Here is a 53,770-nt window from a genome sequence, read left to right on the forward strand (position 1 = left end):
TATTAAAAATTATACCTTATATTTCTTAGAATCTTCTGGCTACATCTTCACAGCTCAACAATCCTGTGGGACATACAGCTCTCTTTATAAACCTGTTGGTGACCCACGTGACTTTACCACAGCCCAGGAAGTTCGTGGTCCCCCAAGCAAATGCCAAGACATCGGAGCCAAAGCAGTGGTCTGTTTGTGACATTACTGTGAAGGCTGAAGTCAGAATGAGCTAGAAAACTATTGCAATGCACATAAATACACTGAAATATATATTGAATATATTTATATATATGTATATCTATATAGATAGATAGATAGATGATTCAGAAATAGAAGATTCAGATAAGAAGCCAAGGTCCAGGACAAAGGATGGAGCATGAGGAAAACAAAACAGAGATGGGCGGATGGGTACCAAGGAGAGCACCAAATGAGGAGCACAGAACCCCCATAGAACTCGCATGTCATCCAGTCTGCCGAGGCGGTCATCTGCCCACAGTGCCTCCTTTTAAGTCTTTTAGCCATAACAAACAGTCACACCCTGGACCCGATATATAGACATACCCCAGCAACAGGGCGGGTTCAGCCCCAGACCACCACAACCAAGTCCTGTCACAATGAAGCAAGTCAGAATTTTTGCTGGTGCAGAGTCTTGCTTTCAATTTGTAAAAAAACACAGCATCTGTGTTCCAGCATCCGGAACATGATAAAACAAAGCAAAATGAAATATATACAGTCAACAAAGCCAGAAGCGGCACTGAACTTCCCTATCCTACAATCCTGCCCCTGCATGGTCCTCAAAGTGGAAGAGCACAAATCCCCAGTTCACAATCAGATTACCTGGTAATCTCGCCCACCCGGAATACAGCTGAAAGGCAAGCCTGAGAGAACAGAAGCATCAAGGCGTCCACTCCACTAAAATAATGGTGTTAAAGTTAATGCACTCTACTTATAGGCTTAGGCTCCAATCTCTCATTCAGAATTTATTGATCTTATCTTACAGTCCACAGCAGCAGGCTTAACTGTCTGGTTTACTAGTCCAAAGCGAATGAGAAGCAAAAACTTAGGAAAGGACCATCGAAGCTATAAAAAACGGACAAAAGATCAACTAACAAAGCACAAGTTTAGGCCATTTGGGAAAATATTAATGCTCCAATTTATAACAGTAGCTTTTGGTAATTAATGCACAAAATGATTAAGTTACGTCCAGTGTTCACTGCTTAAAGAACGGATTTGTCGTGCATGGGGATTCGGATTACAAATGCCGGTTTATGAGCTGAGCCACATCTCTCTTTTGCTTTCTTTTTGGCCTTTTATGTTAACCTTGAATAAAGGAGAAAGAAGGTGCTTTCCTCTCTCAAGACCCAGAGGAGACAGAGGCCCCGACTCTGCCGCTGAGGAACTCTTAGCTGAATCCTGCACAGTGATGACCCACTCACAGAAATCAAGGGCACCAGGGACTGCGGGGAGCGGGCTGGGGAGGTGTTTTTAATGGGCATAGAATTGTGTTTAGGGTGATTTTTAAAAGGTCTGGGAGTGGAGGGCAGTGATGGTTGTAAATTCCATGCCACTAAACAGTACACTAAAAATGGTAGAAATTTTTCATATTATGTATATCACAACAAAAACCAATTAATTAACTAATTAAAAATAAAAGGGTGGCCCAGCCGAGGGGCTGAAGACAGAGGTGGGGGAGGCGTCCCCCACCTCCAGGAAGGCCCTCTGGGGGGGGACATGGTCTCCACCTGCAAGTTTCAGTTGTCTTTTTCTGCATTGTAATTACTGCCTGCTCCCACCAAATCTTCCATTTAAGCCTGCTCCGGGCTGTTCTGCTGGGTAAAACAGTAGACCGCACTTGGACTGTGAGGTAACAGAGCACAACAGCAGTCACCTGAAGAAACAATAACGAAAAGCACTGGCCGGCGGGGCAGCTTTGCGTGGGGGCAGAATGAACAATACGGAGGCCACGCAGCAGGTCCTCCAGCCTCTCAGGAACAGTGAGGGAGAAAATCTCCTCCCCTGCCGGACCCTCACAGGCCCACAGGCTGTGAGCCAGCTGCTGAGGCTGAACCACTGCTACCACCCTAACCTCTTCCCTGACTCCAGCATCTTCCCCGATTCCAACACAGCCTGGCTCCACTGCCTGCACTATGGGGCTGCAGCCTCTTGGGGATGCCTTGGACTTGAGGCCCACATTGCCCATCGCAGGGGAAGCATCCTGGTCAGAGTCCCTCTCACCATCCATCCCACCTCCCTCATTCCAGACCCTCCTAGAGTCCTTGCCTCCTCACGCCCAAGCCCCAGGAAGGATCGCAGCGTTGCCTTGTGGCTGTCAACTCTTCCTCTAGCACAGAGCCACCCTCACAGACCCAGAGCCATCCGACACAGCCTTCTCAGCTCTGCTGGTCACCAGGGGCTAAAGCACAACAGGAGCACCTCACTCCCCAGGTGCCTTAGCCTGCCCCCTGGTCCTGAGTGCCAACATTAACAAAGCACAGCCCTCAGAGTCCCTGCTCCAGGGGTCAGTGTGGGGCCCTCTGGGGAATAGCTAAAGGCTCTAACGCCAGCCATGGCTGCTGCTGAACCCCTTTTCTCCCTATTTAGGACCCACTGGATACAACAAGGCAAAAGGCGCCCCTGTCAGCCAAGGCTGCAGTATACTAAGCTGAGATGGTGCATGCCATTCTGGAGAATTGACAGGTAGTTTACTCAATGGACTATTTCCAAAGGTGCAGGCAAGAAGCAGGGACCTCACAAGGAATATTGCAGGGTCCCAGAGTCAGAAACAGCATCCATCTCACCCCTAGGCCTGAAAGGGTGAGGAAAGTGTGGTTAAGGGAGCCCGGAGATGAGGAGGCTACCCTGAGAGGAGGCCGGACAAGAGCTGAGACCTTTGGGCAGAGGATAAAGCTACCTGTGTCAGTCCCTCGGGGAGAGAGAAATAAGTACACTGCCTTCATCCCCCCATCCGTCTGCTGTGGGGCTCCTCACTGCTGAACACGACCAGCAGCTGGGGGGGCGGGAAGCCCACTGAGGGAGGGCACGCAGGTCAGCTTCCCAGAACACAGGGCAGAGCGGAAGGTGGAGGGTGGATGGTAACCAGCGCAGTGCCCCTGCCCTGGTAGCCGAGCACCGCCCCGGGGATGGTACTATACTAGCTAACAGGCACAGGGTAGGATGGGGAGAGAAGACAAAGACAACCTAGATGCCTTACAGAGTTTCAAGCCCAGACATCAAGACACACACCCAAAGAAAAGAAGGAAGGAGAAGAAAACAGATTAAAGATCTGAGCAAGCAGAGTTTTCTGCCCACGTTCTCACGTCCCAGGCACTGGGTACAGGTCACTGTCTCATTCCTTGGTCACTCACTACTGGCGGACTTCCCACAGAGAAAACATAGCTGACAACACAAATCTTTTAAATGATTCTGTAAAGACATAAATAGAAAAAATTTATAGAAAAATAAATAAAAATGACTGACAAATATATGAAAAGACGCTCAATCGCATTTATTATTTATGAACTGCCAAGGTAATTTATTTAACCTCTCACACCAGAAAAAATTAAAACATCTGATAATATACAGTGTCTGCTTGGTTATGAGGAAAATGTTGATAGCAATAGAAATTGGTGCAATTTATTGCAGATGTAATTTAAGATTTAAATACTGGTTGAGTTAGCAATCTCACCTCCAGGAATGTATTCTTGTTTTTTTTTAATTGAATATAGTATATTTTTATTGTGATTAAATAGACATAACACAAAACTTACCGTTTTAACCACTGAAGATTACCATCAGCAGCATTAAGTGCACTGACAACATGTGCAGTCACCGCACTGTTCATCATCGGACTTTTCACCGTCCCAGGCAGAGGCTCCACCACCCAGCAGCCCAGGGCACAGGCCTGGGTTGCTGGCCAGGTCCCCAGTTGGGGGCACCCAAGAGGAAACCAGTGGACGTTTCTCTCCCTCTCTTTCTCCCTGAGCACACACAGTCTTAATGTAAGACCTTCCTGACTTTGCACATTTGACCTTCCTAAAAAGTCTCCTAATTAATTTATAGCAGTTCCATCTACCAATGTCTCAGAAATATTTACAAATGCCCGATCTTCCATCCTTTCTTTGATACGACTTAAAATATTCAAAGTAAGGATGTTAAGCATTTTGTTGCAAGTAATGGAATGTGATTTTAGCTGAGTACCTTTGGCTTTGTGAAGATTAGTGATTAAATATTCAGTTGCGGAGTAAATTAGCTCTGCCACAAGATCACTGGAAAGCGGGTGCTCCGTTTACTGCAGCAAAAATGTTTTCAAAGGTATTGTGATGTAACTAGAAAATTAATAACGATAATTTAGGTTTCAGCTGATTAAACCTCCCTTAGCATTTATTGATCTAGAGTAAAACTTTTCTTAAAATATTTTATTTATTTATTTTTAGAGAGAGGGAGAAAGAGAGGGAGAGAAACGTCCACTGGTTTCCTCTTGAGTGCCCCCAACTGGGGACCTGGCCAGCAACCCTGGCATATGCCCTGACCAGGAACCCAACCAATGACTTTTCGGTTTGTAGGCTGTGCAGTAAGCCACACCGGCCAGGGCTGAAGTAAGACAATTTGGACAATAGTAACAACTGTTGTGATGGTTTAGAAGCATCAAGCGAGGAGGGATAAAATTGTGAAGATAAAATGTGTGTAACTAGTTATAAAGAAGAAAGAGTCCATTTCCAACTGTTTTCTCTCCCACTCTTCGTTCCCCTCCACCCAGCCCCAACGCCCGCCCCCACCACATTGTTGCCATTGTCTGTAGGCTTTGCATATGTGCACATATGTTCTTTGGCTAATCTTTTCCAGTCCCACTCACCCCCTCCCCTCTGAGCCCTGTCAATCTCTTTATTGTGTCCATGACTCTCAACCAATTTTGTTCATCAGTTTATTTTTTCATTAAATTCCACTTATGAGATCTTATGGTACTTGCCTTTCTCTGACTGGCTTATTTCACTTCTCATAACAATCTCCAGGTCCATCCATGCTGTCACAAGGATAAGAGTTCCTTCTTTCTTATAGCCATCTAGTATCTATTATGCAAATGTACCACATCTCTTTTACACAAATATATTTGTACAAGTACACTCCCATGTGCAACCAAAAAAACAACGAGGATGTTGACTGCAATGTTGTGAGTAAAAGCAAGAATTGGAGAAATCCTAATTGCTTACTTATACAGAAATGGCTAAATAAATATGGTTTGTACATACAATGGAATGCTACATAGCAGACTTAAAAATAGGTACATCTGTGTGCTGGTAAGGAGACCTCATCTCTAAGGTATGTTACTAAGTGAAAAGCAAAGTACAGAACGGTAGGTATAACATGGCTTTGTTTGTGGCGGTTGAGGTGGGGTGGGTGGGAGTGGTGGCCAGGGCTCATAATCAGCAGGAATAGGGTGCATGAAAAAACTTCATTTTTTCCCCACCATTTCTGTTTAAACTCACTCTGTGGATTTGTTCTTTCCCTGCTCAAGGATAACAGTACTGAGAGGCCCTATAGCTTTTCAGCCATTCCTAGATTATTGAAAAGCCCTCTATCACCTTCAGTTATAAGAAAACCTCATTTGGGTGACTTAACAATCCATCTAGCGTAATAGCTATACTCCCGTCTAGTTCAGGGTGAAACTCCTCCCTTCTCTGTCAGGCTAGGCCTGCTGTCTGGAGTCGGTGCTGTTGGGGTGGGGGCATGGTAGGGCCAGGTTGACCCCTTCTCTCCCCCTCAATCACCTCCTCAATTACATGCTGGCTTCATGTTCTGACCCACACACCCAAGGCTGGGGTGCAGGAGAAGAGGGCCTGTGGAGAGAGGGTGGGAAATGAAGTCTTGTTCTCTGGGTGTAACAAATGCAGAGTTTCCAGATGTTGGTTTCACAAAGAGCTGTTAGAAGTTTTCATTTTCTTCCCTCCCATTTCTCCCACTGGGAACTAATGGCTATGCATCCCTCGCTACAGGATCTGTCTGTTGTCTGGCTGTGGAAAACCTCTCCCTCTGGCCCACAGACTCACTCTGTTGAAATCACCTGGTCTCACCTGGAAATCCTCTTGGGTGAGACACAAGGCAACCCCAGGCTGCTCCCCAAACCTGACAGAACCCATATCTGGTCCCCCAGAAACACACACCTTTGTCCCACAACTACTGAAAACATAGCTCTATACAAGGTAGCCAACTCTCCTCACTCAACCCCCAGGTAGAAAGTTATAAAATAGCCTTTTCGCCTTCTCCTGGTAGAAGTAGATACTCTTTATTTCTACCAAACACCAGGTGACAGGGTTCAGCTTTCTGGGAGATGATCTTGAAGCGCTGCTCATGGGGACAAGCACACCGACAACACATTCCGAAGAAATCTCTCAGCCTCTACCCCTCCCACCGGCCAGAGGGAGGGTTGCTAACGCAGCCAATCCTTTCTCACTGTCTCAGCACAACCTACAAAGGCGGCTGAGCCAGTGGAAGTATAAGGCACCCATGTTGCATGCCTTTGGCCTCACCCAAAAGGAGAAAGAAAACCATTTCAACCTCTTACTGCATATACATATTTCCATGTATAAGCAAAAAAATTAAAAAAGGAAGCTCTGGGAGGATTATACAAGACATAATATATAACAATAAGCTCTGCAGATGAAAGGGAAGTTTATTTTTCATTGTATTCCCTTTTATATTTTTAATGATTTTTATAATGTCATATATTACCTTTTAAACTACTCAAAACTCTAGTTAGTATATTATAAAATGTGAGGACTAGTATAATAGTATATATCAAAAGTAATTGAAAAAAAATTTTTAACTTAAGAAAATAAGAGGGAATTTGTATACTTCAAAATCCAAAAAGACCTCATTGATACAATAGTAAGAGAAACACCAGTTACAAAGTATATTAGAAGACATGATCTCATTTATAACAAAAATCAAAGAGATAAAATATAAGACATGGGTAAAATCTGTCAGAACTAAACTTTAAAATTCTACTGAGGACCACCCTGGCTGGTGTGTTCAATGGCCTGAGCGTGGGCCTGCAGACCGAAAGGCCACCAGTTCGATTCCCAGCCAGTCCGCACACCGGGGTTGCAGGCCAGGTCCCCACGTGGGAGTGAGTGAGAGGCAAATGACTGACATCGCTCTCGAACATCCAGGTTTCTCTCCCCCTTTTTCCCTCTCTTCTCCTTTCTCTAAAACTAAATAAATAAAACGTTTTTTTAAAAATTCTACTGAGGGATAGAAAAAAGTAATTGAATGAATGGAAAAACATACTCTTCTTGAAATCTCAATAATTTAAAGTTGTCAATTCTCTCTACATTGAATTATATATTTTATATGATCTCAGTGAGATGGCGATGAGTTTGGCAGGGGTGCAAGGGGAGACACTAGGCAAGCTAATTATAAAATTCATAGGAAAAAATTAAGATGGGCTAGGAAAACTCTTTTAGCCCCACCAGACAGCAAAACATTTCAGAGTGTTCTGGAAATTAAAATCAGTGGGAAGACTTTTGAGCAAACACAACCATCAAAACATCATAAAATGACAGTGAAATAATAAACAAAAGTGTAAAACAAAAATCCAAAAAGAATGGGAGGAAGAATGGAGACTATAAACTAGGTATCTCTTTCAATAGAGGAAGATAAGAATGAGGAGGGGGTTGCCCCCGCAGACCCCCGGGAAGCCTCAGAGCACCAAGGAACGACGTCTGAGACGGCAGGGAGGAGGCCAGGGGCTGAAAGCTTGGTGCTTGGTTGCATGTCTGTTTACAGGGAGGCTAAAATCCTGAGTGCCTACCCCAGCCTGCCAAGGTAAATAATGTCCCCTACTCTTCCACCAGATACTATTGATTTATTCTCTGGAGAAACAGAAATTGAGAGTTAAAATGACTTTCAACCTAGCATCAAGCCTATACCCAGCCAAACTATCAAGTCAACATGAGGCTTGAATTAAGACATTTTCAGACACGCAAAGACTCAGGAAACACATTGCCCTGAAGAAGTGCCTCTCAAACCCTCCTCAGCACAGGAACATGTGAGGATCTCATTAAACTGCCTATTCTGAGCCAGAGGGCCCGGGAGCCTACATTCCTAATAAATCCTGATGATGCTGGTGTGGCTGGTCCCTGGATCCCACTCTGAGCAGCAAGATGCCACGCACAGTAGCAGGACTCAAAGTGTGGCCGAGGGACATCTGGGGCCTCAGTAAGGTCTTTGCTTTTCCAACCACATATCTTTGTCACGCCTAGATTTTCTTCATACAGCAACTAAAACAATACGTTGCAACAGATATGAGCATCCAGCTGTCTTCTATTAAACCAGACTTCAAAGAAATTTGCAAAACTGTAAAATAATACCTCTCTTCTTAGCAATTTTTTGTTTAAAAAATGTATATTTGATAAAGAATGTTACTTATGTTAACATGTGTTTTATCATTGTTATTTTGAAATGAAGTAATGCATGTTTTAAAGATTCTTTAAATTTCTAACATGGTAAGTAGCGATGGATACAAATACGCCAACAAATGTTGTCGTCTGGGGTCCCCGATTATGCTTAAGAATGTGAAAGGTCTGGGGAGACAGAGAAGCAAGCACTGACTCAGCAGTGTGGAGAGCCCTGTGCTGGGAGAGATGGGCCGTGGGGCAGCGCAGAGCAGGGGCACCCGCCCCGGTCCAGAGCGTGGCCAGGAAAATGCATGGAAGTCAGGAGGCGAACTGGGGAGAGGAGAATGAGCGGAAAAGTACAGCGGGCAGTACAGAGGAAGCTGCATCTGCCAAGCCCCAGAGAACTCGGCTCCCTCGGGAAATCCAGAGTAGCCGGAGCTCTAGTAGGAAAGGAGGGAGTGGAAACAGGAATAGAGAGGGGACAAGGCCCCATCACACAGACCTTGTGAAGTCTTGTCAAGCAGGGTGGACTTTTTACCCTCGGGACCAATAGGTAGTCACAAAAGATGCCAAACAAAAAGGGTTGATTGGACTTGACTTTGAGCATGATCCTTCATCAGCATTTGTTCTGCCAGATGACATCAGCTGTGAAGCAAGGTATTCTTATTCTCAGGGTCTCACAACTGCAAAATTTTATTTTTGAAAATACTGGGCAGTGTTTTCCCAGCATCAGCTGAAGGAGGACCATCCATCCATTCATTTGTCCTAGCTCGTGACACCTGGCCTTCACTGCCAACTTTAGTAGACACTTTCCCCCAGAGCTGAACATGCCATCATTCCTAAATCACTAACTATTAAGGGAAAAAAAAAAAAGCCCTGGTTGGTGTGGCTCAGTGGATTCAATGTCAGCCTGAGGAGGTTCAATTCTCAGTGAGGGGACATGCCTGGGTTTGGGGCCATGTCCCCAGTAGTGAGGGACTCCAGAGGCAACCACACATTGATGTTTCTCTCCTTCTCTTTCTCCCTCCCTTCTCCTCTCTCTAAAAATAAGTAATCTTTAAATTTAAAAAAATGAATCAAATCCCAGGAAAACCCCAGCCCTTTTCAGAAACCTTTAGGATAGAGGAATCCCTTTAGTCCCCTTGTGAAATACTGCTCGGGCAGGTCTGTCCAGCCACTCTAGGCCCTACAGGGTCTGGGACTACATTCATGGACTTTGGGACATACCATCACCAGAGCCTCAACTCGTCCTGGTTAGCAGTTACAGATTTGCTGGCACCTGCTGGGACATTGACTGTCCTCCTCCAGTCCCTCAGGGCCACCCAAGCTTAGGGTTTCCTCTTGGCTTGTGCCCAAGCATTTTAGGCCACTGTCTATCTCACAGACTCTGAGCTTAAGGGCTTCCCGTGACAATAAGCTCTCTTGGGAATTTTCTCTCCCAATTTTACGTCCAACATTTTTCTCTATTAGGACACACACTCTGACTTACAGACCTTTTCACTGTTACAAACTGCTTGGTGAAATCACTGTGATTCATGTCACTCACAATTAGGAATGACAATTATCAGAAAATCAATTTTACTTCTTGCTTTTAGCACACATACCATATAGTAACAGTGGCAAGAGGGGAACCCTGAAATCACCCCCAGATTTTCATCCGGCACTCACCGGTGTGAGTGTTTGACTATTCTGAAGCACTGAAGACACAAAGTTTCTTTCAGCAGGTAAGACAAATAAGAAATGGTATCGTCATTGTTTTGAAATACAGTTTCACAGTGGTTTATTGTCAAGCGATGTATTTCTTCAAAATTCACTTCACATCTTTAGTGAATTATCTTTACCAGTATAATTTAAAAAGACAATATGGATCTCTGCTTCGCGACACTCTGGGGTGACATCCCTGAGTGAGGACAAGTGATCCCACTGGTGCCCTGTGGCACCCTGGTCAATTTCTACCTTCTCTAATAAGGTAGAGCTGTGTTCATTATCAGTCCATCAAGGAAACACCATGAACTGATTGGGCATAGATATCTTTTTAAAATCATGTCTTTCTGTGTTTGCTACACTAAATTCTAGTGAGGAGTGGGGAGCAAAAAGGGATATATTGTTTGTCTTGGGTAAAAGCTCTCCGGTGTCTCCAGAAAGGTCCTCCATTAATAATCTCAGCAAGTATGTCTCAGGCTAAGAAAATTGGGGTTATAAGCAGGTCAATATGAACCTTTCTCTCAAAAGCAAACTCTTATTAACTAAGCTCAATATCTGATGCAGAGACACGCCTCCACTTACAATGTTTCTCTTCTGTGTGTTTGAAAGAGTCTTGATTTCAGGGCTTTGCTGCCGAAGGCGAGCCACATCCAGAACAGGAAGGGCTACAGCACTCAGAGAGCATTACTGAAAGCTGACACCAAGGTTGACAAAAGCTACAGGAATCAGGCCCACCGTTGAATCAGCTCAGCTGACATGTATGAAGGACCCATGAGCCTACGGTTCCCACTTGTAAAATGAAGGTAAAAATAGTGTCTACTGCACAGGGTCGTGGGAAGACCCAAATGAGATCTGTGCACAAAGCACTTGGTACAGGGCCTGGTATGCAACGGCTGCTCCGAGTGCGCCCTCTATCATTACCTTGTCTCCCTCCTCGTTTTAGAGAAATGGCAGCCTAGGAAGGTTGACCGTCCTGCCCAGTGTGAACAGCTAGCAAAGAGAGGAGTGAGGGAGTTAACGCCTATCTGTTGACCCCAGATTCTATGCTGTTCTGCCTCAACCTGCTGCCTTCTTCAGTACACCAGACACGAGACAAGGAATGCAAAGACAAAAAGGCAACCTTCCCCAACCTACCTGGGTACCACACACCTTGCGTACACAAGCTAGAAGAGAAGATCCTGTGGCTGGAAGCAGACATCCTGGGGAGAATGCTGGTGAAACCATGAAATCAATCAGTTTAACACTTAGGACCTAGGAGAACTTTAGCTCTCTTTTTGAATATCTCTGGGCCTACTTCCTCTTTCGTGACATGGCAATAATAATGCATGAGTGCCTAGTAAGTTGTAGCACGCTGCAAGTAGGTCTTGTTGCCTTTGGGACTCTAGCCCCTGTGCTAGTTGGAGCCCACAGAGTAGCTGTCACTTCTCAGTGCCCAGGGACTACAGAGAAGAGGAAATGTAAAGTGGCTTTCAGAAAACTGGGAGACTTTTATCACTCCTGGGAAACCAATAGGCAATTGGGGCAAGCCATCTCAAGTCCAGGTCAGAGATTTTTGTGGTTAGTCCCAACTCAATGTCATTGTCAAAAAAGTTTTTCAAATTGCCTCCTAGTACTGGTCCCCACCTCTCATAAAAACAACTTGCATCAGATAATAAAAAATGCCAAAAAACAGAAAGGGAGGGAGGGAGGGAGGGAGGGAAAGAAGGAAGGAAGGAAGGAAGGAAGGAAGGAAGGAAGGAAGGAAGGAAGGAAGGAAGGAAGGAAGGAAGGAAGAAGGAAAAGAAAGAAAGATGAAATCTTTAAAAAATTTTCCTCCACCTAGAAACAACCATTATTAACATGAGGTAAAAATCACCCTATGCATATTTCATGGGGGAAAGAAGGATAAGTAGATAGGTAAATGGAAATACTCACATAAAATAATACAACTTCTATTTTAATTACAAAATAGTAAAGTTGCTTTTGTTAAAATTTAACAGAAGGCAAAAACTCAAGTGAAAATGAACTTTAATTATGCTGGTATCGAATATTTCTTCAGCATAATAAAATCATTTTTATCACATGTTATCATTTTACATAGTATAGATTGATTCCTGGTAATTAAAAGTGAGATCTGCAAGCTCCCCTTCATTTTTTAACATATTTCTTAGCCTTTGAACTCTTTTTCAATGTTTTGTTAAATGTATGTTTTATGTTAGTCAGAAATCCAAAACACTCATGAGCAATTTTCTTCTGTTCCTTGAGCTCTGTTTTCTTCTAGATGGAGCTCCTCGTGTTTTCGACACTTTGTTTCTGGGTTTTGTTTGTTTTGCTGTTGCTTTTTTATACAGTTGTGCTATTTTCATTCTGCCCATGCTTGGACCTTTCATTCGCTCTGATATGATAATAACAGCAATATCATCCAACACTTAGCTACATAGGGTTTACTATATGCCAGTCACTGTTACAAGTGTTTTCCCTATATTAATCTATTTAATCCTCACACAAATCCTGAAATATTATTACCATCCCCATTTTACAGATGAGGAACTTGAGGCATAAAGAGGTTAAGGAACTTGTTCCAGTAACTTATAAGTAGCAGAGGAGGATTAGAAAGTAGCTGTCTGCTTTCTGAAATGGATTCTGGCTCCGGCATCCCATTTCCTTAACCAGGGTACTTCCCACCATTTGTTCCCCAGGGAACTACAGTTGCAGGGCCGGCTACTCACTTTCCGTGCACTCTCTCTGCAGCCTGGCGGTGTGGCGAGTGGAGAGGGAGAGCTCAGCTTAGAAGGGGGGCCGACTTGGAGGGCTAACCGACAGTCCCAGGGTTCACTCCACTCCTGGAGGTGCCATGCTGATCCCCTTGGACAGAGTCCCCCACCTTGGATTCTTCCTCTAGTTTAGCTTAGAGCCCCAACGTGAATAAGGGGTTCACCTGCATCCACCTCACCCACTTCTCCCAGCTACTGTTTCACATTGGCCCAGTCAGAAAAGGAGATTTCTCCTTGTTTGTTTGTTTTTTTCTTCTGACTGAGCATATGAGTAAGAATTCTTAGGACTTCGGTGACTCACAATTACGACTTCTAGAAGATGCAGTTCAGAAGCTTTCACTGTGAGGCACTTCCTCTCAAATCCTGGGTCCTCTCTGTCATTCCTTACCAGCCACTTTTTGAAGTCTGTGGCCCTGCAATGTGCTCTATTCCTTGTTGAATTATTGTAGCAAAATATTTTGCTAATTTGTATGGACTTGGAGGGGGCAGGGTGATTGTTCATTTGTCTACTTAGGTTGTATTAGAGAAGGGAGACTTCATGAGGTATATTCACTCCACCACCCTGGACCAAATATGCATGTTCACAGTTTAGCACTCATTGTTTTTTTGAAGATTCCAAGGTACCTAAATTTTGTATATCTGATAAGGGAAATAAGGTTCCTATGGAAAAGGAGAAAGATAAAACTCTAAAAAGTAAAATGATATCCAAGATGGGGTAGAATACTCTGACCCCATTAATTGGGGAAATAAAAAATGCTTTAAGCACTGGGTTGCTCAGCTTTAGGCTTGAATTAGCAATGTCAGATCCCTGGTTCAAATGCAGAGGAAGAACAAGGACAAATTTTTAATTTTTCTGCTTTTTAGCAAGATTTGCTCTTATTCCTTTTGGATATTGGGCCTTCATACTGTTAACATCAGGTTTCAGTAGCTTTAGGCCTTCACCCTCCTTAATACCTAGTATCAGTCTCATTTGCCTTTCTCCGGCCCCAAGGGTATCTGAGCAAGACACCAGGAATCTGGAAATGCAGCTTCTTATCCTGAGCCCCTAGCGCATGCCTGATAGACAAAGAAGGAAGCCCTGCTCCCCCGGAGACCTTATACAAAAAACTTAAAGGAGCAAGGGCCCCTGGGAGACAGGTGCTTCATTTAAGTCCTTTCACCAACACTACTGAGTGCAGTTAAGACTTATTTATAGGATTAAATATCACACTGTCAGGTGGGGCTTGGAGAGAATATTTGCATAACATGGATCTGATAAAGGGCTGATACCAGAATATATAGAGAACCCTCGAAACTTACTTTAGAAATCAACCTAATTTTACAATAGGAAAAAGAGCCCTGGCCACGTGGCTCAGTTAATTGGAGCATTGTCCCATATATGAAGAGATTGCAGGTTCAATTCCCAGTCACGGTACATACCTAGGTTGTGGGTTCGATCCCTGGTCAGGGCGAGCACAGAAAGCAACCGATCGACATTTCTCTCTCCCTCAAATCAATTTTTTAAAAAATAGGAAAAAGATGAGAGCAGACACTTCACCAATGTAACTATATAGTGACAAATATGCATGGGAAAAGTGCTTAACATACTAGTCATTAGGAAAATGCAAATTAAAACCACAATGAAATGCTAATACATACTTATTAGAATGGCTTAAAATAATTTTTATATGGTAAGTAGTTTTTTTAAAAGATTTTATTCATTTATCTTCAGAGGGGAAGGGAAAGAGAGAGGGGGAGAAATATCAATGTGTGGTTCCCTCTCATGCGTCCCCGCAGGGAACTGGCCTGCAACCCAGGCATGTGCCCTGACTGGGAATTGAACCAGCGACCCTCTGGTTTGCAGGCCCATGCTCAATCCACTGAGCTACACCAGCCAGGGCTAAAATAATTTTTTAAGTAAATACCAAGTGCTAGCAAGGATTCAGAATAACCAAAATTCTCAAAAACTGCTTATATAAATGAAAAATATATAGCCACTTTGGAAAACAACTAGGCAGGTTCTTTAAAAATTAAGCATCCAGCCCCAGCCCGAGTGGCTCAGTTTGTTGGGCATCGTCCCACAGACCAAAATGTTACTGGTTCAATTCCCAGTCAGGGCACGTGCTTGGGTTATGGGTTCAGTCCGTGGTCTGGGCACATACAGGAGGCAACCAATCAGTGTCTCTCTCACACTGATATTTCTCTCCCTTTCTTTCTCTCTCCCTTCCCCTCTCTCTAAAATCAATAAAAGAAAAGAAAATAGAACAAAATAACAGCCGCATTTACCCTTCAGCCTGGCACCCACTTCTAGCAATCTGTCACCGGGTACACTTAGCCGCACAGGACAAAATGGCCCATGCGCATTGTTTAAATAAGGAAAATTAAACATCCATTTATAATAAGATCCAGCATTCCCATTCCTACGTATTTACCCAAGAGAAATGAAAATGTATGTTCACAACAAAACCTGCACACAAATGTTTATAGAAGTTTGTTTCATAATTACCAAAAACTGGATACAACCCACATGTCCTTCGACTGGAAAACGGATAAAGAATGGTACATACGTTCTATACAATGGAACACTACTCAGCAATAAAAAAAAACTAGTGATACATACAACATAGGTGATTTCAAATGTATTACGCTAAATTAAATTTAGTCAGACTCAAAACTCTACATACCATCCGATTCCATTCATGAAAGCGAACGACGAGGGACAGACCAGTGCTTGCCAGGGGCTGGGGCGCCAGTGCACTGGGAGAGGGCCACAGCACAGAGGCGGCAAGAGGAAATTTTTCTGGTGATATAACTGTTCTATACTTTGATTAACACGGTGATTTATGCATTTACCAAAACTCATAGAAGTGTACATAAAGAGGTAAATTTTGCTGAAAAAAACATCAAGCAGTTCATAAAAGAAAAATATGTCATGTGGAAGAAACTTTAGAATAATCCACTCAATTGACAAAAGAGAAAACATGAGAAGGGTGACTAACGCAGTGTCATCCAAGGCAGGGTCAGTGGCTGGGTGGGAATGGGCTCTGGACCCCGATCCAGGATCCTTAACATTGCAGCAGTCTTTCTGAGTTTTTAACCTTGATGCACAATAAAAAACGCATCATTGTCACAAATTCTGCAGGTTAACAACATATTTATATTGAATTGGGATTACACTTGTTAATAAAATTATATAGGTTGAAGGCGTACAATTCTATGATACACCATCTGTGAATTGTATTGTGTTCTCCACCCCAAGTCAGGTCTCTTTCCATCACCATTTACCTCCCCGCCCCTTTATTCCCTCCTGCTTGCCCCGCCCCCATTTCCCTGTGGTACTCAGCATACTAAAACAACACTCATTTATTATCTCAGTTCCGCAGAAGTCTGTCACAGTGTGGCTGGATCCTGTGCCCAGGGTCTCACAAGGCCAAAGTGAAAGAGAGCATCAGCTGACCTGGGCTCTATCTGGAGGTTCTAGGGAAAAAATCCATTTCCAAGACCATGCAAGTTTCTAGCAGAATTCAGTTCAAGGCAGTTGTGGGACTACGGTCTTTTCTTTGCTAGCTGTGAGCTGGAAGTTGTTCTTAGTTTCCAAAGGCTTCCCACATTCTTTGTTCCAGGGCCCTCTCCATCTTCAAACCCAGCAACAAAGTCTTTTTTATGCTTCGAATCTTTCTGACAATCTCTTCTACACTCACCCAGGAGAGGGCTCTGCTTTTAAGGGCTTGTGTGATCACGTTGGGTCTGCCAAGGTGATCTAAGGTAAACTATTCTAAAGTCAACTGATTAATAACCTTAATTACAAGAATACCTTGTTTTGTTGCTCAGTGTATTGCATTTCAAAGATATTGCATTTCTACAAATTGAAAGTTCGTGGTAACATCATGTGGAGCAAGCCTACGGGCTCCATTTTTCCAACAGCATTTGTTCCCTTCATGTCTCTGTCACATTTTAGTAATTCTCCCAATATTTCAAACTTTTTCATTCTCGTTATATTTTTTATGGTAGCTATTAGTGGAGAAAGTAACTGCAAGTACGGTGGAGATCACAAGAGAACTAGAATTAGATGTGGAGCCTGAAGCTGTGACTGGCTGAAATCTCATGAAAACTTTACCAGGTGAGAAGCTGCTTCTTAGGGATGGACAGAGAAAGTGGTTGCTCGAGACGGAATCAATTCCTCCTGAAGAGGCTGTGAAAATTGTTAAAATGACAACAAAGGATTTAGAAAATTAGATAAATTTAGTTTGCAAAGCAACAGCAGCGTTTGAGAGGACTGACTTCAGTTTTGAAAGTCCTCTTCAGCTTTGAAAGTCCTACCGTGGGTACAACGCTGTCGCACAGCATCACGTGCTGCAGAGAAATCATTCATGAAAGGAAGAGTCCATCGATGCAGCCAGCTTCCTTGTTGTCCTAAGGAATTGTCACAGCCACCCCACCCTTTGGTGGAGGGTCTTGCCTCAATGCTGATGGCTGCCACCTGATCAGGGTGGTGGCTGTCAAAGGGTGGGGTGGCTGTGACAATGAAGACTCAGATGCTAGCAGTTTTTAGCGGTATTTTAAAATTCAGGTATGTACATTGTTTTTTTAAATATAATGCTATTGCACACATAATAGACTATAGTACAGTGTAAACATAACTTTTACATGCTCTGGAAACCAAAACCTTCGTGTGACTGACTTTATTGCAGTACTTGCTTTATTGCAGTGGTCTGGAACTGAACTCACAATACATAAGGTACACCTGTACATCCACAACATCCCTTTTGCCCCTGTTATATGTAATGTAACATACTCATAGGTATGATAGCAAAGATGAAGGTAATGGGGGCCAAAATCCTGCCCACCATGTACATATTATGGTGACCTAGTACACACACATATACATGATGCAAAAATTAAAATGCCCTTACTCCACGCTCTGGTGATTTTATTTTCAAATGCCAATAGCAACACACTGTATCAATTCATGTCCCACTAATGGGCTGCAACCTCTAATATACCTTTTAAAAAGACCAGCCTGCCCTTTTAAATTTCCATTTGCAATATTAGGCCAATGGAAGGGCCTCAGGGGTCTGTGCAACCCCTGAAATTTTGTGAAAAGTTATGGGACTAAATAATCATGAGAAAAACAGACAAGCCCACATTGGGGACATTCTACCGGATGCCTCACCAGTGCAGGTCATGACAAATGGGGACCAGCTGAGAACCTGTCACAGATCAGAGGAGACTGGGGAGGCAGATGGTAAGTGTTCTGGAGATGATTGGTGATGGCTGCACAAACTGTGGATGTACTAATCACAAAGCTGCACACTTAAAAATGGCTTTCCTCTCACATCGATGTCTGTCTGTCTCTCTCTCAAATCAACAGACATCCTCGGGTGAGGGTTAAAATAAATAAAATAATTTTTAAAAGGCTTAAATGGTAAACTTTGTTATTTATATTTTACAATTAAAAAATAAAAATAATGGAATTTGTGCTGATACATACCATCACATAAACCCTGAAAACATTTTCTACATGAACGCAGTCAGACACAAAAGAGCACAGAGTATGATTCCACTCGTATGAAAATGTTCTAAAACTGTGCTGATAGTTGTACATATCTATAAATATACTAAAAATTATTAAAATATGTACTTTAAATGGGTAAACTGTATGGTATATGAATTATATCTCAACAAAACTGTTAAAAGTTTTAATTTCACATTTATTTGAACTTATGAAGACCTTACATGGTATCCAGTAAATTCTGGAACCAGATTCTGGTGGCAGGCTGAAAAAATGAAGAACAAATAAAAGACGGAGCTTTAGGATGGTTGGCAGAAAAGGTCACGAAGGTCTGTGACCGGGCACACTAGCTCTCCAGTCAAGGTGGCGAGAACAAAGGCAAAACCATAAAACACACAAGCTTGATCAGACACCTTTATTCTGGTCCCTACCATTCACTAAGCAACCTACACAAATTATTTCCCTTTCCTCTGCCTCAGGCAGCAGTAGCTGCATCGAGGCCAGAAATGGAAGACACAGCAGTGGAAGACCTTGTAGAGAAAAACTAACAGATAAGATTTGTGTTTATTCTGGCTTAGGAGAAGTGAGAAAAGGAAAAGTAAATGTGTGATTTTCCAAGGACGGTTCTTCAAAGCTGAGGCCTGCAGAGGGCTGGCTGAAGGATGCAGGTGACTGCTCACAAAAGTGCCCAGCTCAGCGATCAATCCAAAGTACCTAAAAAGACAAAGAACAATGCATAAGGTGAGGTGCCTCAGGAGACAGATAAGTATAATAAACTGGGCAAAGTTAAAGTGAAAGCTGCTTTGGTGCTGGCAATTCTCTAAGACCAAAAACACTTGTTTTGAAAAATATCCATCCAAAAGATCCTTGGGGAAAATCATGTCAGCACAAAGGGTGGGCAGCTGGGAATTAAGCATACTGGTCTGGAGAGTTAGAATCAGAAGTAGGAAAAGGCCTAAGAAGTCATCCGGTTAATAAGTATCTGTAGACACTGCACAAGGGACGAGTGATACAAAATACATGAGAAGTTCTCTCAGCAAAGAGTTTATAATTTTTTTAGAAAGTTCTAGTTTAAGATGTAATACTGAGTGTACAAGTTTCCCCGCCCTCCCATCCAAGGTTCCATTCAAAAGGAAAAATGGCTTAAAAATATGTAAATCTACAACGAAGAATGAGGGGGCAGGCATCAGCGTTAAGAGATTTCAACAAAAAGCTCAGTAACAAAAATCTGACTTAAGTATGTTAATAAATTGTGTAGAAGAAAAATGAGCCCAGAATGAACAGAGAAGGAGCTGTAGCAGAGGTGGGACCCATCTGTCTAGGAGACCCATGCAGAGGCTGCAGACGCAGATGTTAGGGATGACAGCAAGAGACAGAAACAGCTGGCCCGTCTCCCCACGCCCTCCCTGAGTGCAGCACCACCAGGAAACAAGGATTTAAACCTAATTTGGCAGGAAAGTGTCAGGGGGCTCTCTTCTAAAAAACTAAAGGAATTATCTGGAGAAGCAGAACAACTTCTGAAAATGCTGTCTGCCCACATAAAGCCTTCTGCATCCTGGCCTTTTGGGGACCCCACATAACATGCAGTCCCACTCCTGCTCACAGTAAAATAGAACTACCAGATAAAACACACACATATACATATAAAACACACACATATACATACAGTTGCCAACAATGGCCGTATTCCCTCATCTTTAAAATGAATGAAAATTACCAGGTATTTGAAGAAATCCTATACAGTAAATCCAAAATTTACTTTTTTAAAAAGTGAGAATGTTAAATTACTGCTGCAACCAACTGAAAAAGCTTATTTTTTTAATCCTTTAAGCATTGAAGAAGCATCGAGAAAAGTCAGATCCAAAATCCAGAAAAGGCAAGAACAAAGTAAACCCAGCCTTCAAAGCTGCCTTTGCCCTGAAGGTATCTGCCAACCCAAAAGACAGATCTCAGAAACAGCGTGATTCTGGCAGGCTCAGGAACCAGGAACCAAATCCCAGAGTCTCCCCAGGAGTGAAGGTCTGATAATCTGTCCCCCATCCCACTTTTTAAAAAAAGCTGGAGTCCCAAATAAATGGCTACACTCTCAAGTGACGCAAAACCAGAATTAAATTAGCCTCTCACAGTCCTGCAATCAAGGTTCATATCACCATGGTGATCTGAGGATCCTCAATCTTGAATTTGGATCAAGGAGATCCTGCACTGATAAATGCCTGCTAGTTGCCTTGCAGAAGCACATGACAATCTTTGGAGAGTTTATAACATAAGCCTCAAATTATCCAACAAATAATTTTATAAAGTTCAATTAATGATGTACTGATATGACTAGACATATAGAGAAAAAATACCTTGAGACAGTACCAACAGAAACCATAGACAAAAAAATGCTTCAAAAGGCTTAATTAAGTATTAGGCTGGACACAGACCATAAAACAATTGTGCTTACTATGTTTTTTTCTTAGTTGTTTTTCTTAAAGGGATTTTTTAATATTTTATTTATTTATCTTTAGAGGGGAAGGGAAGGAGACAGGGAGAGAAACATCAATGTATGGTTGCCTCTCGTGAGTCCCCTGCTGGGAACTGGCCTGCAACCCAGGCATGTGCCCTGACTGGGAATCAAACCACCATCGTGTGGTTCACAGGCCCGTGCTCAATCCACTGAGCTATACCAGCCAGGGCTGTGCTTACTATGTTTAAAGAAATAAAATACAAGCTTCAAAATCCCTGGGAAAAATACAAACAATAATAAGTGACAAAAATACATTTTAAAAATAATCAGAATCTGCAGAACTGAAAAATATAAAAACAAAACTGAAACTAAAAAAATCAACAGAAAACTTTAAAGGGGATAAAAAGGGGATAAAACCACTGAAGAGAGAACAAACTGGGAGGTCAGAAAAAGTACACAGAACAAATCATGGAGGGGCAAAATGGCCGAGTTTTATCATCTGTTTCATGAATCCCCAAGAGAAAGGAGATAGAAAAAAACAAAGCACAGCCAATATTTCAACAATTACTGGCTAAGAATTTTCCAGGACAGATCTACATATTTAACAACCCTTAAATATGTTAAACCCACATATTTAACTACATAAGAAATCTATACCTAAATACATCAAAGTGAACTATAGAAATAGCAAAGGTAAAGAGATCTCAAAAGCATACAGAAAAAAAGGATGAATTAATTCCAAAGGAATAACAGGTTAACAGGTGATTTCTCAACAAAAACAACTGAAACTAAAGAAAGTAGAGAATAGTTTCAATGTGCTAAAAGAAAAAAGAAAAAAGGCAGCTACCAGCAGACCCAAATTTAAGGAAGTTCTAAAGGATTTACTTCAGGAAGAAAAGAATCACAAATGAAGGATCCAGGAATACAGAATGAAAAGAAGAGCGAAGATAGTAGTAAGTATACTGATAATTTTATATTTCATTAACTGTATAATGTAGCAATGATAATGACTTATGTGAACTGACAAAGACAAAAGATGAAACAAAAATACACGACAATAACACATGTGCAGCAGAAGAGACTTATAAATGGAGTTAATATATTCTAAGATCCCATTCTGCTGAGGGAAAAGGCACTAACAACAGACTTTGATAAATTAAGGATGCATGAAAGTACCTGACAGAGTAACAACTAAAAGAACAGAACTAACTAGATCAACTAACTTCCAAAACAACAGAGGAAAAAGATGGAATAATAAATTATACTAAAAAAAAGGGGAGGGGGGGGAAGATGGAGAGAAAAAATAAAACATGGGCAAGACAAACAGCACAAAATGAGAGATTTAAACCCATACGTGTTGCTAATTACATCAAATATAAGTTACCTGTGTGTGTGCCAGTTAAAGACTGTCAGTCTGAATTTTTAAAAATAATCCAATTATACACTATTTGCAAAGATATAGAAAGGTAAAAATAAAAAAATTTTTTAAAAGCTGGTATACTTTTATAATATTAGAATAGACTTTAAGGCAAAAAGCACTGCTAGAAGTAACAATGGTCAATTTATAAATATAAAAGATTCAAATACTAGTAATATATAACAATATTAAATGTATATATACCTAATTTTATGGTCTCGTAATATATAAAGAAAAATAGACCCAGAAATATAAGTAGAAATAGTCTACAATCATAGCAGACTTTAACACACAACTCTCAAGATTGAGTAAATAAGCAGACAAGAGGAATTCCACAGAAATACAAAATCTGAACTCTGCAATAACCGAACCTGACAGTGCACCCAACAACCACAGTATACACCTTTTCTTTAAGAATACACAGAACGGTCAGAAGGTTGCCTGTACATTGGGGCCATAACTCAAGTTTCGAATACCACAAAGGACAGAAATAATAGAGTAGTACATTTTTTAAGAAAATGCAATTATTATTAACAAAAAAGTTAACTATAAAATTCTCAATTTTGGGATATTAAAAAATATTCATCTAAATAATACACAGACCCCCAAAATCAATTTAAAAACATTCAGCCCTAAAAACAAAAAGAAAAAGAAAAGCTCAGCCCTGGCTAGTGTGGCTCAGTGGACTGAGCACCAGCCTACAGACTGAAACGTTGTTGGTTCAGTTCCCAGTCAGGGCACGTGCCTGGGTTGCAGACTGGGTCCCCGGGTGGGGGCCTGCAAGAGGCAACCAATTGATGTTGCTCTCCTTCTCTTTGGCTTTCCTTTCCCCTCTCTCTATAAATAAATAAAATCTTTACAATTAAAAGAAATTTCAAACCAAATAATAATAATTTATAACTTAAAATGTATATAGTAGAGAAAAAGCCTAAACATTAACAAACTAAAAATCTATCTCAGAGAGTTGGGAAAAAATAGCAAACTTAAACTCCAAAAAAGTAAAAAGAAATAATAAGGAGCAGAAACTAATAAAATATAAAACAGAATTATGTGTTAGCATCAACAAAGTTAAAGGTTTGTTCTTTGAAAAGACTAAGAAAATTGATAAACCTCTGGTGAAAGTGATCAGGGGAAAGAGAAAAAACTCTGATAGCACAAAGAATAAGAAAGGGGATGTTAATAAATTCCTTATAGACATTACAAAGATAATAACAGTACATTGTTAAGAACTTTATGCCAATAAATTTGAAAATTTACATATACAAATATAAAATTCTTACAAAAACTGAAACTCCTTGGGACGGGGGGGATGTCTCACAAAAATAAAGAGGAACAGAATAGTTCTAAAACCATTCCAAAAATTGAATCAATAATCAAAAATCTTCCCACAAAGAAAATTCCAGGCTGAGATGGCTTCCTTGGTGAATTCCACCAAACAGCCAAAGAAATCAGTCTAAGTTTACAAAACTTTTTTAGAGAACATAGAAAAAAAGAGGTATATTCTCCATCTGATTTGAATGGGGCCCACATATAAGTATAAAAAATAGCAATCTCTCTTATAAACATGATGCAATATTTGCATTGATAATCCACACACACAAAAAAACCTACAGTAAGCCTAATTACTAGGAAAACACTAAAAGCTTTCTCTTTGTCATCAAGATATTTGCTATTACTACTTCTACTCAACACTACTGGAGATCCTAGCCAATGCATTATGGCAAGTAAAAAGTTAAAAGATAAGAATTAAAAAGAACTTCACAGAAATGTCATTATGGGCAGATATTACTGTGTGATTAAGGAAATCCAAAAGAAAAAACAGATAAATCATTACAATTAATAAAGTTGAGCAAGAGACTAGGTACAAAATTAACATATGAAATCAGTTATATTTCTACATACTAGTAATATTTTTTAAATGATGTTTTTAGGAAGATACCCCTAAACAATATTAAAAATATTAAGTACTTAGGGGAAAATATCTAACAGTATATTTCAAGAATTCTTCATGTAAAATAAAAACTTAATTTAAAAAAATTAAAGATCTAAATAAATGAAAACCATATCATTTTCATGGACTGGAAGATTCACTATTGTGAAAATACAATTTCTCCCCCAAAGTAATCTATAGACTCAATGCCATCCATATCAATATTCCTTTTTGTGAAATCTGACAAGCAGATTATAAATATACATGAAAATGCAAAGAATCAAAAACACTTCAAGAACAAGGTGAGAAGAGTTGCTCTCTTGAAAAAACTACTATAATTGAGACAGTATGGTACTGCCACGGGAATAGAAAAACAGATCAACAGGAAAGAACAAAAAACCCAGAAACAGCCTTGCTTTATAACAAAGATAGAAATGCGGAAAAATGATATGGACAAGTAGATAACCAAATGAGAAGGAAAAGAAAGAAATTAGACCCCCACCTCAATCCAATAAATAAAAAGTCAACTCTGGTTTTATAAAAGACAAACTATAAATATTTTAGCATATAGGAGAATGTCTTCATGACCTTGGGTTAGGAAAAAATTTGTTATTAAATGGGTCACAAATAGCATTAGCTATACAGAATGAAAAGGAAAATTATAAACCAGGAAAATATATTTGCCTCTCATATACTGAATAAGATTCTATTCAGAATATATATGTATTATTATAAATCAATAAAAAAGACAAAAATATCCAAAAGAAAAATAGGACAAACATGCAAAAAAAGATATGAACATGCATATGAAAATATGCTCAATATCACTTGTAATCAGGGAAATGCATATTAAAACCACAATGCAATTTTCACTTCTATTCCTACCAGATTGACAAAAATCAAAAACTCTGATAATATCAATTGTTGGCAAGAACAAGGAAAAATGAGAATTTTTATATATTACTAGTATTAATGTGAATCAGGTATACAGGAAGTTCAGCAGTACCAACAAAAGAGAGATAAATATAGCCTATGTCCCAGCAGGGTGGGGACACATAGCCTAAGTCCCACCCATGAAGGGTGAGGGGCAACAGCTGTTATCCCATTATATGCCATTAGGTAACTATTTGATTTTTAAGCATGGATATATAATTTTACGCATACACATACACACACGCCCCCAAAGGAAAACAACAAGAATGTTCATAGCAAATTGTTCATAATAGCACAATATCCAAAAAGTGATATGAAAATGGTTACATTGTAGTATTGTCATATAATGGCATGCCATACAGCAAAGAAAATGAACTAGATACATGTACAACCACAAAGATGAATCTCATAAATAAATTAACCTAAAGAAAAAAATTATTTATGGATGTTCGCTTATGTAGTAAAATTATAAAGAAAATCAAAGAAGTAATTACCAAAAAGTCAGGATACAGTATGTCAGGACAGGTCATAGGAAGACATATAATAAAGAAGGAATATATACAGAGCTTCTGAGGGCTGACAACATTCTGTATCTTGGCCTAGTTGTTGGTTACAATGCTGTTCATTTTATTATTTATTGACTTTACATTTGTTCATGTTGTATTTCAGAAGGAAAGACTTACAAAAGAATATACATATATAAATTTGTTTGCATAAAATATCCAGAAGATTACAGAGTCCAATAAGAGTTACCTGCAGGGAGGGGACCTGTATGAGGTAGTAAGGGACAGAAAGCACAGAGAAGGACTGTTTTCCAACTTCTACACTCAACTTACAGATACAACATGGAAGATTCAATTCTGATAAGATGACATAAATGTTATCAGCCTCAACAATGTGAAAGAATAAGTATAGATGACACGGAGCAAGAGCTGGAAGCAGGCTAAAAACAGGAAAGGAAAAGACAGGTGCAATAATAGTCACACCTTACAGTGGGGAGAAAAGAAGTATGTTAAAATTTGGGTACAATAAAAAATAAACATTTTAGCGTGTTATATAAACTATAAAAATAATGATACAACTATCAAAAACAGAAAAGAGGGAAGGGACTTAAGGGGTAGTATAGGTTAGCCAAACCTTCATTTATCGTAGCAGGAACTGATATCAACTGCAGCTGGTAAATTAAGAAGGAAGCATATTATTTAAAAATATAAGTAACCTCCTGAAAGCTGAAAACAAAAACAAAAGGGTGAGAGGCAACAGCTGTTATCTCATTATATGCCATTTGGTAACTATTTGATTTTTAAGCATGCATATATATTGCCTTGATTAAAAAAGAAAAAAACAATTTTCTACTTAGAACATACACTTGTAAAGACATAAGAACATTTGTTTTAACAGGTACAAAATAATATGATACTGACTAAACCCACAAGGGCTAAAATGGCCAAAATTCTGATCCATTAATGTGATACAGTACAGAGGATTCAATTACTAAGCTTATTGGATCAGAACATGAAAATGAACACATCTACCCCTCAATAAATGGCATTTATTAAAAATCCAGGCTAAGTACTGTGCCATTGCAGAGACTGGGATAGAAAACTGTGTTAAGATCTCTCCACTTCTATTCCTGGCACCCTCCAATTAATTTATTATCTGAAGAGCACTAGTGGTATGTCTTTAAAATACAAATCTGATCATACTACTCATCTCTGAAGAGCTGGTAATTAAATATGGGTAGGTAAAGTAGGCTCCCAACATTTTTTACTGGAAAACTTATAGAAAGTCAGGCACAAGAAGTTGCCTGCCTTAGGTAGGCAGCTAACAAGTCATTTTTAAGAGTAATGAGTAGACAAACAGAATGGCTTAAGAAAACACTACAAATTAAGAAAATACTTAAAGCTGGTCATGGGAATTTATCTTTAAAGACTTTCAAAAAAATGGATCAAAAGGGCCAGGGGCTTAGATTGATACAAAGATGCAAAACAAAGGTATCAATGTAATAAAAGAAATCAAGATTTCTGAAGGTAATGAAGCTTGAAGGAGATAATGAGAATACCTTGGAATATGTGTAAGGAAGAGTAAACTGATCAGATTTGGGAATTAAGTAGCAGAATAGTTCTAAGAGAAGGTAGCTAAAATGAGGTATTTCAAATATTTGCTAAATGACAAGATTTAATTAGTACACAAGTTAATCTAAAATTCCTAATAGATACAAGTAAGTACAGAATCTCTGCAGCAAAATAATCACTTAACAGGACTATTAAAAAAAAAAGAAACAAGAAGTAACCCTTTAAATGTTGGCAATTATTTCTGATTTCTAACACTTTGAGGGGGGAAATTTATATCTAGGGGTAGAGCAAAGTAGGAATTAAACATCAGAACCTACCTAACTCCACTGCAATCTCCCTTACTCTCCCATTTCTTTAAGATTAGCAATTCTCGAATAGAAGTTCTAATTCCCCAGGGAATCAGAATCTCTAAATCTCATCAGATTTAACAAGTTAGTTTTTCCTATCTCAATAGGAAGTAGAGAGAAAGAATTATCCCTACAAACAAGGAAGATCCATGCATCCATTTTATATAAGGTTTTGAAGTCAGATCATTAGCAAGGAAAAGACAGCTGGAAATAATTACTCATTGGTAGAAAACTTACCTTCCAGAAAAGCAAATTCATCCACAGCTTCTATTGCATTATCTGAAACACAAGACAAAGGAACATCAGCCCCCTAAAAGTACAATCCACACACTGACAGAGCAAGAGACTTTGTGCAAACCGGGAAATTTATAAAACTTGTCCCTCTGCTATCTTGAGATCCATTTCCACTCCACCATCAAATCTTAACTCTCAGCTAGCACGCACACTCTCTCTCCCTCTTGCTCTCTCTCTCTTCCTCTCTCTCTCTCTCTCCAATAGCAAGAAAAGCTAGGCAAATCCTGACTGTTGAGTGAAGGGAACTTCTTTGCTCTGTGAATCAACAGAGAAGAGTTTGGCAATATAGCAGGGAAAGTGAGAATATGATATACAAAAGCTTAACACCATGATGGTTACCACCTAGAAAGAAGAGTCAGAAATCAAACCCCCAGTTTCTAGAGGAGAAAGAAATGGCAAGCCTGGTACAACATGGCAGATAAGATAAAGAGGTCTTGTCAGCTTTGACAATAGCTAGATTCCTTTCATTTTCTGCCCCAACATACCTCCACCCACTCAAAGCATAGAGACTCTAAAGGCAGGGCTTTCTCGCATCATGACAGCCCAACAGAAAATGTCAGAGAGAGACCCTGTGGCACCAGACATCCTTTTACTTCGATGCCTTCTTAACCAGTAAGAGGGAAACTTCAACCAGCCTCCCTTGTCAGCTCCGGGTACCAAATATCACAGTGACACTCTACCCAAATCTCTCCTCTGGAGGGTTTTTCTCTTTCCTTGTTGAGCACAGCAGTAGGCATCTTTTGCAATAGTCTCCACGAACAGTTCCTGCAAAGCAAACAGAAGTGTACAGTAAGCCCTCACTTAACCTTCTGGGACTTGAAGTGACATACCATATAACAAAACCAATTTTACCTTAAACTAAGTAACATAAGCAACAGTTAAGCTCCTATGGCATCTCATCAACATTATATGGAAATGATGTTGAACAAAAACAAAGTTATTTGAGGATCCGCTGTACTAAAGGGTACTAGCACAACTTTTGTGAGTGCTCCTATTTGTGAATAGGGGCAGGGGTGAAAGGAGGCTCAGATGCCTAGAGAGGTTCTGCAGGAAGCTGAAGGTTGTCCTGCACTTCCTAAAGGTCTGGTCCTTCCTGCCTTTCTGCAGTAGGCCATGACCCGCCCCCTTTCCCTTATTTGTAAATCCTCCACCCCATTCATTCACTTGAGATTCGTACAAATTCTGTGGTAGACACTGGAGACGCAAATTAAAGTTGCTGCCCACGCCCTCAGGATGGGGAGGGTGTGTTGACAAACTACTACAGTACTTTGGTACACAGGACTTCTCCTGTCTCCCCTTCTAATACTCACATCTCATAATCCCGCCCCAGCATCTCTCACTTCCGGGTCTTCAGCACACCCCGCCCAGACCCTCCCCTTCCCCCTCCGACTCCACCCCCAACTCCAGCCCCCGCCGCCGCTGAGTCCCGCCCCTCGCCACGCTCTCCGCCCCCATTATTGTGCCCCTAGCGCTCCCCGCGCACCGCGGCTCGTGCCAGGATGAAGATGGCTTCCTGTCCCGCGAGTGTCACGTCGGGGTCTGCCTTAACCAAGGCCTTCACTCGCGCCAAAGGCAGCCTGGAGAGACGAGCCCCGGACCCACTCGTCGGGGCTTGTGGCTGCGAGGCCACTACCTCCCCGCTAGACCCCTCCTCCTCGCGGGGAGTCCCGCTTCCAGCAGCCGCCGCCGCCATCCGGGCACTGAGCGAGCTGCGCGCGGCCGCCTACTGTGCACGCGCCTGCGGCGCCAGCCCCTTTCCCGGAGTGGTGGAGGCCACGCCCTCTGTGAGCGTTTGGCTCCGCCCCTCACCCAGCCTGACTGCTAGGAATCCCGAGTGGAAGTCCTGACAAGTTGGAATCCCGCGCGTTGTATGGCGGCCTTATAAATCCGGCCGCACCTCACCGCCATTGGAGTGTAGTGGCCTTCTTTTCGATTTTCAGTGACCCACCGGTGCCATTCGGTCAAGTTGAGCCCAGGCACCGCTGCTTAGTAGGTGAATGTGGTCTGGGATGTGCTGGTCTGGAGGAGCTCTCAGATCAGGAGAAACCCTGGCTGGACCCTCAAGAGTCTTTGTCAACGCAGATTGGTACCCAAGGCTGCACTGGATGGCCCGGCGTGAAGAGAAGAGGATACTGAGGAGGGCGCGAAATTTGGACCAGCTTCAAAGAGAACAAGATGCTCTTGAATGAGGTATAGGACTTTGGCAGGCAAAATTGGAAGAAGTTCAGTCTAGACAGGAAACCACAAGGAAGAGCCATAGAGGCTGGGAAACGACGTTGTGACAATCACACGAGGCTCATAGATTTATTCAGTCAAGAGTTGCATCACAACCTTGCTTCTCAAACTTTTGTTGCAGGATCCTTTATACTCTCAGAATTTATTGAAAACCCAAAAGAGCTTTTGTTTCTGTAGGTTATATTGATATTTATTGTACTAGAAATTAAAACAGTTTAAAAATATTCACTTAACTAATATATTACATGTTAACATTTTTATGAGTAGTGACTTAAACTTTTGTAAGTTAATGAGAAGAGTCTCTTTAATTCCTGACTTAGACGACTGGATTCTTTCGTGTTTCTCAGTGTTAACACTATCATTTTTCACATAGACCTCGAAAACTCCACTGCATCTTATTGAGGTAATGAGAATGAAATGGCAAATAACCTTTTCATACTATTAAGGAAACTGAGCCTTAGCTGTTTCTTTTAGTGTCTTTCTAGAGAAACCAACAACCTCCCTCCCAGCACCCTTTCAGCAGCCAGGTGGGACAAGATCAGACTAGTTTCCATGGCTAGAGTCTGTGCAGATCAACCACCTTCCTCTCCACCATAAAAGTCACTAATAGTTTGTTGGAGGGGGCAGACTGATTGGAGCTTTGGCTCTGATGTCTTTGTGTGGTTTTCTCAAAATAAATCCTCTCTACAAAAGACATCTGCCTCTGGGTTTGACTTTTCAGTTGTGCAGCAGGCAACAACCCACCTACCTGGATTGGTTACATTAAGAAAATAGTTTTGACTTCACAGACCCCTAAAAATGGCCTCTCAGAATAATCACACACCCCTGTTGGTCCCCACAACACACTATAGGAAGAGTTGATGTTTAAAATAATAGGTTTCATCTAAGTCAATTCTGTTTTAGTAGCTCTTGTTTTTAAACACTATGTGCATGGCTCACAGTGCTTTTACATTTATGTAAATCGTATTGACCTACATCGTTTTCATAATACCCTATTTGAAATAGGTAATATTTAGTCATTTTACAACTGAGAAAATTGAGACAGATGGTTAATTCACTGAGGAATAGAGTGAAAAAATGAAACGGAGTCACTAATCAATCTGCTAAATTACTAAAATCAAGTAGGTTAAGGTATGAGAAAACTATTTTATTCTTGTTTTAACTAGCCTGGGAACTTAAAATTTTGAACTCTGCAGTCCTGCCTCAATGTTCAGCTATACATCAAACCCAGATTACTTCTGATTACTACCTGAAAGACTAAGAAAAGAATATTCATGTATACAGACTTCCTGATATCCATTATCCAAACTACCTGATATCAATTATCCATACCACCAGTCATCTGGAGGATTATTACCTTGCACCAATTTCTAAGAATGCAGGATTGATTTTTCTCAACACTGTACTTTTTACTGGAAGAACTCTTAGCTTTTCTTTCTTCTTCAGAACACTCTGGATATTGCCTAATTGTGTTTACAGTTTCCAAACCCTAAGGCCCTTGAATAAATCTTTATTACTTGTTTCTAGTCAAAGCCTCCTGATTTCATGTATGCTTGGTCCATGTCACCCACAGGGGAATGTGGTGAAGCCAAAACGAGACTAAATTAGATAACATCTGAAATCACTCTCCACTCCAAATGATGAAGTAAACTCTACTGACTGAATTAGCAGAACAAGAGGCTTGGCTGAGATTACAATCTTCAGAAGGGATGTGAGTCACTGAAATTTTCACTGCAGCCTTCTTTTAGTCCTGAGTCCATCCTCAGATCACATTTGTGGGTACTTCTGTACTTGGAAAGCTCCACACAAAATTTATAAAAGCATAGCCAGATTCTTGTGTCACCTTGCAGTAGAACACTTCATGGAGCAACATTTCAATTATGTCAAAGTACGTAAATACTAATGGCAGCCTAAATTCTAAGTTAACACAATAAAAATTTCCCACGGTGTGGACAGCATTTGTTAAGACCCTGAGGGTTCTAAGTCAAATTGGTTTTTGGAGGATTCTCTCTTTAACGCTCCCCTCTCTTCTCAATTTTTTCTCATTTATTCATTTTTTCCCTTCCTTTCTTTCATTTCTTCCTCTTCCTCACCCTTTTCTCCCCACAATGCCTACTTTTTTCCTCATCTCATGAATATTTATCAGACAGAGATAATTAAAGATAAGCACTCAAATCAAATACTGATGTTCATAAATGAAATTATTTGCTCTTAACTTTATCTCTTCCACAGGCTTCTAGACAAGTAACTCTCAATTCTCTTTCTCTTTTTGGAAATCCTAGAAGACTACAAGGTCCTAGGTTGCTCTTTGATTGTTTTTTCTATAACCACTTAGGTCTTCCCCAAAACACTAATTTCCTTGAGGCACAGTTGAAATCCTAATTCTTTTGAACTCTCCACAGCACCTAACAGATGGTTTCAAAGTAGTTGCTTAATAAATGCTTACTGGCTGTTTGGTCTTTGATTAATTAATTTAGAACTCACTTATTCTTTAAGTCAACTCCTCCTCTCCTGTTGGGAACCACCCTGCCTGGTTTCAGAAGCTGTAACTCCCCATGGCTAAGACTGAGTAAAAAGACCTTGGGACCATAAGGCACTAAGGAGACAAAGCTTATCCTATCCTTCCAGCAGGGGCACAGCCTCTGCCCCCTTTACTTCACCCTGCTTGGCCTGGGGCCAAGATGACTGGTTAGCCAATAAGAGGTAAGACTCCACAAGGGAGGGACGACTTAAGACAAGCACAGTCACAAAGGGGCCATCAGAGAAGAATTTAGGGGACTATAGAAAAGGGGTGATGGCCCTGGCTGGTGTAGCTCAGTGGATTGAGCATGGGCCTGCAAACCAAAGGATCGCAGTTCGATTCCCAGTCAGAGCACATGCCTGGGTTGCAGGCCAGTTCCCAGCAGGGGACGCATGAGAGGCAACCAGACATTGATATTTCTCTCCCTCTCTCCTTCCCTTCCCCTCTAAAGATAAGTAAATACAATTTTAAAAAATTAAAGAAAAGGGGTGATGGACCTTCACCCTTCAGCTTTGTCATAGCCTTAATCCTCATTCTATCTGTAAAAAGTCTCCCACTTGATTTAAGCCTGAAACAATGCCAGAGGTGGGTGTGGCCCTGTGCTGGAAAGGGTGGTTCCCTGAGGCATCAGGCCTAAGAAAAAATGCATAAAATCCTGTGAAACCTGCTTTGTTAAGAATGCCCTCAATTTCAATGATAAGGGTCCAATGCACAAAATGAGTTTGTTTCCCAAAGTTTCATGGCCTTTTGGCTATGTGACCCTGACTCAGAATAAGCTCTCATAGTTTTTTTAATATTATCTATTGTTTGATCATTACATCCTGACAATGATTTTATATATATATATATGCCCTGTATTCCTATGCACATTAAACCCATTGGGGAATAGGCTCAAGGCCCTTCTCCTTTAAAGGATTTGCCACATTTCCTCTCAAGCAGATCACGTCTTGGTAGAATCATTCTCATCTGTGATCAGCTCTACTAAACAAAGCTCCACCACACTCTCCATTTGAGATGAAAAAGCAGAAACCTAGAGAGTTTAAGGAATCACTCAACTTTCCAAAAGGCAATTATCTCCTAGGTTCTGAAGTTTTAATTTTTAGTAAATTTTCATTCAATTTTTATGTTTATATTTTACATTTACAACTTCAATATTACATTTTTTTATTTTTTACCATAATAATTTCAAACATACAATAAAGTTAAAAGAATAGTACAATAAATACTCAGTTACCCTCATAGATGCTTTGGTGCCTCATAGGGACCTCAAACTCAACCCGATAACTTTTCCTCTATTGAGACTGAAACTACATCCATTTGGTCTCCTAACCAGACACTTGAGAGTCCTCTGGATGCTCTTTTCTCTCCCTCCAAGGGGATTTAGAACCTTCGCCCCAACCCCCATCTCCTACCAGCATCTGTCCACAACTATGCTAAACTTGCCACCTCAGTCTGTAAGGTTTGCTTTCACTACACTGGGGATTGTGACACATATCCCTTCCTTAGTGAACTTGATGGTACAAATCAGAGGATGGAAAACTTTGGTCCATGAGCCAAATTGAGACTAATATCTTTTTTTGTAAATAAAGTTTTATTACAACACAACTACAATGGCCCTTGACTGGTGTGGCTCAGTTGGTTTGGTTCCCAGTGGGGACGCATAAAAGAGGCAACTGATCAATGTTTCTTTCTCACATTAATATTTCCCTTCCTCTTTTTCTCCCTTCCTTCCCCTCTATAAAAATGAAATCTTTATAAAAAACACAACTACAATGAACTATTGATACACACTAAAGCATGAACAAATCTCAAAATAAGTATGCTGAGTAAAAGAATACACACCCCCAAAAGTGCATACTGTATTATTCCATTTATATAAAACTCTATTAAATACAAATGAATTGATAGTGATAAAGAATAGATGAGTGGTCACCTGAGTAGGGAGTACCTGGGGGTGGTACAGATGTACATGAAAACTTGATGATGAGTACATTTCCTATGAATACATTATGGTAATTGCTTCACAGGTGTATACATGCATCAAAAGTTAGCAAATTGTACATTTCAAATATATGCAGATTATATCAATTATACATCAATAAAGATGTTTTAGAATTATAAGTGATGGTTTAGCACTTGAAGAAAGTGATGAAGTAAGCTTTGTGGATAACTAATGGGAGATTATTTTAAAAATTAACCAAATAAAACCACAACTACACCCCTTTGTTTATATATTTTCCATGACCGCTTTCATGGTATAAAGGCAGAGCTGAGTACTTGTGACAGACCACCCAGGCCAAAAACACTTAAAATACTTATTATCCACACTTTACTGGAAAAAAAGTTTGCCAATCCCAGATGTAAATGATGAAGCAGCCATAGGGATGTGAATTCAGATTACTGGATCTTCCAGTTGTCCAAAACTTCTCATTTTGAAATGGCCCCATGGAGCCCTTGAGCCACCTCTTTGTGATCTCTGCAAGAAATCACACACTCCTAAAAAACAAAGGCTCCGTCATTCATATCTGCATCCCTGAGCCCTGGCACAATGCCCAGCACATAACAGGAAATTATTCTTTATGTAGTAAATAAGAGTGAGACTAGATTGTTCCTAGTTTCTATTAGTTCTAACATTCTATGGTTTCTATGTCATCTGAGAGCTTTTGAAGAATACTTGAGTGACCAGTTTCCATGTCTAACCATTTTAGCAAAACATGGATAGTCCTACATGCTCCAGAAAAAAAGTATGAATTTCCTAGGGAGCAGACTCCTTTATTGAACCTTCAAAACTCAGTTGGTTAAAACTCTTCCTTTGAACAAATGTTCTCAGAGAAGCTCCACAGTCTTCAGCAACTCTTACTTCAGCATCTCTCAGGACATCTCTAGGGTCAAGTTGATGCATTGAGAAGACATTGGCTGTTCACTCCAGCCAAGCCAGATGACATGAGTGATATAAGAGAGGAAAAATAATCCTGGCTCTGCAGATTTTACAAGCTGCCCAAGGTAGGAGTAGCACACAGAGAACAACTGGAGAATAACTTAAGGTAATAGATTCTACAGAGCAAATTATAAAGACTATAAAGACTATACAGACCCAGAGAAGGTGAGATGGTGGCTAAGGGAGAAGGTCAGAGAGCTTCCGGATAGAGAAGCAGAATCTGGACAATAGGTAAGGTTTAGATAGAAGGGTGTTCAGAGCTGCAGTATCACCAAAGAGGGGTAAGGGTGGAAAGGAATTTGGTATCAAGCCCCTTAAAACCATCAAGCAGCAACTTGACTTTTTGCTGAGAAAAACAGCCAGATATTCAACCAAGACAACTTCTGGTGACTCTATATTCTTAAAGGTGACTTTGACAGGGTTTTACCATCTGGAAAGAAACATGCTCTGTCTCATTATTGCCATTTGCACTATCCTTATGTATGTAATCTTGTGCTTCAGGAAGAACTAGTCAGTGAGTCAATTCAAAAACTCAATAAGTGTTAATTAAGATGAAGATTATCTACACATGGAAGAAATTAGTAATTTGGCATAGTGCGAAGATGGGACAAAGTGTCTCTGACAAGTGTCCTTAAATATTTTTTTAATAAAGTAAGATAGAACTACAAGAATAGTAGAGACCTATCTGGCTACTGTGGAATTTAGTGAGGCCTTCCTCAAGTATGACTAAATTAAGAAAATAGGTTATCCTCTGAGAATTAAGCTCTAAAACTGCACAAAGCTAGTCAAAGCCTAGTTGGTTGGCCGTGAAAGCATACGAAAAGGAGCATATAATGGTGAGCATCAGCAGAGCCCATTTAAGAAAAGTCCAGTGCAGTGGCACCTCAGCCAATGCCTGGGAATATTCTGGTGCTATTTGCATTTCCATTCCCATAGCAAAAATGGTACTGTCAAGATTTCCCAGCCTAAGCCATTAAACATATGAATCATCTAATTCACATCTTTCATTTGTAATCCATGCTCAGTAAGCAACTTTCTGATAGCTTGCCTTCCTTGGAGGTTGGTCTTCAATAAAAAAAAATGTGCAAGGCATGTGGAGACAAGCATTCCAGACACGGAGGCACGTCTAGTCCTCTTGTAAGTCAATAAGTAGACATTCTGGTGTCATTGCATCAGCTCTCTAAGCTTAATTAATTAGACTTACAGCTAAGAGATGGATCCACACTCAGGAGGCTGGCAAATCCACTTTCTAAACCTGCAGGGTGGAGACCAGAACCTTGGCAGAGAAAGTGCCACCCTGTGAGGTCTCTTGGGAGACAGCCAAATACTCATCCTCTGATATTCCCACATTGCCTTTGGCAATGAAATTTCTGTAAGCTTTGTATCCATCTGCCAACTCTGAGAGCATTCATTTATAGGAAAAGAAACAGATGCAGATCGACAAATCTCTGATCCTGATTAGAGAGAGGACACTAGAGTGAAGCCAGAGCCAATATGACCCTTTTCACTAAGCAGCTAAAGCAACTCCTAATATAGCTGGTGCTTGAAAACGTTATTTCATCCTGGTCCACTTTCAATTAATTTTGGTTAATGAACTGCCATTTGTGCTTCTGGGTTGTATTAAGTGTCTCTTTATAGCTGGCAATTTTCTCCACTATAAAGGGAGGATAATAATACCTACCATCACATTCATTTTCCAATTATTTATTCATTGAACAAATATTTACTGAGTGTCTGCCTGCATGTGAGAGGTACCATGCCAGGCACTGGTGATACTGGGGAAATAAGAATGCAGGGCTTCTAAGAGGGAACACATAATTTAAGTTAATTGTATTAGTCTGTTTGTGCTGCTATAACAAATTACCATCAACTGGGTAGCTTAAACAATAAAAATTTCTTTCTCACAGTTCTAGAGGCTGAGAATTCCAAGGTTTAGTTCCTGGTGAGCGCTCTCTTTTCAGCACGTAGATGGCCATCTTTTCATTGTGTTCACGTGACCTCTTCTTTGTGCACATGCGGAGAGAGTGAGGTCTTTGGTGTCTTGTCTTGTAAGGTAACTAGTATTATGAGATCAGTACCCCACTCTTATGAGCTCGTTTAACCTTAATGACTTCCATAAAGGCCCAAATGCAGTCACAATGGGGGGTATGGCTTCAGCATATGAATTTGGAGGGGCCACAGACATCAATGAGGACAACTGGTTAATTAAACAATTGCAGTGTGATTGGGTGGCAAAAAAACTAAGAAAACACTTTTTTGGGAAACACAATCACATGTGATCACCTACCTTTTTTTTTGCCCCTTCCATTTTTTCAGGTAGTCCATGGTCATTACCAGAAGGGGAACAGCGCAGCCTTCTATCAACTCATCTAATGTGCTCCTAATTTTCTCTTTCCTTTAGAACCAAATCCTCAGCTGATCTATAAACAGAGCTACCCTTTGGAATAACACAATTGACCACAATTGCACCAGTAGAAGGTGCTTGTGTCCTTCTGGTTGCAGAACCCACTATACCACAGCTGGGGCCTGGCTGCTCCCTTCCCAGTAGGTCAGGACAACCTTGGCCACTGCAGCCTGAACACCCACTGCTCTTACCACTGCTGAAGCTAGCAGGGCATATCTCCTTCAATTAAAACTCTTTTTTGCTTTTGTTTTATCTTCCTCTCTGCCTTGAGACCTTTGAATGAATTCACCTAGGATCTAGACTGCAAGAACTTTAACTCATTTCTACCTTGAAGAGAGTTGCCTGCATAGTGAGAATACTCCACCTACCCCAGATATTGGAGGAGATGTCTCTCTCTCCTCATTTCTTGGGAGTGTTTATCTTAGTTGTTATGGGTTGAATTGTATACACCAAATTCATACACTGAAGTCCTAACCCCCAGTACCTTACGATACAACCTTATTTGGATATAGGATCTTTATAGAGATAATTAAATTAAAATGAGGTCATTTGGTGCCCTAATCCAATTTGACTGGTATCCTCATAAAAAGGAAAACATGGAAACAGACGCATATATAAGGATAACACTATATGAACAAGAAGATAGCTATTGACACCAAGAAGAGAGGCCTGGAGCAGATAGATCCCTTCCTCAGAGCTCTCAGGAGCAACCAACCACGCCAATGCCTTCACTTCAGATGTCTAGTCTCCAGACTCCATTGATGGTACTTTGTTAATACACTAGTGTTCTGGGCCCAACCTCAGTATCAATATCCTCTCCACCAATTTTGCTTATGTAAGTAAGGACATCTGAAGGACCGCTCTGAGGTACCAGGACCCTTGAAGTGCTCGGATGGACCAGCCTTTCCCACTGTCATGGCTGTCTCTTCATTGAGAATGTGCCCCTTTGTGTCTATATGAAAATCATTTCCTTAGGGACTAGGGATCAAGTATGAATAAGACTCAAAATTTTGAACATATAATAAAATCTTGGAATTTTTTTTATTTATTTTATTTTAGAGACTAAAATGATAGGAGGAAAAAGAGTGAGGTGGTGGTTGAAGCCATGTTCACAGAACAGGCCCTCAGCTGGGCTCCATCAGTCTTCTCATCCTAGGTCTCAGGGCCAAAGGAGCGGCCACAATCTGGGGCATGTTATTCCCATGGTCAAGGGCAAAGGCTTGAGGAGGATGAGTGGAAATATGTCTTGTCTCATAAATCTTTGCCTTGAAATGCCACTCTGTTACTTCCATCCATGTTCTGTGGATAAAAGCAAGTATCATGGCTAAGATTCAAGCCCATGTAGCAAGGGTGTACACATCCCTTCAGGAAGGATGGACAAGTTGCATGATGGGCAGAGTTGTGTCATTCAATAACAGAGAAGGAACTGAGAATTGGGAGCACTAGTCCATTCCACCGCAATGAGGTGAGTATATTCTTTTGAGGAACTTGATTATAAAGGTAAACAAAGCAGTAACTAAAGGAAAGGGTCAAATATGGGTTCTCTTTTGTTTCATTTTTCCAAATGGAGAAACTTGAACAGTTTATATGCTACTGGAGAAGACAGTAAAGTAGGGGCAATAAAAATAAAGGAGGGAACAGAAATAAGTATTGGTCATTACTTCAACAATTTTTCCCATTCTTTCATGACCAAACCCACCTCAAACCTGGGGTGGCGCACCCAGGGATGGAGTGAACATGGCAGAGCACCCCTGCCAGCCACCAGAGATGAGGTCCAGAGGGCACAGCCAAGGCTCACTGAGCAGTGAAGCCACTGAAGTCCCCAGGGTGGGATTCACCAGCAATTATTTTTTCTAACCAAAATTTAAACTTTGGGTACACCACTTATGAGTAACACTTGTGAACATCACTCATGAATGACACTGGTGAACCCTTAACTGACCTGCCCCACAGAACAAAAGAACGGGGACGTGACTGGAGCCTGAACACCAGAACCCTTTCAGAAGCCAAAGGATCCAGGAAGATCCAGTGCCGAAATCCCTTAAATCTTGCCCGAACACTAGATCCGGAGACAATCTGAGCCTCCCGTATCCTTGCCGGCCAAACTGTCAAATAGAAGCTCTTTCTTCTCTCAAAAGCTATTGCCATAGATTGGCTCCTGGGCATGTAGGGCAGCGAGCACTTGCTCATCGCAGGTGCTCGTCCCCGAGGCCACCTCCTGTGCCTCTCTCTGTTACACTGGGTCCCTATCCCCTCTTGTCTACACAAGGAAATCATTCTGGCATTTCTCCTTTCTCTCTCTTCCCCCCCACCCCACCCCGCCCATAGCACTGACTCTTTTTCCTCTGCTGGACTATTCCTATCAAAATATATATTTAAAAAAAAAAACAAACAGACTAAACCCCACACACTCCTCCAGCTTCTGCCTCACTTATTTGCTCTTATTTACAGCTAAAGTCTTTTTATTTTTTTGTCCTCACCCAAGGACATGTTTATTGATTCTAGAAAGAGAAGAATGGAAGAAAGAAAGGGAGAGAAACATCAACAAAAACTGAACCTGCAACCTAAGCATGTGCCCTGACCAGGAATCGAATTCATGACCTTTTGGTAATACAGGATGATGTTCCAAATAACTGAGCCGCACTGGCCAAGGCACAACAGTCAATTTAAAACTTGTCTATATTCATCGCCTCCAATTTTTTTTCTCGCTTCCTCTCACATTTTTCCAACAAGACATTTAGTAGCACCATCCACTGACACGGCATTTTCCAGATCACCAAAGACTAGCGCCACCCTCGGTGTGCAAGGTCCCGGAAAGGTATTTTTTGCAGGGCTCTTGTGTATCTGAACAGTTTGCTTGAAGACTGTATTTCAAAATGTATGGGCCCATGTGAGGTGTTGATATTCATCAATTAAGATTTAGAATTATCAGTAGCAAAGAGGCATTTACATATGTGTTCATTGTTGTATCACTTCACATGAAGATTCTTCATAGAGTCCAGGCACCAATTATTTCTGTTCAGATCCGGGAAACTTGTCTGTGTGCTCCTTTTGTTAATACTGCATGTCTCACAGTGGGGGGGGGGGGGAGGCAGCAACACAGCTACTGCTCTCAATGTCCAGACTCTGAAACATGTTTGCATTAAGACAGTATGATTTGGAGCTTGGGATTTTTGTTTCTTTGATTTCTGTTTGTGTGCTGTGGTTCTCTAACACCATTTCTTTAGTGCTGTTCACATCATTGCTCATGGTGCTGCACCATCACCGTGAACGGCATCTGTGCATATGGGCTTCCTAGCATTGTGCTAGGTCAGCTCTGTGCTCCACTGATGATGACCAAAAATGCCAGTCTCACCTAGAATAATCAGGAAAGTGTGAATAATGATCTATTTTCTGCTTACGCTTTCTGTCAGGAATTTATGTCACTAACGTTGAACAACACATCTTCAAATCATGTGTTCTCTTGAGTTCTATGGGCTGTAATCACTGCATTTCTACAATCTGATCACTTCTAATGTTGCCTGCACTCCTGCCTCTACAAACCACCACCTACAGGGAAGAAAGGCAAAGACAGAGAGACAGACAGACAGACAGACATTGATGTGAGAGAAATATCGAACAGGTGCCCTGACCGAGGCACGAACCCACAACCTAGGTATGTGCTATGACCAGGAATCCAATCCACAACCTCTCGGTGTACAGGACAGTGATTCCACCAACAAAGCCACCCGACCAGGGCAAAATTCTCAAACTCCGTGTGCCTAAAAATGGACTCTTAATTGTACCCTTCATTCATATTCATGAGTTTTCCCTAGTCTTCCAATAACAGGAAATGGCTCCACTATCCACACAGATGCCTGAAACCTGAGAGTCCTTCTTCTTACCTACCTTCCTTTCCATCACTCTCACACCCAGTCCATTAATGAATTCTTCCCATTCTTCCCATCATTTCTCAAGTGCATCTACTTCTCTTCATCTCCAGTGCCATCATCCTGTCCCAGCCATCACCTCTCCTCCAGACCACTCCAGTAGGGTCTTAACCAGTTTTTCCTATGCCTGTATCACCTCAGTGCATTCCCTACAGAACAACAAAAGGAGAATGTCCTTTGAAGATGTGAATATAAATCTTAAATCTTCCAATGGCTTCCACTGCACCCAGAATAATGCCCGACCTCCTAGGATTGCTCAGCACGACTCCATCGCCTCTATCCTCATCTCATACACCCCACTTGCCCACTGCACTCCAGCCTTGTTGGCCTTTCATTGCCTTCAACACACCTGGTTTTTTCCACCCACAGGGCCTTTACGTACTAGAACCTCCTCCTGGAATGCTCTTCCACAAATTTCATCTGTAGCTCACAGCTTGTTGGGATTTTAAACACATGCACAAATTCTTTGGCTTCAACTTGTTGAAAGATGGACTGTGCCTTGATTGGTGTGGCTCAGTTGGTTGGGTGTTGTCCCCTAAAATGAAGGGTCACTGGTTCAATTCCCATCCAGAGCACATGCCTGGGTTGTGGGTTCGTTCCCCCAGTAGAGGCGTGTGTGAAAGGCAACTGATTGATGTTTCTCTCTCTGCTCTTTCTCCCTCCCTTCGCCTCATTCTAAAAATAAATAAATAAACTCTCTAAAAAAATTTAAAAGATGGACTATAATTTCTCTCCTCCCCTTGATTATAGACTGGCCTTAGCGACTTGCTTCTAATGCATAAAATGCTGCAGCAGTGCCTGTGTATAACATGTAAGGCTAGTTAAAAAAAAGGTGATGCAACTTCCAATCTGGTTCTCTCTGTTTTGAGGCTTGCCCCTGGAAGCCAAGCACATGCTATGACAAAGACAAGCAGCCACATGAAGAGGCCACAGGCAAGCATCTCAGTTGATAGCCCCAGCTGAGATCCCCAGCCAACAACCAGCATCAACCACCAGATGGATAAACGAGGAAGTATCCAGGTGTGTTCAGTCCCAGCCTCCAAGTGCCCCCTCCCACTGGCTGGTGCTAGGTAAAGCAGAGACACATCATCCTCACCAAGCTTTGCCTAAATCGCAGACTGATGAACAAGATCATTGCTGTCATTGTTTTAAACCACTAAGTTTTGGGGTGCTTTGTGACACAGCAATAAATACTGGGAATATAGCTGATATGTGTCCTTCTCAGCACTGCCCTCTCTGATCACCCCAAGTGTCCACTGACTCCATCTACTACTAATAAATGATTAATTATCATTATTAACCTCAATGCACAGCCTAGTGTCTGGCATACAGGAGATGCTCAATGAGTATATGTAGAATGACTGAACAAGTGAATAAATCTTCTTGTCATGTATGAAGTTACCAGTCATTGATATGATGGAGGTTTCTGTGATCACCTGCAGAATGGTGATGTCAAACGTCAGTGCAGGTAGAGGAAAGGTAGGAGCATGTTCTTCTGGTACTGCTGTGGGGGGAGGGTGGGCAGACTTGATGACCAGAAGTCACTGGGTCCTGGGCAGGTAGGTGGGGCACCCCAAAGGCACTGGTCCTGGTGTGGAGGCAGCAGGCAGCCTTCCCTATCTGTTGTTGAGGAAATGACTCTCTTGGTTCTGTCATGCCTGTCAGCACATGTCTTCCTCAGAGGTGGGTGTATCCCTGATTTGGGAAAGAGAAGACAGGAGGATTGAGGTGGGGGAGAATCATTCTTGCAAGAGATGCTGCACTTTTGCAGAGTTGATAATGACAAGCATGTCAGACAATTGAGTTTCAGACTGGTTCCTAGGGACACTGTTCATGGCTTTCTGCTCTGGTGCTTGGTTTCCTTGGTGACAGGATGGCTGCCTGGCAGAGAGCAGCTTTGGGGCCACCTGACTAGCTCTGATGCTAACTGGTTCTGACAGCTTTGATTGGGATGAGAAGATTGAGGGTCCCTTCTGGTTTTCTCAAATTAAACCCCCCGTCTTGGAGTGAGTTTGTTTAGAAAGGTTGCATTAGATTAGAGGACTTTTCCTGCGATAAGGGAGTTCTTTTACCATAGAAGTTGACTTGTTGGGGCTGTTGGCAAGATTTCTGAGGTCAGGCTCTGCAGAGCAGCCCAGCCGGGTAAGGCTGAAACCTCGTCTGCTTTCCAGGCAATGTCTCTGAGAACTGTGCACCAGTCAGGTTTCAACAGGAAAGCAAAACATACCAGTTACTTAAACAGTGAGAATTTAATCTAGTCAATAGCTGAAGTCGGTATTAGAGTATGAAAAGAAAATATCAAGATAAACAGAGGCAGTAACTGCAGGAAGCAGCTCTATTTCTGGAGTGGGAGAACAAAGGGAGGAGATTGGGTGCTGATCACTTACAAGCTTGGAAAGGGGGGCCCTGTGGACTGGCACCCTAACCTCCAAGGAAGGGCAATGACCTGGTATCTGTGAGGCTGGTGGTGGCAGTACAGAAAAACTGGAAACTGGAACACACCACTATTGGAAGGAATTGTCCCTGCAAGGTATAGAGTCATTGCCAGGGTGATGCTCATAGGAACAGAGTCAGTGCAAAAGGAGCAAGTCGCTGCTTTCTTCTCCAACTTTGCAAACCACCTGGTTGGCAGAGCCTATCTGGGAGCCAGCTGGCCACAGAGAACCGTCTTTGTAGAATCCCAGACCCAACATCACAGAGTAGAGAAGAGTGGGTCTGAGGGACACCACCTTCCTAACCAGCACAGGGAGTCTGAACAAGACTGTCACGATAGATGAAAAGACAGAAAACACCAGGCCAGGAACACTCATACCTACCCTTTTACTGGTGGACATCACCCCATGTTTACTTACTTCTTTGTGATTATTGGGAGCTTCTGACATTGGCCTCTTTAAAAGCAAATAACAGTAACATGGGGGCAATTACCTGTGTGTTCTGGCACCAAGGAGAATGGGAGATGGTCCCAGTGTCTAGCGTTGGTCCCCTTGCTTCCACCTTGTTCCTGAGCTCCTGCTCCGGGGCCCAGAACAGCCTGGCACAGCCTGACCTGTGCATCCCTCACCTAGTTCACCTGCCTAGATCTGCAAGTTTTCAACTTGCTCCTCGGGAGCAGGTGGGTGGGTCACCAAGTAGGACAGTCGTCCTGTCCCACAACCCTGTTTCAGCTGGAATAGCTCCCCAGCATTTCTCTCCCATATTGAGTTTGAAGAGGAGGTTCTGCAGGGAACGATTGCTTGGAAACCCTTAACTCAATCTAGAGAGAGAAGCCTCCACCCTGCCGACTGCCAGTGTGCTGACAGGCTCACTTCCACACTCTCCTCCTCCGGATGTCCTCAGTGCCTACCAGCCTGAGGCAGGTATTGGTCCCCGTTTGTCCTTCAGAGACTGACCCTCCCCAAAACCTCTTAAGAGTATCTCTTCAAAGGCATGTTGGTGTGTGGCCTGCTGAGTTCATGGGTTATGCTCATTTGCACGTAGGTATGACCTGAAGAACTGTTTTTGTTCATTTGTTGGTAGGTATGTTTTTCTGTAAGAAGCCTTTTAATCCACCCCAGAGGAAGAGAAGGGTAGGGAAAGGGGTGATTGAATAGGAAGAAAAAGTATTTTTCTCTTTCCAAATGGACCCCAGACCCATACCTGCCCCTACCTAACATTTGTAGGAGGTGGGGTAAAGTAAGTTTACGATTGTACATGAAACCCAGAGTTTATTCTCATATTGTTATTTATTAATTATTGTATTATTTTTCATACAAGCAACTATAAACCTTCTGCCCCACCCTATATAAATGGAGGCAGTTGTCCACACCTCCACCTTCTCTTCCCACCTCCAGCTTCACTCAGCTCCCATCGAACAAACACCTCAACCCACATGTGTAAGCCCCACCTGAAGGCCTGCCACAAACTGCTACCCTCAGCTACAGGAGACCATTCTGGGTGGCGTAGGCCCAGACAGGACGCACACCCACAAACAGGTTCTCCCGTGGGCAATCAGGCCTGCATTGTACCTAAGCCACCTTGAGACTTGCTTTTTGCTAAAACCCTCTCACCCTGAATTGAAGCAGAAAATGTTGACTGCATCTCTTTAAAGTAACTTCCTAAAATCCATGCTAAACCCCCCAAGGAGGAGTGTAACCAGTTCGACCACTTTTCCCTTTGCATTTGCAAATATCCTCCTTCTGTGACGTGATTAGCGGCATCCTCTCCTTTGTTTTCTGTAAAAGGTAACCACCTAAGGTGAACCTGTGCATAGTAAATGAGGACCCTCATGTAATGTGCCCAGAAAAGCAATAAAAGCTTGTCAAAGCAAGGGTCAGGGCACTGTCCCCTTGAGAGAGTGGCTGAGGCGCTCTGAGGCTTTTTGCCTCTTAAGAGAGAAGCCGCACCATCCCTTTTCCTCCACAGGACTCAGTAGTCCATGGGAATTTGTCATGTCTCAGGCCCCACAAGCTGGGGTCCGCATCACTCAGCTGTCCCCAAGGACGAGGGGAGCCATCCAGGTGGAGCATAGGGAGAATGCTCACGCAGCCCTGGAAGAGGCAGGGCACTCGAGCAGAGAGTTCTGAATTCCAGGTCCCCAAGCATGGTCTAAAGGGACAACTGACCTTGACTGGCACAGACTTGGCCAGAGGACACCAGAGCCAGAGCAGGTCTCCTGAAATCATGGCCCAGGGTTGCAACCCGAGAGAACAGAAGAGGCTGCCTGGGCAGAGCAGAGCCTAGGAGAAGGGGAGTAACCATGCAGCCAGTACCCCCCGCTTCCTGCCCCAGGCGAGCACCCCTCTGCCAAGGCAAGAGGCAAAGAAGTCAAGGTAAGGGGCCTGCACTCAACAGCAGAATTTCTGGCCGAGAGGATGATATGAGAAACTTTGAAAAACCTCTGTTTAACCTTTATTTGCCCAGGCCCCAGGCGCCCTGGGGAGAATGATGGGGCTGTCTAGGATAAGTAAACAACAGTGCATTAGCTAGGACTGAGATTAACACCCCTGCTTCTGTGTCCTTCGAGCCCTGGAACTGAATAATAGGAGCCTTTGAACCCTGCCCCGTAAATAGAACTAATTATCGCATTCTGCTTCTGCCCCGTAGACACCTGTGTCCTTGAGCCCTGGCTCTGCCCCTAGACAGGACTAACTTCCGCATTCCGCTTCTGTATCCCGCCTTGCCACGTAGACAAGAAGACCCTAATCTATAAAAACCCCAGGAATCCTTTGTTCATTGCTCAGAATTTGGAAATGACTCCTCTGAGCCCATGCATGTAAAATAAACCTCGTACTCCAAAATCCCTCGGTGTTTGGTCGCTTCATTTCCCACAACATTTGGTTCCCTGACCGGGAAGTCGCGACCTCACACTAATTCAGGCCTTTTGTCACCGTCTGGAAACGCCGGGAGGCGGCCGCAGGACCAACTGGGGAAAGCGGGGGTGCACGTGCCCTGAGATTTCTTAGGCCCCGTCCGGTTGGGGCAGCGGCTGCTGACCCGCACGGCCAGGCGGGAAGTGAGGGATCTTGGACTACGGTTTGATTGGAGGCGCCAAAACTTGGTGAGTGCCCCGGGGACTTGTCCCGAGACTGGAAGAGGCTGATCACCTCTCATTGGAACCTTGGGTTGGATGCATTCCGACCACTCGAACCCTTCTCGGGGGGTTTTGTCCTGAGTTTAGGTGGGATCCATACCGGGTTCCACAACTTGACCCTTACTCAGGGGGTATTGTCCTGAGTTTAGGTGGGATCCATACCGGGTTCCACAACTTGACCCCGTACTCAGGGGGGTATTGTTTAAACTCGGAGTGCTTGAGCGTGAAAGTGTGCGAGACTGTGTTTGTGGCTCCACGGGCTGGTCCTACGGAGCAAGAGTGGGTCCCAACCTGCGGTTCCTGTGTCAGGTCATACGGCATAACGGTTGGCAGCTAACCCCGAATTCTGCTGGGGCAACCTTAGTCAAGACCGACTTCGTCCCGCGAGGGAGCAGGCCAGGCGGACGAGCGAATCTACCCCACCCTTTGTGTGTCCACGTCGTGTGGGGCTCGGCAGGTATGAGTGAAAGAGCTGAAGTTGTGTGAGAACCGCGGTTCGCCTGTGTGAGAGGAGAAACTGTATCTGTGCAGTCTTTGTTTGTCACGGCTATGTCATTGTCTGTGAGTTTCTATGTCTAATTTGTAGAAAAAAAAAAAAACGCGCGCCAGCTGGGTCCGCAGGTGCCGGAGCCGAGGAATCTGACTGGTTGAAACAAAGCAGCACAGAGGCCGCGCCGGTGTTGACGAGATGAGTATTCTGTCCCCAGAGTTCTCCCAATCAGCAATGCTGGGACCCTCGCTCGCTGATTGGAAAAGCGCGCACACTTCTCGCGTCCCCGCACCCCCTTTCTCTTCCCCTTATCGGCACCCCAGGTGGCGGGGCGGGGGCGGGAGGCTGTCTCCTCAGGACAGACGGGATTGCCGAGGTGCTGGGTCGCTCCTCCGAGCGATCGCTTCCCCCTCCCCAGCCCCGGAGACAGGGTCGGAGGGCGGGAGCCAGGGGCCTGGCGGCTGGGGGGCAGGACAGGCAGTCCCCAGTGTGCAACGGGCTGGTCGAACTGTCTAGCCTAGAGCAGGAGGTTTCCCTGCTAGCGGGAGACCTGGATTTTCTTTGGGAGTGCTATACTGTAAACCCCCTCCCAGTCCGTGCTGACTTCAGTGGCTGGCAGCCCTTCCCCCACAGGCTACTGCGATTTGAGCTGACTAGGGCGGCAGGCCCCGCTGGCTGTTTCCTAGCAACGGGTAGGGTTTCAGCCAGTGGGCGGGGCTGATGGCAGGCACTGAAGTGAGTTTTCTGCTGCCGCAGCTTGAGGCGTGAGGAATTTTAAGTTCTAAAATGTTTGCCAGTGAGGACCTTGTAATTCGACTGGTCTGGCAATTGTGAGACGAGCTCATCATACTTTAAAAGTCTTGATCCTTTCTCCCCGAGAGTGATTTATTGGCCATTTTAACTCTTAGCTCGGAGAGGGGAGTGTGCTGTTTGCCTTTCTGAATGACCTTTAGCTCCAGATTTCTCCAAGCTGTGTGGAATTCCAACCAGCGCCCCTGGAGTGGTCACCTAAGAGAGACTTTTAAAGAGACTAAATTAATGCTGCAAACAAGCAAGAGTGTTTTCAGATTCTTCATGCTGAAAGTAACTTTGTAAAGTCTGTGCTAATTCTTCCAAAATTGAAATGTAACCAAACCTGTTACTTTTATGTATCCCATGTGTTTATATGATTTTTCAACTAACTAGATTTAAGAATTTGAGCTGTAACAACCCAGAAATGCCTTAATTAATTCCTGTTTGTACTCTATAATGTATATGGAAATTGTTCCTTGTAATTGCATTCGAGAATAACAAATAGCAGATTTCACAGGCCTATTTTGATTTGATTTTATAAACAAGAGTAAAGAGATATTGCTAACCGCTCTGTACCGCTGCCCTTAGGGTCTGGGGGCGGGAGACGACCTCTGGAGTGCAAGACTCCCTGGTGGCAGGCACTGCCTTGGGTTTCTCTCCCTGCCCCCCCAGAGCTTGGTCAGAAGTCGGCAGCGGGTGGGACTCCCCCCCCAGCTTTGACAAAGCCCTGAGTCCCCGTATATTCTGGGAGAAGCGCTTTCTGACTTCGATCTCCTTAGGCCTGAATGCCTACTGGGGAGAGGTGCAACTCCCGTGCCTTGCTAGAGTTAGGAAAAATTTGGCGTCACAAAGGCTTGCTAATGAACCTGTGAAGTCTGCTAAGAGTGCTTTCATTCATATGATAAGAGTCCGAGGGGTCCTAGTGTGTGAGAAGCTTAGATAGAGCCGCTGGGACGGCGGATAGGCTGCCTCTGGATTGGGAGCAGGCTTAGGACCTCGTTTGCCTCTTCCCTCTGGTGCCCCTCGGTTGTCCCTGCTCCCCTGCACACTGGCTCGGCCACTGGGGCATGCTCTGAGCTAATTCCTGTCATCTGTCTATGTAGGGGAGCTGACCTGGGTGTCCTGGCTTCCCATGACTCTGGCATGGACTGCCCTGGTTGTGGATAGGTTCGGGGTTCCCTCCGGGGGCCGGCCGGCTCCGAAGGTCAGCCATTCTGGGGTACAAAACGTTTCTAGCTGCAGCAGTCAGGTTCTCTGTGTAACTGATTCTGATAGGAATCGCTTTAGTTTTGGAAGTCATCAACTGAGATCCAAGAGTGACCACCTGATTTATAGGGTATGGTATTTGCAAGGTCTAGGCTTCAGAAGGTTTGAAAGGAATGTGCCTGCAAATCTAGAGACTTTTAGTAGAAGATACCTGAAGTACTAGGGATTTTTAGCTGCCGCATACTGAGTTTAAGCAGTAAGTTTAACTACAGCCTTTCCCAGTGTGGGAAAGAAACCAAGATTAAAAGAAAGTGATAGTTAGATCTAAATGAGCAAAAATATGTACAGAGGATATGAAAGTTTTAAACCTAGAATAAAGGAAACCTCAACTACTTGTTTTCTAATTTCATGGGAAAAGCAAATTTCTCACATGTGGTTCTGTTTCTAATCAGAAACCTGTGTTTTAAGACCTATTGAAAGTCACCTGAAGACCTAAGGAAGGTCACTGTAACCGGTTGGGGAGAATGCTTTTGCCACCTGGGACCCAGGAAGGGTCATTTGGGCTAAAGTGTTTCAGCCTGAGGCAAGATTGAAGAAATCCTCATGCTTCAACAATACCTCCGGACAAGGCTGATGAGTGCTTCAGCCTGAGGCAAAGCAGCATGTCTCTGCCAAGAGACCGGGCCTGAAGGAGCATGTCTCTGTGAGGCACCAGTGGAAGCACTGGTGCGAGAGAATGTCTCTACCTGTATTGTTTCGGAACACTGTGTTTCAGATTTTGCTCTGTATCTGCTCTGAAAAAGAAACTGAGGATTCCAAGAAAGGTTAAAACTTCATACTCTGTAAAAAAAAAGTGAACAAAAAAAAAAGTATAAGATATGAAAATGAAAAAGTATATAAAAGGTTGTAAAAGTTTTTGAATGTTGCTGAAGGGCTGTGAGAAGCTATGAAGATAGAAGAAAGTGTATAAAAGGTTGTAGAAGTTTGCAAAAGTTTTAGAAAGGAATTATGTGAAGTTAGTAATGAAAGGTATAAAGCATAGAAATGCAATCTTAGTAGATATCAGAAGGGAAAAAGATTTTCCATTATGCTTTATATTTTTCTCCCTATCTGAACCCTTCAGAAATTGGCATTCTAAGGGAACGAGTGATAACATAAGGTTTCTTTGCATAAAACCAATAAGACCAGTCTTTGATAGTAGTTTTGTTAACCAGGACTTTGACTGAAATGTCACGCCTAAAGGAGGCATATAGGTTCTGGTCATTACCAGAAAGCTCAGAGGAACTAGGATTGACCTGTGAAGCTAGTGGAAGCCCACAAGAAAAGCCTGGTACTTTGGTTAGTTGTGTGGTTCGTGCCAGTCTTTCCAGGGGAGGAATGAAGGTTGCTTTCCTGAAAGATGGCTGAAAAGGAACCTGTAAGCACAATGAACGCTCAAGGATTTGAGTGAAACAACTGGTACAGGCGAGGCTAGATGTGTGGCACTGCTATGCCCTGAGGGGCATATTGAAAAGTCAATCTAAGAGTTCCCTGGGTGAGTATAAGTTCCAGCAAAGCAGACTTAAGGATCACAAGTGATCCAGGCTGCTCTTAGTGTGTTTATGCAAACGAACAGTCAAAAATCAAAAGCGGGACCCAAAGTAGTCCCTGTAATAACAGTGAGGGTAATCTTAAGGAGAAAAATTATAGTTCAAGGAAAATCACAGTGCTCAGCATTAGACATCAGAATGGTACAGCTAACTGTCTTGAAAATTTGCTCTCATTTGAAAGTTAAAACCAGGTTTATAATGTCACCAAAGATGTACAATTTACAGGTGCAAAGGACCTTGTCAAATTGCCACTGTTAAATGTCATTGTAAGAAAGACCTTGCAATAGAGTGTCTTCCCAAAAGACAGTCTCACAAGCGCAGAGACTGGTTTAGGGATAGTTATATAAATTAACCTGTGTATTCTTCTGTTTTCATAGGGCCTATGCCTATGACTTGCCTATGCCTATGAGAAATTAGTGGCAAGATGGGCCTCACTTAAGGAGCCCATCTCCATCATTGCCCCACTGAGACTCAATGGTTTGGCTGAACTAAGTAGTTGGGTTAGTAAAAGACTGGGGCGGTTTGTGGGCTTCACTTTAGAACTAATTTTCTCTTTTCTGTCTTGATAGCTTGGACAGAAAGGGCTCAGAAACCTGAAAGGAGGGAACTCCTAATCGTTACTGAAGTGTCTGCCCTTGTCAATTAATAGTTATAATTAAATTGTACTTCCAATTTCTTGCCTAATCTGTCACCTCCAGAACATGACCTGACCAGAATGACAGCGGTCCAGTAATGCCAGCCTCTGGACACCAAGCCTGCGATGTCCGGGTGACAGCCAACTGACCAGGACCCTGTGAGGTCTTTCCCCTTACAGGAAAGACTCCCTCCGTGCTGCTCCCCTTCAGGGCACCCCAACCCAAGGGTAAATAAGACAGCGTCCATTTCCAGCTTGGAAGAAGTTACAAGAAGATGAGACCTCCGTCCCTTTTCCTTTATATAATTATGAAGTAGGTATAAATCTAAAAAGAAAAATATTGATACAGAGTGCGTCCACGGGGAGCCCCAGAAAAGATTTAGAATGGGATCCAAGGTTCGGGGTATCCAAGAGATATTGAGGTATACTCACCACTCCCCGGGAGAGGGGGACGAATAGAGCGGGGCCAGTGAGAGATATTGTACATAACAACAGGTTGCAGCTGACCTCTAAAGTAATTATTTGACATATAGCTTTTAGCTAGTTTCATAGATATATTAAATAGTATAGCCAGACTTAGAGCTAAGGAAATAAAGTCACTTACCCAGGATGTAGCTAAGAGCAGAGCCCCTAAGGGGGAAGGCCTGTGTCAGAGCTTGGAAAAGATCAACTCCAGGCCATGAGGGGATAAACTACCCAGGTGAAAGAGGGCACCGCATAGTTTAAGGCAGAGTGCCGACCCCTGCAGCTTTGGTGAAAGAGGCCCATGTGGCTTTGGGGGTTCCCCTTTTGGCTGTGTAGCCTAGAAGGCAAGAAAGACTTTGACTAGAACTTAGTACAAAAAAGGACCTCTTGCCAGTGGACTGTGAGGGAGTGCCACATAACTTTAGATTGGCTAAAAGATCCTGCCTGATGCAGCTAATAGTAACAGCAGCCTGAGACACAGATGTGTGCTCTTTCCTGGTTTGCAGTGCCCGGAGTTAAAACGGTGCAAGTAGGGAACAAAGACATGAAAGTATTTTGAGTTAAAAAAAGGGAAGAAAAACTTAGTTTCTGACTGCTCTTTTGCAATAATAGAACTAGAATTATAAGTAATAACAAGAGAAAAGGAAAAAGAAACCTCATTAATACTCTAAATCTAATAAAAGGGGGGGACTTGTTTATTCTTACAAAAATATATATAATGCTTAAACAAGCAACCAGTGTTGTTTAGCATAAAAGGGGGAATGATATGAGAAACTTTGAAAAACCTCTGTTTAACCTTTATTTGCCCAGGCCCCAGGCGCCCTGGGGAGAATGATGGGGCTGTCTAGGATAAGTAAACAACAGTGCATTAGCTAGGACTGAGATTAACACCCCTGCTTCTGTGTCCTTCGAGCCCTGGAACTGAATAATAGGAGCCTTTGAACCCTGCCCCGTAAATAGAACTAATTATCGCATTCTGCTTCTGCCCCGTAGACACCTGTGTCCTTGAGCCCTGGCTCTGCCCCTAGACAGGACTAACTTCCGCATTCCGCTTCTGTATCCCGCCTTGCCACGTAGACAAGAAGACCCTAATCTATAAAAACCCCAGGAATCCTTTGTTCATTGCTCAGAATTTGGAAATGCTTCCTCTGGGCCCATGCATGTAAAATAAACCTCGTACTCCAAAATCCCTCGGTGTTTGGTCGCTTCATTTCCCACAAC

The 53,770-nt window shown here is 42.5% G+C and overlaps 1 protein-coding gene and 1 long non-coding RNA gene across 2 annotated transcripts; one reads left to right on the top strand and one right to left on the bottom strand.

The window, feature by feature from the left end:
* Positions 1-18,732: 18,732 nt before the first annotated feature.
* POLE4 (DNA polymerase epsilon 4, accessory subunit) lies at positions 18,733-29,516 on the bottom strand. The gene is made up of 4 exons (XM_037130919.2): positions 29,261-29,516; positions 28,458-28,542; positions 27,721-27,762; positions 18,733-19,046 (listed from the first exon to the last, which is right to left on the bottom strand). The coding sequence occupies exons 1-4, from the start codon at positions 29,468-29,470 to the stop codon at positions 19,033-19,035; spliced, it is 351 nt and encodes a 116-aa protein (XP_036986814.2). The 5' UTR covers positions 29,471-29,516; the 3' UTR covers positions 18,733-19,032.
* A 19,001-nt stretch (positions 29,517-48,517) lies between these two features.
* LOC128627327 (uncharacterized) lies at positions 48,518-53,738 on the top strand. The gene is made up of 2 exons (XR_008391493.1): positions 48,518-49,859; positions 52,149-53,738. It is a non-coding gene; the product is annotated as an uncharacterized LOC128627327 (long non-coding RNA).
* Positions 53,739-53,770: the final 32 nt, after the last annotated feature.

Source organism: Artibeus jamaicensis, unplaced genomic scaffold, assembly GCF_021234435.1.
Source record: "Artibeus jamaicensis isolate MK-2021 breed Jamaican fruit bat unplaced genomic scaffold, CSHL_Jam_final contig_384, whole genome shotgun sequence".
Classification (NCBI taxonomy): domain Eukaryota; kingdom Metazoa; phylum Chordata; class Mammalia; order Chiroptera; family Phyllostomidae; genus Artibeus; species Artibeus jamaicensis.

What these genes read in the sequence shown, in the direction of transcription:
- POLE4 (XM_037130919.2), bottom strand. Translation starts at nt 29,470, where the DNA reads ATGGCGGCGGCGGCTGCTGGAAGCGGGACTCCCCGCGAGGAGGAGGGG. An exon ending in TCATCCTGGCACGAGCCGCG is followed by an intron (nt 28,543 to 29,260) that starts GTGCGCGGGGAG and finishes TTTGCTTTGCAG; the next exon opens with GAACTGTTCGTGGAGACTAT. An exon ending in CCTCCAGAGGAGAGATTTGG is followed by an intron (nt 27,763 to 28,457) that starts GTAGAGTGTCAC and finishes CTTGTGTTTCAG; the next exon opens with ATAATGCAATAGAAGCTGTG.